General features: G+C 37.9%; 4 protein-coding genes across 5 annotated transcripts; all 4 read right to left on the bottom strand.

Annotated features, from left to right (window-relative positions):
* Positions 1–4,116: 4,116 nt before the first annotated feature.
* On the bottom strand, positions 4,117–9,290 carry LOC122009091 (chloroplast envelope quinone oxidoreductase homolog). Its single transcript, XM_042565104.1, has 4 exons — positions 9,210–9,290; positions 8,659–8,800; positions 7,482–7,570; positions 4,117–4,902 (listed from the first exon to the last, which is right to left on the bottom strand). The coding sequence occupies exons 1-4, from the start codon at positions 9,282–9,284 to the stop codon at positions 4,207–4,209; spliced, it is 1,002 nt and encodes a 333-aa protein (XP_042421038.1). The 5' UTR covers positions 9,285–9,290; the 3' UTR covers positions 4,117–4,206.
* A 7,098-nt stretch (positions 9,291–16,388) lies between these two features.
* On the bottom strand, positions 16,389–21,820 carry LOC122009090 (chloroplast envelope quinone oxidoreductase homolog). The gene is made up of 4 exons (XM_042565103.1): positions 21,701–21,820; positions 21,110–21,251; positions 19,755–19,846; positions 16,389–17,324 (listed from the first exon to the last, which is right to left on the bottom strand). The coding sequence occupies exons 1-4, from the start codon at positions 21,773–21,775 to the stop codon at positions 16,638–16,640; spliced, it is 996 nt and encodes a 331-aa protein (XP_042421037.1). The 5' UTR covers positions 21,776–21,820; the 3' UTR covers positions 16,389–16,637.
* A 4,578-nt stretch (positions 21,821–26,398) lies between these two features.
* Positions 26,399–26,911, bottom strand: LOC122010817. The gene has a single exon (XM_042567290.1). It carries the CDS (start codon positions 26,909–26,911, stop codon positions 26,399–26,401), a length of 513 nt encoding a protein of 170 aa, XP_042423224.1.
* Positions 26,912–37,715: 10,804 nt separating this feature from the next.
* Positions 37,716–54,528, bottom strand: LOC122009089 (chloroplast envelope quinone oxidoreductase homolog). Of its 2 annotated transcripts, XM_042565102.1 has the most exons (4): positions 54,276–54,434; positions 53,686–53,827; positions 41,420–41,511; positions 37,716–38,586 (listed from the first exon to the last, which is right to left on the bottom strand). In XM_042565102.1, the coding sequence occupies exons 1-4, from the start codon at positions 54,348–54,350 to the stop codon at positions 37,900–37,902; spliced, it is 996 nt and encodes a 331-aa protein (XP_042421036.1). In that variant the 5' UTR covers positions 54,351–54,434; the 3' UTR covers positions 37,716–37,899. The 2 variants fall into 2 exon arrangements, with proteins under 2 accessions (XP_042421036.1, XP_042421035.1); XM_042565101.1 differs by lacking the exon at positions 53,686–53,827 and having other exon boundaries at positions 54,276–54,528.
* Between the last annotated feature and the right edge of the window lie 17,561 nt (positions 54,529–72,089).

The following is a 72,089-nucleotide window of genomic DNA, read 5'->3' as shown; positions in this document are numbered from 1 at the left end:
AGGCGAATAATCAGTCTGTCTAGACTAAAGTAATAAATGATGCTCTTATTGATGCATATTTGAATAAGCATAATATAGGCAATAGGGTTGGTGAAACCTTTACTACACATGCATTTGAAAATATTATGAGTGAATTGAAAGCAAAATTTTTTGACAAACTTATCGATAAGGTTAGGATTCAAAATCACATGAAACATATTAAAAGATGCTAGTTTTCATGTTATGATATATTCAAGAACAGTATGAGTGGTTTTGGGTGGGATCCCATCACAGAATTATTCATTGTTGAACTTGAAGTTTGGCAACAACTAATTGAGGTGTGTTTCATAATATGCATTTGATAACTATATTTGATTTTTCTTCTGTGATACTATCTATAAATGAATGTTTAATGTAATTATATTGTAACTTGTAAATAAAACCAGTAGCTGTCGAATGGAAGACCAAGCCTATTCAAAATTTTGAGAAGTTAGTTCAATTATATGGAAAAGATAGGGCTACAGGACAATACCGAAACTGCATCAGAAATGTGAAAAAGAAGAGCTAGCATAGAAGTAGAGAATAATATTAGTGGATATAATTTTGAAACCGTGAAGTTGAATTTATGATTTTTCAACGGGAAATCCATTTGGACAATTTAGATGCAGTTAATAAGGATGCCCAAATTCCATCTCAACCATCTAAATTTCAAGCGGACTCTTTTGTTGGATCATCATCAAAGAATAAGAGTACCAAGAAAGGTAAAGTTTATGATGAGAATATAAGCAATGCAATTGACCATGTAGCTCAAGCCATTATGAGTTTAATACATGAAATGATTAAAGCAAATGAACTTCCTATTCCTGAGCATGAAGTGTGAAGTTTGTTGAGTCAATTAGGCGTCGAGCAACATATAACTTCTACATGCTATTTGTTTCTTGTTCAATGCTCGAAGATGTTGAGAGTTTTACTTGGATGTCGTTTTGAACATCGCAAAGACTTGTTACTTCAAATGTTGGACGGAGAAAATCTAAGACATGATTAGTTTTTTTGCTTGTTATGTGAGATATAAATTTGGATAATTATATTTGGATGCAGTGTATTATGCATTTGGATGCTATGTACTTGGAAAATTTTGAATGCTTGTTGGATTATCATTATATAATGTAAGACTTGTTATTTGATTTTGGATGATTTATCTATACTTTGTGCCTTTTGTGTTTTTTGGATGCTATGTACTTTGTACTTTTTGGATGATTGATTTGTTGTTAATCAATTAGAGAGGACACATATGCAAGCAATTCAAACATAGAAAAATGAGTATAATGTCGATCTATTCTTAAAATTTAAATTTGATTGTCCAAATCTATCACTGTTGCAGTCCAACAAAATTACTACTAGTTAGAAGCAACAGAAACTAGTACGTCAATACAATAGATTTTAAATTACCACGGGTTTAATAATGTTGGATGATTTTAAAAATTATAAAATGACTTCTATAGTTTAAATGATATTTTACAAGATAAGGGTAATTTGATAATTTTATATATTTAATTTTTATTATCCTCTCTTTCCTCCCAAACACAGTAACATATGTTACCTTAATAAATATTCTCTCTTTCAAACAAGAAAAATATAAATACATTCCTTCCCTTCCCTTTCCTTTCCCCTTCCGTTAATGAATCTTAGCTCATCCTATCCAAACAGAGGATAAATAATTTTTATAGTCCGTTCTTAAATTATGTAATAAAAAATAAATTATGATATTAATTTATAACCGATTGTTAAATGATTAAAATGTGAGATATTTTTTGTTATGAGAGAGCAATTGACTCTTTGATTTATTATACTGAAGTTATCTTCTAGTCAATTAAAATAAAAAAATAAATAAATTGAATTGAAGGGACAAGGTCTTTGATAAAAAAAATAATAATAAAGAAAAACTCCTTTTGACCATCAATGATTGTCAAAATGTTAAACTTTTCTGTCTTGTCTTGAGAACACTCTTTTTAATTTTTGGAATAGGCAGCTGCTTGGGAGATTAATTAATTGCAGTCCTCATCAAATCTCGCACGGTCCAGTGCAGCATGGAGCAGTGTCCGTCTCATAACTAGTAGTGGAATAATGTACGGGGACCATTCAACCCAGTCAGTCAGTTCTTTCTGAACAGCGTTGCGAGCCTCGCTGCGGCTCTGTGCCAGAGGTGCAAAGTCGCCTGCTATTCTGCCTTCTTCCTTCCTGCAACATTAAAAGGATGCTTGGCAGGTTTGTTGGGCTAACTTTTTCAGCCACGTTCAGCATCCACTAATGTGGACACTGATTTGTGGAAATGTAGTTGGTCCCCTGAAAACTAATTAACATGAAAAATATGTATTAGGTATTCAAAAGGCTGAATTGCAATATAGTTAAAAAGAAAAAGAAAATGTGTAGGGCTCATGTTTCAGTGACCAGAAGTTGGTTACGGTCGATCTACTTCATTTGAATATCTGATTAGTGGTGGACCTGCTAAGCATAATTCAAAAAGGAGCTTAAGTAGGGGCATCAATGAATCTAACTTTAAACTAATTAATTTGGGAGGTAGATTGATTTAATTTCATGAAAATTTTTCATCGATTATCAGAATAAATCAAGAAGCACTAATGAAGATTCATCCAGATAGTCAACATTCTTAGATCTTTTCTTATAATATACCGTAGATAAAATTAAACCTTAAATTCATTAATTATGGGTTAGAGGAGTACTTAACCATTACATTATTGCACCGAAAGCTAACGTGCTTCAAGCCTTTGTGATCTCAAACATCCTATTATTGGGCTGAAACCCAACTATATCTAATACTGCTTGCTGATTATATCTGTTTTTTTTTTTGCAATTTCCTTCCAATTTTATCATGTTTAATGACAGAGTCAAGAATTACTTAGGCAAATATTTTTCTATTAACCTTGGAATCATCAAAAACCTTACATTTCCATAGTAATCGCAATCTAAGTTTTGCTGATGTTTACTGATGTGACAGGCATGATTGATTACTTAGGATCGATAATTAAAAATATTAACAATAACCCTCAACCAAACACACTATATATAAATTTATCTCATTACACTTTTGAACATAAATTTATCTCATGACACTTTTGAACGACCAACTTCCTCAATTATTCCAAAGATAATCCACAATTAGTGTCATTGAATGGACTCACTTTGCCACCTTCAGTTTAGTGATCCAGTTCTTAGACTTAATTTGCAAACCAAATCAATTCACGGACACCTCGAAACATTCTATTACAATGAACCAATTATCATTATCATGCATAACATAATATTTCATCCTATCTTTTTAATCTGTAAAATTATGTCGTCAAAGAAAGACGAATGCATCATACATACTATAGCCCTCTTGCATCATAATTTCTTGAATCTAGTGGTTAGTCCCCGAGGAGTGGTCTTGCCCTGATAGCACTGGTTAGATCAATAGGTGAAGCTAGAGGAGCGATGAATAACCTAATACTTGTATTGTTTGGTCGTCTACAACTATAATTAGTGCCCAGCAAAAACAAATAACAAAATACAAAACAAGATGAAGAACTAGGTAAATTGATGATATGGTAGTCAGAGTAAAAATAGAGAGAAGGTCAAAGAGATCTAAAGGTGGTTTTTGAGGCGTTTAGAGAATTTAGGATAAGGTTGAATACCATTATGTGGATCATTTTGGCCAGTTCAGGTTCATACCTAGATTTTATTTCATAGTGCACCAAGGAAGGACTAGTGCAAAGCCTGAAAAAGTTTGAGCTGTTCTAGACATGAGGCCCCTAATCAATGACCGGGATGCAAAGATTCAATGGGTGTAATGCAACAATTGGGTCGGGCATGTCGACTTTTTCTTTTAAATTCTAAAGGCTAAAGGAATTTAGCAGGAAGCTGTATACTAAGCAACTTAATTAACTTTGATGTGTTGAAAGAAGTATTGGTTACTTTGGCACAGCTAGATCAGCCAGAGCATACATTTGTAGTTTTATTAAGAGGAAGAATGAAATGAGTGTCCTATACACCAGATAGCCTGAATTAACATCACTCGAAGTATTAATGCATGGCCATATACAAAGAACAGAAAATTCAACAGTTTACTCACCATGGATTTTAAGAGCGGACGTTGTAGTAAGCGACCAGAGCAAAGATAGCATGCCTAGTTACATGTATAGTGAGACAGAATGGTAACTGATAACTGGCTCATATTTCGATAATGATCTTCCCTGTACCATGACCACTGATGCCCTTGGCCCAGGCCTCTTCTGCTTTGCTTAATGGATATGCGGAATCGATGACTGTCTTGAGCTTACCTTCCTTTACCAAATTGAGTAAGAATTGCAGGTCGCTGGACTTTGGTACCATATACAGTGGTATTAGCTTGTTCTTTGTATTTGTGATCGTCTTCAGAATGGAAGTAGCTATCCTTGTATAATCGGGAGTTATATCAATGACCTTGCCACTGCTGCTCAAGTTGGGCTCAAAAGTGGACCAGGGAATATTGGTGGCGCAGTGGATGACTCCATCGTACTTCTTGTCTGATGGGCTCTTCAGTTTCGCACCCTCTGGAGTCTTGTAGTCCACAACCTCATCTGCTCCTAGACTCTTTACCAGTTCTATATTGCGCGCACCGCATGTCGCTGTAACATGGAGTCCTGAATACTTGGCAAGCTGGACAGCATAGTGCCCCACACCACCAGAGGCGGCTGTTATCAAAATATTGGATGACTTGTTGGGAGTATCAAATTTAACCCCAATAGCCTTCAGTGCCTGGAGTGCCTGGAGAGCAGTCAGGCCTGCCATTGATAGGCCTACAGCTTCGGATGGTGAAACCTCAGGCGGAATAATGGCCATTGCACCCATTGTTATTACAGCAAACTCGGCAAGCCCACCGCCATTCTGTAATAAGAAAAATCAAAGTCAATAGAAGGAATACAACATGCATGACAGATTGGAGAGGAAAAAGTGATATCAAACCCAAAACGGAACATGAAGTTTGGTCTAGCAAAGATGCTTAAGAAGATATGAATATTTTTGTCTATTATACAGAGCTAGAAACAAGAGAGCATTTTCAGAATTAAACAATTTGGATGTGTACTTTTGCAACAATAACAATGTATTGCGACCTTGATCATTATCAATAGAATTGCGAATGGGAGAAGAAGTGTGCCTGGAACAATTTGTTGAATGATCATCTTTGATAGGGAATACTATGCGGAAATGGTGGCAAAAGGCGAATACGCTTTTCCTCAACACCGCTGCTAACCCGTTTCAGCGCCAACACGGAGGAGGTAAATCATGGCCGGCTACTAGCCTTTGGAATAGTGACTAGCACATAAGGGAGACATTTACCTCGACTTTGCCAAGATTTGAACCCCAGACCTCATGATGACAACACCTCATGCTAGCCACTAGAGGGGACGAATACTATGCAGAAATGTAAGGGGGGCAGGAGGATGATCATTCTGTGTCAAGTCTCAATATGGATAATTTGGATTGAAAGAAACCAATGTTTATTTGAGGGTAAGCAGCTGGACCAGAGATGCATTCAGAAATGTCAATTGATAGTGAGTTGGACATCAAGAGAGTGAAGGCACATTCTCATTGGAAGGTGTTTATAGATTTATTCAGCTAGTTGATATAAGGTACAAGGGTACGTTGGAGGTAGTGAGAGGAGTATCTTATTCTGATTACGCCTTGCTGCCAATGGAGTCAGTTAAGATACTGCAATTTCTATTTTCTTCTAACATTTGTTTTCATTCTTTGTCAGAGTTTTTTTGTCTGTAGAGGGAGCAGTTAGTGGGGTAGTCAAGACCAGTAGCTCAGTAGGTAATCAATAGTAGTAGTAGCTTTTCTGTTTTCAGTCACAAATTTTTTGGTGTAATATTGGGGTTGGAAGAAGGTCATTTGACAGAAGTTTCCATTTTGGCTGGTCAGTCAGGTAAGTTGTATCTTTACCTTTGATTTCATTGCCACGTTAAAACTTATGGGTTATCATAGCTTTTGCCACAAAAAATACTTAGGGGTACAATATGAACATTACTTTAGGATGCAGTCTCATGGATTCAATCAATCACCACATGCATCAATATGTGCCCACAGGTATGCAACAAAAATTAATTATTTCCACTACTATGAGTGGAAATAATTATTTCCATGGGTTTAATTTCTATATCATTGTTTATGAAGTATTGACAGATCATAACAAAACTTTCATTCTAATGAATCTATCCGCATGTTTTCGACTTGAAGCACACACTGCCCACTGCCCACTGCCCAGCCACCTTATGGAAATTTTTTGTTGTGATGTCAAACAGGTTATCCACAATCAAAAAGATAAATTGGAGTAAAAAATGAAAGTTATTTTGATGAGAACTTGTACAAAATTGAATTTTTTGTATTACTATATCATTGAGCGTACTGGCTCTGGGTTTTAAAAATGAATATAACATTTAGTTATATCAATGTAATAAAAGGAATGAGTGGGTAATATTATTGTTGGTCTACGACTATTGGGAGTGCTTTCCTAGATTTTTCCATCATTACTTAAATAACTTTTCTTTTCCTAAAAAATTAAAATTGCTTAAATTGGATTGTTTGCAGTCTTTTGAGCATTATTTGGGTGTTAATTCGGAAGAGTCCTTTAGCCTCCTTTCGAATAAATGCTTGCAACCAAAGGAGAAATTGGTTTGGTTGAGTAATTAAAGGATTTGGTTTGATCATTTTATAGAGGATAAAGTTTTTCAGTTTTTGGAGGAGCGAATGAGTCTCACATTATCCCTACTCCCCTATGCACGGAGGAGGAATTGTGTGACCTTTTTTGCGGAATGGATAGGAATTGGTAGTTTCCTTATCTTGTTCCTCTCTGACCCAAGACTTTAAAACATTCTTGCTATTTAATAAAGCACAAATCTAATAATTCTCAGAGATCATTAGTTTTTTTTTTCAGGTCTCACAAATTAAATAGAATTATTTTATTCTCATTCTTTAAACTTCTTCTAGGATTCCCATTTTACCTATCCTACCGATCATATATGATTGATATCTACATTTTACATCCATCAATACCAGTAATGATTCCTCAAGGTAAGAGTACAATTTTCATTAAATGAGGGAAAAGAATTAAGATGATATCGATAAGTCCAAAGATGACCAAGAGTTTATGTAAATGAGAAAGCTAAATTGATTAGAGTCGAAGGAGTGACCAATGAAGAGAGACAAAAAAACTATATTCGATATAATTAAGAGGAATTTCAAATATATGAATATTACTATCAACATATCCTGACATTTAATTCAATAATGGCATAAGATTCATAGCCAATCCAAATAATTAGAACTCAAGATTTCTTATTATACAAAAGAACTACATTGGAGAATTTGGATTCTTTGGATTTACTAAAACAGTCATAAGCCTTAGTAACAATTATTTCGCCCGAATAAAAATCTACTTCAAAGAAAGAACATCAAACACTTACTTTAAAGTTTATCCCAACAACTTTGTCTCCCTTCTTAATGGAATTGACCCAAGAACCTACTTCTACAACTTCTCCAGCAGCATCGCAAACTGTTTCACAAAAAAGATGTCAAATTATATATGCAGCATTGAAATATAAAACCCCATCAGCTATCAGACCTACACATAACTGATACGAATCACTATTAGATGAATAAATCTGTTATCCTATTAAATAAAACAAGAATCCATAATGGAATTCTTGGAACGTTTTTGCATCATACTTACTGAATCACCAAGAAAAGTGGGCAGCCTTAAGGGAGCCTCAACAACTAGACAAATAAAAAATCCAAGCAATAGTAGGAAATCAAAGGTCATGGCATAGGTTAACACTTGAGTCCTTGACAGTCCAATTTCCCCACAGTCAACTGTACTACCCCAGACACTATGACATTGCAAAATGTTGATTATTACTTATGCTGTCTCAAGAGAATTCTCAAACTATTTAAACTTCACATGATGTTCGAAAATAACTGATACAATGATTCATTTATGTCGACATCATGACAGGGAAGATACGATTGCTAAAGAAACTTTCCTAACTAAAGCATTATACTTATCATCACAAAATTGAAACAACATAATTAGTCACCTATTATTAACAAAATCAATGATGACTATCGCTACCACCAGGGCAAGCCAAAAACCTCATAAATAAACCTGACATTAAAAGATTTATATCTTGGTTGACGTTCATTCCTAAGTGATTGGAAAATTTGACATTTTATTGAACCATATATAGGCTAAACTCCTCTAACATGCCATCTTCAAAGGACACGATTAGAGCATCAAATACCCTTCCAATAACTGCCCCTGGATTTAAAAAGATAAGAGACATCATAACACGTACACTTCCTGCACCAATAAATCATATCTAGGAATAAAACCAGGTTGGCTGGATAAATGGTGTTGGCTTAAACAACATTTTTCTCAATTAGTACTTGAATCTATTGGTGCAAAAATCAGGACGTTTTCCAAAATTACCTTTATTAAAGTCATCTTGGAATTATCCCGTGTCAGCGAATTCAATTTCAAATTAAACACACTATAGATCAGGGTGTTGATTAACCTTACTAATCCCTTTGATCCCTACCAAAATACACACATATTCACAAACAACTAGACTAACTATTTCTTACCTGGGGTAAATGGAAATCTGGGTGGCAGAAACGGGCGGAGCATGCCTTTCTGGATTTTCCAGTCAATTGGGTTTAGAGCAGCTGCCTCCAACTTCAACAAAACCTCATTTTTCTTGGGCGAAGGAATAGGAACCTCAACATGCTGAATATGCAGAATTAACACAAAAATGTAAATGAACGAAAAGCTAGAAAATATACAATAACTGTGTTGCAAAGGACAGATCACGATAGGATCCTATAAACTTCGACAATAAGTCCATCAATGCTCAACAGCACCAAGCACAACAACAATATCCATTGTATTTCCTGGGTAAAAGAGTCAAATAAATCAAGAATTGCCGATACCTGAAAATTTTATCCAGTTGATTCGCTAATCAATCAGTCAAAGTAAATCAGAGTCAGAAATCGATTTGTAAATAGTAGAGTCAGAATATCTTTTTGTCCTTGGATCCTCCATCCGGCAGGCGAAGTATTTTCCGTTCTGTCACTGGCTTCGCCAAAATGTGGGCTATTTTAAAAGCTAAACAAGAATCCAATGGAGGCATGCTTACCTTGAGGCCGGCGGCACCTCCCCCGTAGGTATCGTACTGTACAGCCTTCATGGTGCTTGGTTTTTCCGCCGCCATTCGAGGTTGAGAAAGGAGCGAACGGAGGAGCAGTGGGGGGATTGGAATGAACTACGAAGGAAATGCTTACTTATAGAAACAACTGGAACTTGTTTTGGCAAAATTCCCAGGAAGCCCTTTTGCTTATTTCCAATAGGCACCCGTACTTTCTAGTTATTCAAAAAGTACCCGTGCCAAATTTTTTTGCCAAATACCTTTCCCTCCGATCTACTCTCTGTCTGTACCGACGCTGCCGCCGCCTCCCGGGACCGACCATCCCACTGGCAACTGCCCGACCGCTGCACCACCTGTATCTGTCTCAGGTCCATCGCCTATACCATTTCCGGGATTCCCTCCTTTGCCTAATCTATTTTCCTCCTGCGCCAGTGATCTAGCGGAGGCCGTCGAAGACGAGGGAGGTGACTCTGTCGAGGCCACCAGAGCGAGGCGTCGACGACGACGGGGCCTCAGAGCGAGATGGTCGACGCCGGGAACCATGGCCATTGAGTACGAGGCTTTTTTTAGATAATTAAAACAATACTATGAGTTCATTGCGAATAAAAGAAAAGTAGGGGCATTTTCGAAATTTTTGCCATGCTTTATCAATCGTTAGTACGCCATCATTTCTGCAGTGGTGAATTGTTGTAACGCTAACGGTTAGAGAAAGCGCAATCGGGTGTGATGATCCGAACAGGAAACACCATTTGTACCTCATAACTACCTCGTATGGTCCCCATGTCCTTGCTCCGGACTGCTTAAAAGTTTGCGACCTTTTATGAATCATAAATTATTTTTGATTAAAAATACTTAATTATAAATAGTCAATTGAAAATGGCATCGACTAATATTTTTTAAATACTTTTGATTAAAAAAATATTTGATGATAAAAATAGCTTAGATTCATACTAATTTATACTAGTATGCTTTTCGAATTACTCGAATTTATTTATGGTATTTTAAATATATTTTAAGCACTTTAAAATCATCAAATTATGTTTGATAGATTTATAAAGTTTAATTCATATCAAAGTGTAGCTTTTCCTCATAATCTATCTCCATATTATACCAAGGGAGTTAAATTATAGAATTAATTTATAATTGATTGTTAAATAATTAGAGATGAGAGTTTTTCAGTAAAGGTATACTTTAGTCAAGAATTAATCTTTACCTCATTATAATGAATCTATCACTTTTTAGACCTATGTAGGATATTAGTTAATATTAAACAAACATTAATAAATTGGTGGTTTTTTTTTGAGTTTGTATATCTAAATTTTCTAGATTTTGAGTCGTAATTTTTACCAAAAATATTTGATCATCTTAAAAGATTTAAAATTTAGAAAAATGAACATAGGGAAAAATCATTCATAAGGATTGATTTTTTAACCTATGAAATTATGACTATAGGTGCTACGTTGATGGAAAATAATTCCATCTTGTAAAATAGTTGATATTGGTAAAATCAGGAAATCTGATGAACTTGCCAAAACACAATGTTAACATCCAAAGCTATATCTAACGTTAATAATAAAGATGATATCAAATGCTTTATTAACGATGATATCAAATGTTTTGGAGGTAATTAAGAAAAAGGATATTATAAAAGAAGCTGTCCATAGACTCCATACACGAAGAAGAAGGATAGGACCAAAAAAAGCATCCAAGTGAAGAATTAAGGAAAGGAAATCACTCCTTCTTACTCAAAAGTTAATGACCACATCATTTGTTACGTATACAATAAGAAAGGTGATTATCATATTACTGATGCAATCGACCTCTGATCAAGATTAATTAGATTGATCAAACTTGATTAATCAAGTTCAAGTTAACTCAAGTTTAATTTTGATATTTAATCAATATATTAGTTGGTTGAGTGAGACGTCAAGTAAGTCAAGATTAATTCAAAATTTAATCTTCGATAAATATGTTTGATAATTAGGGCGAAAAGTCAATAGGTCAAAGTTGACCAGATATTTGATAATAGAGAAATTCAAGTGGATCATGATTGACTGGACAATTAGCGGTTTGAAGTCCAATAGAGAGTCCAAATGGATTGAAGTTAATCGGACACTTGATGATGAAAAAATTTAACAAGTCGTGTAGGATGAGATGTTAGGTATGAGAAAGTGAAGTTCTAACAGGTCAAGATTAATCATATATTAGGCAAGAGATGAAAAGTTTTGATATGTTAAGATTGACTGGATGTTAGACAATGATGAAGTTCCTATAGGTCAAGATTGACTGGATGCTAAGTAATGAATGAAGTTTCAGCAGGTCAAGGTTGACTAAATGTTAAATAATGAAGAAGTCTAGATAGGTTAAGGTTGACCAGATGCTAGACAACGATGAAGTCTTGGTAGATCAAAATTGATAAAATTCTAGGTAATGAGGAAGTCCCGACAGATCAAAATTGACCTAATGCTAGGCAACAATGAAGTCCCAATGGGTCAAGATTAATCGGATGCTAGGCAAAGAGAAGTCTCGGCAAGTCAAAGTTGACCAGATGCTAGACAAAGAAAGTCCTAGTAGGTTAAGATCAACAAGATGCTAAGGTAAGAATTCAACTTTGATAAAGTTGAAATAGGAGTATTAGTCAATTAATAGAATATATCAATCGATGGATCATAAATTAGGGTTTGAGGGGGGTTTTTAGCATTTGTGAATTGATCCTGTCTGAAACTACAGGAAATGATGCATTGGGCAGGTGGCTGCGTTGTTGACTGAGCGAAGACTTTGAGTTGGCAAAGACATTGGTAAGTCAGGGCAAAGCAGGGGCTTCGAGCGTCTTCCTCCTTTCTACACATATAGAAAACCAAGCCAACAAAACGTTAGAACGAAAACCAGGGAAAAGGTCCCTGACGCAGACACTCTAACGCTCATGTCAGTATAGTGGTCGAGCAAAAATTGGAGAAAAGAAACAGTAAATGCGTGTACATAAGTGAGACTATTGTAAAAGCATACTTGGCCAACAGAGATGACCCCCTTTATATACTACCACTCATAACCTCCGCAATCATGAGATAGCAGAGAATGTCGGGTGTCAGAGATTGTGGAGTAAAGGAAGATGTACATCTTGGGAGATGTTTAGTTATCGTCCGAAGAATTTTCCGTTACCCATAGGTGCACTTCTTTTGTAACTAACGTCATTAATGAGGCGGTTAAGAGAATATGTTGTTATAATATATCGGGTGATGGATGGAATGGGTATAATTGAATGTTTATATTATAATAGAAGAATATTCTCTAACAAATGGTGGTTACTTTTTAACATATTATTGTGATTCTTTGACAATGTTATTCCTAAAATATATCTAAGCCGGATATTTAGTTGACCAGATGTATATTATATTGACATTTGACAGATCAATACATAAAAGGCATAACACAGTCCCGTAAGGTCATCCGACCCTTTGGCCGCTAGGCTATATATTGTGTGCAGCTGGGGATATGATATTAAAGCAACAGAGAGTCAAGTCCCATAGGCTCGGCCGATTCTATAACCGACCGGCCATATGCTAGGATACTTGCTTCTAAAGAATGGGAAACTGAGTCCCGAGAGACCCTATCGATGCTTTTAGCCGATCGTCCTTATACTTGGAGCTTCGTCCTTGAAATGATAACCTGAGACATGGAAGTCATGCCGGGTTAACACTGAGAGTTGCCTTGTATATTTACTCTGCGTAGGAGATAAGTATGCTGAGCCCTATAAATCTGACCAACACTATAACCAACCGACTATATGGAGGAGGACAGACACATGAGCAATGAAGACCCATAGGTTCGACCGACTATATACTAAGAGTCATACTGTAGCAATGGAAGATTATGTTGTATACCCACCTGGTTCTAAGACCGTTCGAGTTTAATTTGCATGTCTTGGCATTGAGCTCTATAAGTTTGACCAGCTCTAGGACCGACCAACCATATGCTAAAAGCTGCACTACAAGAATGGGAAACTAGATCCCCTGAGTCAAGTCAAATATAAGTTTGACCGGTGTTATGGCAGACCATATATAACTAGGTGTCAACCTAGGAGTAAAGCACTAGGTCTCTCAAATCCGAGTGACTCTTGGTTTGGTCATCCTCCTATTGAAGGGCTTAGTGATGGATGAGGGGTGAAGTCTTGTTGAGAGTGACATACTGGCAGTCACCTCTCCTTGACTTTGACTGTCACCTCACTTTGATTTTGACTGCCACATCAGATCTAGATCCACTCGTAACATCCCGTATCATGAATATTGTTTTCACCATTGTGAATAATATATCAATCAATTGTGAATAGTTCTGCTATAGTATCATTCGATTGATGAATAATAATAGTCAATTGTTACGGTAGCAAATAAAAGGTAGAAAATGAATGATCAACTTGACTGATCATGATCAGTTGATTATTAGTGTTAATGTAGAAAATAGAAAGTTAAGAAGTTGATTGATCAACTCGATAGTTGAGTTGATCAGTTAAGTTAACTAATGTCATTATTTGAACGGATGTAAAGTTTAAAACTCAATTGGGGACTCGATTGATTTTTCCATCAGTTGATTGATGAGTTTGAACAATCAATGACACCGTAGCAAAGAACAAAATTTTTTTTAGTCGACTGTAGTACTCAACTATTTGAGCATCAATCGATTGATGAACAATAACAATTAATTGTTCATGGTCAAATCAAAATTGGTAAGAGCTATTCTACTTGTACAATGCTCGAATTTAATAGAACAATCGACTGATGGTGATGAATAATTATTTCATTTACATTTGATCATATTTGTATTTAATCTCACTATATACTTGGAGCTATTTGTTTCAATGCATTGAGACAAGTAGGATGATGAATCAGAATTGGTAAGAGCTATTCTACTTGTACAATGCTCGAATTTAATGGAACAATGACGGTGATGAGTAATTATTTCATTTACATTTGATCATATTTGTATTTGATCTCACTATATACTTGGAGCTATTTGTTTCAATGTATTGAGACATGTAGGATGATGAATTTGATTAAGCATGTTTGTTATATGCATCTAATTAGGCCAAAGTCATCAAGTTATAGAATTCATGTAATGATCAATAGTTTACATGATGATGATTGAAGATTTTTTTGGAAATGTTAGAGAAATATATCTATGGATAAAAGTTTTCTTAAACTCTTTTAGACAAAAGTCGGATTGAAACACCGAGTATTTCAACTTCTTTCAACTTTGGCCTTTGGGTCAATCTTCAAAAAAAAAAAATAATAATAATAATAATAAATAAAAAAAATATATTACTATACAAAATATTATGTTTTTCGTTGATAAAGATTGATATAACAAGTGTGTATACTAAATATCATTGTTTTTTTTACACTTGTAAAAGTTTTAATAAATTTTTAAAATTTGGTTGCTGACACTTAGAGAGCGGATCCTCTGGATCGTAAAATACGATCTAGAAGATGGTCCATTATATTCATTGGTGGATTTGGATGATCCCAACCTATTAAACAGGTAGGGTCCATCCAAATCAATCAATCAAACTCTGTAGTTCATCTTGTAATTCGTAAAGTATAGACCAAAGAATTCCTCCTGGACGCTTACAAACTCAGTCGACCGAGTTAAGTATCAATCAATTGATACTTTATGTAGTCAACTAATTGAAGTTTTTAGTTCACTTAAATTAATTTGAAATATTAAGCAATTATTTTTAGTAGAATTTTAGTAATTTCACCCAAAAATATTAAATTTTATTAAATTCAAGAATACTATTGGTGAACGTTCTTTAAAATGCCAACAATTATTTTTTTAAGGGATAGATTTGTCTTTTAAGAGGGAAAACCACCCCGAAAGAGGAAGAATCAACGGAGTAGTTTTGATATTTAATCAAAGGTTTAAACTAAATTAATATAATTTGTCAAGTAAATCAAGATTGATTGGATCCTTAATAATCGGAGAAGTCTAATAGGTGTTAACAAAGAGAAGTTCAAAAAAAGATTGATAGTAATTAAGTTCAAGTATTTTAAGGATGATCAAATACTTGGTGATTGAAGAATATAAGTAAACAGTCCCTAAATAGTTGATGAAAGATACTCCAAATAAGTCAAGATGGCTTGTATGTTTGTGACTGAAAGTTAGTCAAGATTAACTAAATACTAGACAGACATATAAATAGAAGTAAGGCTTCTTGTCAAGATGATGAGATCCTAAAGGTAAGACCTCTTGGTAGATATATGACAAAAAGTTTAGGACGTGATGCCTCTTACTTTATAAGTCCTGGAGGTACAACCTCTTGGCATAAAATTCCAAGTGACTGGAGAGTCTACTAATAACTTAGATCATCAACTAGACAATTTACTAAAATTTCAACAAGAGTTGGAAGAAGACCGTTGATATAATAGAATACGCAAGTCATTAAACCGACTTACATGATCAGCAGGTTAGTCGACTAGGAACAAGAACAATTGATTTAAGTATTCATTAGCAAGAACAATCAACTGGACGCAAATGGAGGAATGGTGAATCCGTTTTTGTACAAAAGCTTATGTGATCACAAAAATAATTGAATAAAGGAACAACCGTCTAGGATGAAGCAGAACAATAGATTACAAGATGAACGTGAAAGCTATAAATAATGAGGCTAAGGGAGCTTGTCATGGCTAGTTAAACATGAGCAGTGGAAAAGGTCAGAAAAAGTCTTGAGAAGAGCTGTATAGATGACTAATGTGAGACCCAAGGAAAATATTTCAAGGCATAACTTAATTATAAGGTCTTATTTTCCTATCACATGGAAACTATTGAAAACCTCCTTAAATTTTTTTATGAATTTGTTTAATTGTTTTTTTTTTCATTGCAAAATTCCGCAATTGATTGATTAATAAATCATGTTTTGCATAACTAGAATTTATTTTATAGTGCACCAAGGAAGGACTAGTGCAGAGCCAGAAAAATTTTGAGCTGTTCTAGACATGAGGCCACTAATCAATGACTGGAATGCAAAGCTTCAAATGTGTGGAATACAACAATTGGGTTGGGCACGCCAACTCGTTCTTTTAAATCCTAAAGTCTAAAAGAGTTGAGCAGAAAGCTGAATACTAAGCAACATAACTTTGATGAGTTGAAAGTAGTATTAGCTACATTGCCACAGCTAGATCAGCCAGATCATGCATTTGTAGTTTTATTAAGAGGAAGAACGAAATGAGTGTCCTGTATACTAGACAGCCTGAATAAACATCATTCACAAAGTACTAATGCATAGCCATATACAAAGAACAGAAAATTCAACAGTTTACTCACCATTGATTTTAAGAGTGGAACGTTGTAGCAAGAGACCAGAGCAAAGATTAGATAGCATGCCAAGTTACATCTATAGTTGAGACGGAATGGTAACTTATAACTGGCTCATATTTCGATAATGATCTTCCCTGTAGCATGACCACTGATGCTCTTGGCCCAGGCCTGTTCTGCTTTACTTAATGGATATACGGAGTCTATAACTGTCTTGAGCTTACCTTCCTTTACCAAATTGACTAAGAATTCCATTTCACCGGACTTTGGTACCAACATCAGTGGTATAAGCTTTTTCTTTGAAAATGTGATCCTCTTCAGAATGGAAGCAGCTATAGTTGTAAAATTGGGAGTTATATCAATGACCTTGCCACTGCTGCACAAGTTGGGACCAAAAGTGGACCAGGGAATATTGGTGGCGCAATGGATGACTCCGTCGTACTTCTTGTCTGATGGGCTCTTCAGTTTCGCACCCTCTGGAGTCTTGTAGTCCACCACCTCATCCGCTCCGAGACTCTTTACCAGTTCTATATTGCGAACGCCGCATGTCGCTGTAACATGGAGTCCTGCATACTTGGCAAGCTGGACAGCATAGTGCCCCACACCACCAGAGGCAGCTGTTATCAGAATATTGGATGACTTGTTGGGAGTATCAAATTTAATCCCAATAGCCTTCAGTGACTGGAGAGCAGTCAGGCCTGCCGTTGGTAGGCCTGCAGCTTCAGATAGTGAAACCTCAGGCGGCCTAATGGCCATTGCAGCCACTGTTGTTACAGCAAACTCGGCAAGCCCGCCACCATTCTGTAATAAGAAAAATCAAAGTCAATAGAAGGATAAAACATGCATGACAGATTGGAGAGGAAAAAGTGATATTGACATACCCTAGCCCTCAAACCCAACACCAAACATGAAGCTTGGTCTAGCAAAGAAGGTTAAGAAGCTTTGTCGATTATACAGATATAGATCTAGGAGCAAGAGAGTATTTTCAGAATTTAACAATGTGGATGTGTAATTTTGCAGCACTAACGATGTATTGTAACCTTGATCATCATCAGTATAATTGCAAATGGGAGAAGAAGTGTGCCTTGAACAGTTTTTTGAATGATCATCTCTGATAGGGAGTCCTATGCAGAAATGTAAGGGGAGCAGGAGGATGAACATTCTGTGTTAAGTCTCAATATGGATAATTCGGATTGAAAGGAACCAATGTTTATTTGAGGGTAAGCAGGTGGACCAAGATGCATCCAGAAATGTCAATTGATAGAGAGTTGGACATCAAGAGTACCAGGGAAGGCACATTCTAAGAAGAAGGTGATTATAGAAATGATTCAGTTAGTTGATATAGGGTAAAAGGGTATGCCGAAGGTAGTGAAGAGGAGAATCTTATTCTGATCACAGGTACTGGTCTAAATCAAAATTTGAAGCAAAGATTTATTCAGAGCTTGGACAAAAAGAATCACTGCCAGAGCAACAGGCGGTACACCTTGTTCCAATGGAGTCAGTTATGATTCTGTCATTTCTATCTTCTTCTAACATTTGTTTTTATCCTCTGTCAGTGTTAAGACCAGTAGCTCAGTAGCTTTTCTGTTTTCAGTCAGATATTTCTAGGTGTAATGTTGGGGGTTGGAAGAAGGTCATTTGACAGAAGATTCCATCTTGGCTGGCCAGTCAGGTAAGTTGTATCTTTAACTTTGATTTCATTGCCACCTTATAACCTATGCGTTATCATGGGTTTTGCCACAAAAAATCCTTGAGTATAGTATAATCACTACTTTCAGAGGCAGTTTCAGTCTCATGGATTCAATCACCATCTTATGCAACAATATGTGCCCACAGATACAGGTATGCAACAAAAATCAATTATTTCCACAGCTATGAACGGAAATAATTATTTCCATGGGGTTAATTGCTATATCATTGTTTATGAAGTATGGACTGATCATAGCTAAACATTCATTCTAATGAATCTATCTGCATGTTTTCTACTTCAAACACATACTGCCCACTGCCCTGCCACCTTCTGGAAATTTTTTGTTGTGATGTCAAAAAGGTTCCACATTCAAAAAGATAAATTGGAGTAAACAATGAAAGTTATTTTGACGAGAACCTGTACAAAATTGAGTTTTTATATTACTATATCATGGAACTTACTGGTACAAAATTGAGTTTTAAATAAGAAAATAATATTGAATTATATCAATGTAATAAAAGGACATGAACGGGTAAAATTGTTGGTCTATAGCTATTGTGAGTGTTTTCCAAGAATTGCCCATCACTACTTATTTAAGTTTTCTTCTTGCAAAAAATTAAACTGCTTGCATTGGATTATTATTATTTTTGCATTCTCTTGAGCGTTATTTGGGTGTTAAATTGCGGTTAAAGGTTCAACATAATGGGATTTTGTTTGGACCGTAGTCATTTAGCCTCCATTTTGTTAAATGCTTACACCAAAGGAGAAATTGGTTTGGTTTGATCATTTTAGAGAGGATAAGTTAGAGGGAGCAAATGAATCCGCACACTATCCCTATTCCCCTATGCATGAAAGGAGGAAGGATTGTGTAACCTTTCTTATGGAATGGATAGGAATTGGTGATTTCCTTTACCTCTTCCTCTCAGACCCAATAATTTAAAACATTTTTGCTACTTAATAAAGCATAATACATATTATTATCAAAGGTCAGTAGTTTTTAATTTTAGATATCATAAATTAAATAGAATTATCTTATTCTTGTTCTTTGAACTTCTTCTAGGATTACAATTTTACCTATTCTACCAATCAAATACAATTGATATCTACATTTTATATCCATCAATACCAGTAATGATTCGTCAAGATAGAGTACAATTTTCATTAAATGAGAGGGAAAAAGATTAAGATGATATAGATAAGTTCCAAGATGACCAAGAGTTTATGTAAATAGGAAAGCTAATTTGATTAGAGTTGAAGGAGTGAAAAATGAAGAGGGACCAAAAAAACTATATTCAACAAAATTAAGAGGAATTTCAAAGATATGAATAATATTACTATCAACATATCCTGACATTAAATTCAATAATGACATAAGATTCATAGTCAATCTAAATAATTGGAACTCAAGATTTCTTATTATTTGAAAGAGCTTCACTTGGAGAATTTGGATTCTTTTGATTTACTATAAAGTCATAAGCCTTAGCAACAATTATTTTGCTCAAATAAAATTCTACATCAAACAAAGAACAACAAGCACTTACTGGAAAGCTTAGCAGACCAACAACTTTGTCCCCCTTCTTAAAGGAATTGACCTCAGAACCTACTTCTACAACTTCTCCAGCAACATCAGAAACTGTTTCACAAAAAAAAAAATGTCAAATTATATATGCAGCATTGAAAGTAAGTCCCCATCAGTTACCACACCTACACAGAACTGATGTGAATCACTATTAGATGAATAAATCTGTAATCTGGTTAAATAAAATGAGAATCCACAATGGAATTCTTGGAACTTTTTTGTTTCATACTTACTGAAACACCAAGAAAAGTGGGCAGCCTTAAGAGAGACTCAACAACTATACAAATCAAAAAGCCAAGCAATAGTAGGAAATCAAATGTCATGGCATAGATTAACATTTGACAGTCCAATTTCCCCACTGTCAACTGTAATTCCCAGACACTATGACAATGCAAAATGTTGATTATTACTTATGCAATCTCAAGATAATTCTCAAACTATTTAAACTTCACATAAAAAAGGACAGCCCGGTGCACGAAGCTCCCGCCATACGGGGTCTGGGGAAGAATCCATTGTACACAGCCTTACCCTGCTTTTTGCAAGAGGCTATTTCCAGGATTCGAATCCGTGACCTTTTGGTCGCATGGCAACAACTTTACCGTTGCGCCAAGGCTCCCCTTCAAACTATTTAAACTTCACATGATGTTCGAAAATAACTAATACAATGATTCATTTATGTCGACATCATGACAGGGAAGATACGATTACTAAAGAAACTTTGCTTACTACAGCATTATACTTATCATCACAAAATTGAAACAATATAATTAATCACCTATTCTTAACAAAATCAATGATGACTATTGCCACCACCAGGGCAAGCCAAAAACCTCATAAATAGACCTGACATTAAAATCTTTATATCTTGGTTAACATTCCTTCCTAAGTGATTGGACAATTTTGCATTTTATCGAACCATCAATAGACAAAACTCCTCTAACATGCCAGCTTCAAAGGACACAATTAGAGCATCAAAAACCCTTCTAATAACTGTCCCTGAATTTAAAAAGATAAGACATCATAACACACTTCCTTCACCAATAAATCATATCTAGGAATAAAACCAGGTTGGCTGGATAGATGGTGTTGGCTTAATCAACTTTGTTCTCAATTAGTACTTGTATCTATTGGTGCAAAAATCAGGATGTTTTCCAAAATTACCTTTATAAAAGTCATCTTGGAATTATCCCGTGTCGGCAAATTCAGTTTCAAATTAAACACACTATAGATCGGGGCATTGATTAACCTTACTAATCCCTTTGATCGCTACCAAAATACACACATATTCACAAAGAAATAGAGTAGTCCATTTCTTACCAGGGGTAAATGGAAATCTGGGTGGCAGAAACGGGCGGAGCATGCCTTTCTGGATTTTCCAGTCTACTGGGTTTATAGCAGCTGCCTCCAACTTCAACAAAGCCTCGTTTTTCTTGGGCGAAGGAATAGGCACCTCAACATGCTGAATAAGCAGAATTAACACAAAAATGCAAATGAACGAAAAGCAGGAAAATATACAATAACTGTGCTGCAAAGGACAGATCACGAAAAAGGATCCTATAAACTTCGGCAAAACAACAATATCCATGGTATTTCCGGGGTAAAAGAGTATGATTATAAAAATATATATAACTTCCATCTGTTGTATGCTCATAATCTGGCGAACAACCAAACAGTCAAATAAATCAAGAATTGCCGATACCTGAAAATTTTATCCAGTTGATTCGCTAATCAATCAGTCAAAGTAAATCAGAGTCAGAAATCGATTAGTAAATAGCAAGCAGAGTCAGAATATCTTTTTGTCCTTTGATCCTCCATCCAGCAGACGAAGTATTTTCCGTTCTGTCACTGGCTTCGCCAAAATTTGGACTATTTTAAAAGATAAACAAGAACCGAATGCGGCATGCTTACCTTGAGGCCGGCGGCACCTCCTCCGTAGGAATCGTACTGTACAGCCTTCATGGTGCTTGGTTTTTCCGCCGCCATTCGAGGTTGAGATAGAAACGAAGGGACGAACTATGGCGAGATAGGAATGAATTAAGAAGGAAATGGTTACTTATAGAAACAACCGGCTGCAGCGTGTTTTTGGCAAAATTATCAGGGAGCCCTTTTTCATATTTCCAATAGGCGCCCCGTACTTTCTACTTATTCAAAAAAGTACCCGTGACCCAAAATTTTTTTTGCCAAATACCTTTCCCTCCAATCTGCTCTCTGCCTCTACCGACATTGACGTTGACGCCGATGCCAACGCCGACGTCGCCGCAGCCGGCGCCTTCCGGAACAGAACATCCCTCCAGCCACCGCCCCATCCACCATAATAAAAAAAAGGAGGCTAGCAAATTGAATTGCAAAATCTTAAATTTACAAAGAAAAAAAAAGAATATAAATAGATAATAAAAATAATAATAAAATACTAATTTATCCTTATATAATAATAATTTATTATATACTAATATCCTATTAAACTCACGGTATACCAATACAAAGTATTGAGAGGTTGTTAATCAGAAATTAAAATCGTACATGGAATGTGCCTTAGTGAGCAAGTCTACAATTTGTATGGAAGATGAGACAAATGGCAAAGTGACGGTGTCATTCTGATAGTGATGATAAGTGAAATGACAATCAATCTCGATATGCTTAGTGCGCTCATGAAAGACGGGATTGCAAGTAATTTGAATGACACTGGAGTTGTCACAATGTATAGGGGTATATTTCAAGAGAAAAACACTCATATAAGCAAGTAGCCAACGTAATCAAACAATTTCAACAGTTGTAGAGGCTATAGCACGATATTCTGCTTCGATAGGAGAATGAGAGACAACATTTGTTTTTTACTCTTCTAAGAAATAAGAGAATCTCCTAAGAAAATAAATATCCTGTCGTAGACTTACGATATGTAGAATCACCACCACAATCTACATCTGAATAGGTCCGCAACTCTAAAGTAGAAATAGAAGGATAAAAAAGACTATGAAACTGGGTACCTCGAAGATATTGAAGGATGCGAAACACAGCTCTTCAATGTACTGAAGTGGGAGAATCATCAAATTGGCTGACAATATGTATAGCACAAGTAATGCCAGGTCTAGTAATGGTGAGATATACTAGACTGCCAACTAGAGTGCAATATAAAGATGGATCTGGTAAAGAAACACCATCAATAGAAGAGTACCAAGCATTAACCTCAAGTAGAGTATCAATAGTGCGAGTGTTGGATAGATGAGCTTGCTCTAGAATGTCACCAATATATTTAGATTGCGAGAAAAGATAGCCACGAGGAGAATAAGCTACATTAAGTCCCAAAAAATAACGCAGATGACCCAAATCTTTCATATCAAACTCACGAGTCAAATACAATTTCAACTCTTCTATTCCACTTAAATCATCCCTTGTAATAAGCATGTCATCAACATAAAGAGAGAGTAATGTGCGACCTGACGAAGTACAACGAACAAAAAGAGCAGAGTCATGCTAGCTAGGAAGAAAGACAAGAAATCCAATCACAATGGAGAACTTGTCAAACTAAACTCGAGGAGCTTGTTAAGGCTATAAAGAGCCTTTTTTTAGTATGCAAACTTTACCAGGGTTGTGAGTGACACCTGATGGAAGCACCATGTAGACTTCTTTTTAAAGATTTCCATTTAAAAACATATTTTTAATATCCATATGGAAAATAGACCACTGACGAACTGATTCAACTGCAATGAGAGTATGGATAGTAACAAACTTGGTAACTAGAGCAAAGGTTTCCTCATAATCCGTACCATACTATTGGGAAAATTCTTTAGCAACCAAACGAGCTTTATACTGCTCAACTGACCCATCAGATTTAGGTTTGATCTTATACACCCATCGAGAACCAATCACACACTTCCCCAAAGGAAGAGAAACAAGATCCCAAGTACATGTTTGATACAAAGCAGAAAGTTCTTCCGCCATAGCTTGCTACCAAAGAGGATCAAGAATAGTCTCTCCATAAGAGGAGGGTTCAGACAATTGGTGAATAGAAGCTAAAAAAGAAGAAAAAGAACCAGAATAAATAGAATACACAAAATTAGGTAAATGAGTAGACTTACGAGATTATTGAGGATAACGAGAAGGAGGATTTGCTATCACAAGAGCATCATGGGAAGTAGTAGGTGCAAAGGGATCATCGAGGAGTTGAAGATCAGAATCTATATGAGTGGCAATCCTGCAAGTAGCATCATTAGAAGAAGAAGTGCTAGGGTGGTCTAATTGTGGGGAAACATGATATGACACATCATCAGAGTAGGTGCAAACAGGATCAATACGAGTGAGATCAGATTTTTGAAGAGTAGGAGTCTCAGAGGGAATGGAATAGAATGGGATGTATTCAAGAAAAATAATATGACGTGAGACATAGAGTTTTTGACTAACTGGATCATAACATCTATATCCCTTTTGGACTTTGCCGTAGCCACGAAAAATACAAAGAGAGGGCTGAGAACTAAGCTTACTACGTTCAATATGAGGACGATGACAAAACATGTGTTAAGACAATATAATCAGGAACATAATCATATAGTTTTTCAAAAAGAGACAGACCAGATGTAATAGAAGATGAAATTCTATTGATAGAATGTACTACAATAAGAATAGCATTGTCCCAGAACTCGCTAGGAATATATGCAGATAATAGGAGAGAACGTGCAGTTTCAATAATATGTCTATGTTTTCTTTCAGCAACACCGTTTTGTTTAAGAGTGTCAATACAAGAATTTTGATAAACGTACCATCTGAGGTAAGTAATTCAGAAAAAAGATTAGATATATATTCACCATCCAAATCACATCGAAAGCATTCAATAATAGTATTATGTTGAGTTTTTACCACGACAAAAAACATTTGATAGATATCAAAGAAATCAGAACAATGTTTCATAAGACAAACCCAATTATAACGAGTACAATCATCAATAAAGGAAACGTAGTAATGGGATCCACCAGGTGTACGAATAGAAGATGACTCCCACATATCAGAATGAACTAACTCAAATGGTACAAGAGAAATAGAGATACTTCTATAAAAAAGAAAAGTAGAGAATTTTGTCAATTTGCAGCTACAACAATATGAAATATCATGAGTTTATAATTTCCTAAATTTCTTTTAGAAGCTAAGTATTTTAAAAGAGAAGAAGATGTTAGAACTCCGAGATAGTTTTAATGTGATCAACCAAGTTCAGTTAGGTCCTGTTGTATTTGATCCTTGTGTCTAAGTGTGCAAGAACTTATGAACACAAGAAGTCGAGCGTAAGACGTAGCTAGCGAGATGGACGGCACGGGAGAGAGCCGACAGGCTCGGTGCGTCCGAGGGACGAGGTGCTGTAGAAGAGTATACCGGTGGACGAGAAGGTTGTGCGTAACGTTCGAGGGATGAAAAGACTGGGAGGAATCCTGCTCGAGGAGAAGATCGGAAAATGGGTTCGAGTGAGTCCTATTTCAAATGGTCGAAATCGTCCAAGCGAGCGGAGCAGCGGAAGATCCAAAGGAGAAGTTTGGATCTCGGTAGCAGCTGCTGAAGGCGCCTTCAATGCTATTGAAGGAGCCCTAGCGCCTTTCGGGAGGAAGGCGCCTTCAACCTTTGAAGGTGCTTTCGAGCCTTTATAGAAGGCGCCTTCAACTACTTGAAGACGCCTTAGACTGGGCAAAAGCGACTGTTGGTGAAGATAAAACATTATCTTCGTTTGCTTCGCTGGAGACGTCTTTCATCTTGTTGCAGGCGCCTTCTAGTTTCAAATAAGATTTTTCAGGGGCTATAAAAAAAATCCATAGAGCTAGGAATTAGATAACAACTGTAACTACAACTTTTGTAATATTTTCTAGTCTATTTTCTTAGCTGTCAACGTCTGTAAGAGGCTTCTCCGCCTACAACGAAGGAGATCTACTAGTACTCTTCACTGCCTTGGATTAATAACCATCTAGGATGTAACCAAGTTAATTTCTTGGTCTCTTCTATTTTTAGTTGTTCAATTTCTTTTGTTATAATTGTGCTACTAATCTGAGTTGAAAGATTGAGAAAGGTTAATTTTTATTTTATAAGTAATTCATCCCTCTCATGCTGGCTCCACGACACTAACAGAAGAAATATGTCCAAGACGAGAATGCCTCAAATAAAAATCAGAAGAAGTAGAGCTTAACCGAAAGAATGACAAATCAACACTAGAAACTGTAACATCTGGGACTTTTAGCTCTTCTAATACATATCTCCCTTGCCTACGACCTATCCGAATAAGTTTTTGGGATCGCGGATTCTGCACATAACAAGAAGATGAAGTAAAAGAAACAGAGAAATCAGAGTCACATAATTGACCGGCAAAGACAAAATTCAAAGTAAGATTAGGAATATGATATACAGTAGACAGAGATAAATTAGATGTACAAATAAAGCCAACGTCAGCTAATAACATGAGAGAACCATCAACGGTCATGACCGACACAAAAGGTGATGAATTTATAGATATAAAAGAATTGACATTAGGCGACATATGATGTAAAGCTCCAGAATCAAGGATCCATATAGGAGAATGTATACCTGAAGTACCACTGAGGGAAAACTTATGTGAGAAGAGAGAGACATGATATGTGGTTAAGATGCAAGGAACTTTTGAAACTGTTGAGTAAGAGCAACATCATCATAACCACCATAGCCACCTCCATAACTGCCACCACCACCACCACGAAATTCACTCATTCGATCAGTAGCATAATTAACGTTAATCATCCAACCATGAACATCCTTTCCATCCATACCATTAATGGCAACAGAAGCTTCTTCGCTAGAAGTAAATGCCACAAATTCAAACCCTCGAACCGTCCAATTTCCCAGTCCTTGGCAACCGATCCTCGCGTCGCCCACCAAGAAGGTCAGTGCACCACTTGCGGCAGTGCACCCTCCTTCCATGCTACGAGCTTCATTGCGCGCTTGCCCTGCAGCACCATGAAGGAATTGAGCTAGAAACTGTGACGACGAGTTGGATCTGTGACGACTACTTTCAAAAGATGAGCCGCGTCGACCCCGATCGAGCACCGACATGGAGAAGTCCCTACAGTGGCCAGACTTGGGGCTCAGAATCGGCCCGACGGTCGACGCAGGGTTCATTGTGAATAAAAGAAAAAAAAAGGTATTTTCGAAAATTTTGCCATAATTTATCAATCGTTATAAGATGAATTGTGGTAACGGATATAGATAGAAAGTGCACTCGGGTGTGATGACTCAAGCAGGAAACACCATTTGTGCCTCGTAACTATGTGGTTGCGTCCTCACGTCGGAGTCTGGACAGCTTAAAAGTTTTTATTTGCTGTTTGAGAGCAGGTAGCGAAGCTACACAACAGAGCCGACCCAAACATGTGGCGTTAATTCGTCCAAGCAAGCGTGAATGTAGAAATTTAATTACAACCAGTTTCCCAGAATTCGGGCAAAAACTGAGGACATATTTTATAAATTAATAAAAGGATAATTTTAAAAATAAAAATAAATAGGTGTCCCTCTCATGAATTTACTCTGAAATTGTCTGTTGATTTAACGTTTTTATATTTATCGGATAGCTTCTGTAATATGGACCAGATTATTTGGTCTAAGATTTTTTTTATTTTTTTTTATCAAAGAGGCCTTACAAATCTATTAGTATTAGTACAGTGAGACGACTTAGATCCCACTTATTTAATAGATGTGATATAATTCATCCTATTAATAGATGGATAGAGATCTAGGATTAGTCCAGAGATCCTAGATCAAAGGATTATTGCTCCTATAATATATAATAGCTATCGAGTAGCTACTATAATATATAAAAATTATTCGATAATTGTTACATAAGGTACTTAGTAGCTACTATAAAATATTCAATTTGAGTTTAGAATTTAAATTTAGAATATTAAAAAGTTATTATATCAAAATAATTTCTATAACTGCTTAAAATTATTTTAATTAACTTTAAATAATTCTAATCAAGTTGATAAATAGTATTTTGATACAATAATATTTAGATGTGATCTTAAATTTTAAATTTACATTAAATATATTATAATAATTACTGTGTAACTTCTACTAATAACTATCAAGTAATTTTTATATATTGCAGTAGATATTGATTAACATCTACATAATATAAATTTTAAAATCAATTTAAACATATTGTAACAACTACTAAATAACTTCAATATTTTATAGTAACTATTGAATAATTTTTATATCTTATAATAATTATCAATATATAAATTTTAAATCATAAATTCACCATAAAAATATTATAGCAGCGTTCATTTGAAAATTCTTTTTAGGACGTGTCCTTTTAATTCTTGTCATTTACTTTTCTAAACTCTACCATCCTCTCTCGAGTTAATTAAAAATATTTAATTAATTGAAAGTGACACTGATCCGGCGATAAGAATGGGGGACCCATAGATGGGGTCTCGTCTGACGATAAGAATGGGGGACCCACAGATGGGGTCCTGTCCGAGCGGAATCAGAGATTACCCAGCCAAAGGTTTGGGTTTCCGATGCCAAAGCAGAAGAACCGGAGCCGAATGGCCGAGCGGAGGTGTCCGCTCGGCCGAAATCGAATGGCCGAGCGGAGGTGTCCGCTCGGCCGGAATCGTGGCGAAGGAACAGTGGTTAGCCGAGCGGCCTATTCGCTCGGCTCGGGATATGGTATGTCAGCAAAGACATGATGATTAGACTGTACGCAAGATGACACTATTAAAGGCCCCACCATCACGTCACAGAAAGGTTGATACAGTAGCAGTATGGTCTTATGGATGCCCTTCTGACAGGCCCACACCTAGGTATGGTCGAAAGCAGATGATTGCTTCAATTGGTGTGCCCAGGCTCCTTCGAGAGGTCTATATAAGACATCCACTTCTTCAACTGGAGGTACGCAAGTCTACATTTTCTAAGTCACTTTCTTATTCCTTCGCCTAACTTGAGCGTCGGAGGGTCGTCGCCGGGACACCCCCCCGGCTCGGTTTTGTTGCAGGTTCGCCGGAGCACTCGAGGATCCAACAGGGAGCGCCACATCCCCAGCGTCCGTTGACTCCTGGTTCGGACAGGATCAATTTGGCGCCGTCTGTGGGAACGCACCTGCATCCGAGCAGAGGCAATGGACGAGGCTGGAAGACTACATACCGTGGCACTCTCACAAGAAGAGTTTGACGCTATAGTCGAGGCGAGGGCAGCCAAGACAGTGGCGCAGCAAAAGGAGAAAGCACAGGCTGAGCGAGCGCAACAACAAACAACCTCGGCTTCAGCAGGCCGCCCGGAATATGTTTCAATAGGAGGGTTCCCTCAGGCACTCTTCCGTACTCCCCCAGAAATCGCGCCCGCTCACGGGGAGCAAGGATCTTCATCCGATGAGCCTCCCGTTCGGGATCATAGGAAGGGCAAAGCTCCCCGAGCGAACGCACCACCCGAGCAGGTTCACCGACAGTTCTCTGAAGCCATACATCGGGATCCGTTACCAAAATACTATACACCACCGCCGATCGGAGCTTACAATGGGACGACCGACCCCGACGATCATTTGGGGAAGTTCGACAGCATCGCCACCTTGCATCAGTACTCCGATGGCGTAAAGTGCCGGGTATTTCTCACCACTCTATCGGAATCTGCACATAGGTGGTTTCGGAGGCTGCCGGACGGCTCTATCACTAGTTTCCAGGAGTTCCGAACGGCATTTCTTCATCACTTTGCGAGCAGCCGACGTTATCAAAGGACAAGCGTCAGCCTGTTCACCATCAAACAAGAACCAAGAGAATCTCTCCGGGCGTATATACAGCGATTTAATCAAGTAGCGATGGACATCCCCACAGCCACCTCGGAGACAATGGTAAACGCCTTCACGCAAGGCCTCGCGGAAGGGGACTTCTTCCGCGCGCTCATTCGCAAACCGCCCAGAGACTACGACCACATGCTACACCGGGCGAATGAGTATATAAATGTGGAAGAGGCGGAGGCTGCCCGACGGAAGGGAACTCATGCCGAACGTCCGACCCATGCCGAACGGAAGCAGCCCGCTGCCCATCAGCCACCAAGGGGACCAAGAGTTGAGGCATCCCGGGCACATCATGCGAAGTCCCCGGTGGTCCAAGAGGTAGCGGCCGAGCGGTCAAAGATGAAGAAAAAGAGGGTATGGACCCCAATGTTTTGCTCTTTCCATAATACTGACTCCCACAACACCCGTGACTGTCGGGGCCTTCCTTCAATCACCCATCCCGTACGATGGGGTGGCCCTCGTCGATCGCCTTCACCCGGCCGCTGGCCGAGACATCAAGAGTCCGGTCGGCGAACATATAGAAGATCTCTCGAACAGCGTTTCCCTCCAAGGCATGAAGATCGCTCTCGGTCTAATGAGCGACCTAGGCAGTCCGCTCGGGAAGAGGAGAACAGAAACAACACCTCCCGGGGAGAAATCAATATTATTGCGGGTGGGCCGACTGGAGGAGATTCACACAGGGCGAGAAAGGCAAGCGTCCGGCAGCTCAGAATCCATGAGGTGGGTTGCAGCCAAGAAAAGGCGAGCGGACCCGAGATCAGTTTCGGGCCCAAGGATCTTGAGGGAGTTGAAGTGCCGCATGAGGATGCCCTTATCATCAAAGCGGTGATAGCCAACTACACCATCCACCGTATCTTCATTGACACTGGCAGCTCGGTCAACATCATCTTCAGAAAGGCCTTTGATCAACTACAAATCGATCAAGCCGAGCTGCTGCCCATGACAACCCCCCTCTACGGGTTTACGGGCAATGAGGTTCTTCCGGTCGGACAGGTAAGACTGGCTATCTCCTTAGGGGAAGAACCGCTCCGGAGAACGAGGACAACAAACTTTGTGGTGGTCGACTCCCCTTCATCCTACAACGTGATACTGGGGCGACCGGCGTTAAGCGAATTCCGAGCTGCTGTGTCGACGTTCTACCAGAAGATCAAATTCCCGGTCGAGGACAAAATCGGTGAAGTACGAGGAGATCAGTTAGCCGCTCGGAAATGCTATGTGGAAATGGTCCGAGCCGAATCCAGCGCCGCGCGAAAGGCTCCACGGATCGAGGTACACGCCATAACCGAGAAACCTCCTGCTTTAATTTATGATGAAAAGGAGGAGGTTCAGATCCATCCGAGCCGATCGGAGGCTACAACCTTTATTGCCGCCGACCTGGAGGACGAACAGAAAGAAGAAGTGGTCAAATGCCTCCAGATGAATCATGACGTCTTCACTTGGTCGACGCATGAGCTGCCCGGTGTCTCCCCTAGCATAGCCCAACATAAGCTTCACGTCCGGCCGAACGCTCGGCCAGTAAAACAAAGGAGAAGAGATTTCAGCGCCGAGCAGAATATTATCATCCGAGCGGAGGTGGAAAGGCTCTTAGAGGCCGGCCACATACGGGAGGTTCAATTCCCAAGCTGGTTAGCAAATGTGGTGCTCGTCTCCAAGCCAGGCAACAAATGGAGGGTGTGCATCGACTTCAGAGATCTGAACAAAGCTTGCCCGAAGGATTTCTACCCTTTACCCCGAATCGACCAGCTCGTAGATTCTACAGTCGGATGTGAGCTTATATGTATGCTGGACGCCTACCAAGGCTATCATCAAGTGTCGCTCGCCCCGGAGGATCAATAAAAAGTTAGCTTCGTTACACTGGACGGGACGTATTGCTATACGGTGATGCCGTTCGGGCTGAAGAATGCCGGAGCAACATATCAAAGATTGATGAATAGGGTCTTCCGCGAGCAAATCGGACACAACCTGGAGGTCTATGTAGATGACATCCTCATCAAATCCTTCCGAGCGGCCACTTTATGCAAAGATATGGAAGAAACCTTCCGTACACTCAGAAAATATGGGGTCAAGCTAAATCCTCACAAGTGTTTGTTCGGCGCCAAAGGAGGACGTTTCTTGGGCTATATTGTGACCGAACGGGGTATTGAAGCCAATCCTAGCAAGGTGAAAGCTCTTCAGGACATGCCACCGCCCAGAAACATGAGGGAAGTACAGAGGCTGACCGGTCGGATTACAGCGCTATCACGCTTCATCTCGAAGACTGCCGACCGGAGCCTTCCGTTCTTCAAAGTCCTCCGCAAAGCTACAAAGTTCCAATGGAATGAAGACTGCGATCGGGCCTTTGAAGAACTGAAGACGTACTTAAACTCCCTACCTGTGCTGGCCAAGCCAGCTGTCGGCGAACCGTTGCACATTTATTTATCCTCAACCGAGCAGGCAGTGGGATCAGCGTTAGTCCGGTCGGGAGGTAAGGAGCAACCTGTATATTTCCTTAGTCATATCTTGAAAGATGTTGAAACCCGCTACACCGGACTCGAGAAGTTGGCCTTTGCTCTGATCCTTGCCGCTCGGAGACTTCGTCCTTATTTCCTGGCGCACACGATTATCGTCAAGACCAATAGCCCGTTGGGACGAGTGCTTTTAAATCCAGAAGCTTCCGGACGGCTCATCAAATGGACAACCGAGCTAAGCGAATTTGATATCCAATATCAACCCCGCTCGGCTATCAAGGCACAAGCCTTAGCCGATTTTGTGATGGAGGTACAGGACCCGGAACCCGAAGCTGTGTGGAAGGTGTTCGTGGATGGATCGTCCACTAGACACGGGAGCGGAATTGGCATAGTTTTGCTGTCCCCACAAGGAGAGCGGATACAACTCTCCGTCCGGCTAGATTACCGAGCGACCAACAACGAAGCAGAATATGAAGCCCTTATTGCTGGATTGCAGGCCGCTCGGCACGTTGGAGCCGTCAGGGTCGTCCTCTATTCAGATTCCCAGTTGGCTGCTCAACAAATCTCGGGGATTTTCGAGATAAATAGTACAAGGCTCAAGCTCTACGTGGAGGCCATTGAAAAACTTAAGCTCAACTTTAGGGAGGTGATTATTCAGAAGATCCCCCGGGCGGAGAATCAAGTGGCGGATGAATTGGCCAAGCTGGCAAGCGCGTTATCCCCGGTCGGCTCTCAGAAGCCGATCGAGCAAGTATCTTTAGTAGCACATGTCGATCGGATGGAGGGCATCACATACCCGAGCGACTGGAGGACAACTATTGTGGAGTTTTTGCGCTCGGGAGCTACCCCATCCGACCGGGAAGGAGCTCATTTACTGAAGAGAAGGGCTAGTCGGTTCACCCTCGTAGGAGATCAACTCTACAAGAAGGCCTTCTCCCGTCCGCTCCTAAAATGCGTCAGCTGGGAAGATGCCGAGTACATCCTTCGAGAAGTGCACCAAGGTTCGTGCGGTGGACATCCAGGCGGACGGTCGTTAACCAGGAAGATTTTGCTAGCCGGGTATTTTTGGCCAACACTTCAAAAGGATGCTGCCCGGATCGTTGCAAATTGTCTATCCTGTCAGAAGTATCACAGCATGTCCCACCGACCGGCAGATGAGATGAAAGCATCAACTGTGGCCTGCCCGTTCGACCAATGGGGGATGGACATCGTGGGACCCTTCCCCATGGCTACCGGGCAGCGGAAGTTCTTATTGGTGGCGGTCGACTACTTCTCAAAATGGGTAGAAGCTGAGCCACTTGCAAAAATATCCGAGCAGATGGTTAAAAAGTTTATATGGCAAAATATCATCTGCCGCTTTGGCATCCCAAGACGACTCGTCTCCGACAACGGACGTCAATTCACTAGGAAGCTGCTCGGGAAGTGGTGCCAAAGTTATGGCATCGAGCAGCACTTCACATCGGTGGCATACCCCCAGAGTAACGGTCAAGCCGAGGTAACCAACCGAGAGATTCTCAGAATTTTACGGGCTCGGCTCGACCATGAAGGAGGCAGCTGGGTAGATGAGCTGCCGGGCGTCCTATGGGCTCTCCGCACGACACCAAAGGAGGGAACGGGCGTCACTCCATTTCACTTGGTATATGGAGGCGAAGCAGTCATCCCGATTGAAGTTGGGGTGGAGTCCGTTCGGGTACAAAATTATGATGAAGACAACGCCGAACGGAGGAGCATGGAGTTAGACTTGGTCGAAGAAGAAAGAGCTAAAGCGTCCGTCCGGCTGATGGCGTACCGGCAACGTATGAGACAGAACTACAACCGGCGTGTGATCCCCAGAGCCTTTCAAGTAGGCGACCTAGTTTGGAAGAAAGTCAAGCCGGTCGGAGATGTCGGCAAGTTGGAAGCTCCCTGGGCAGGACCCTTTGAAGTGGTAGAGAAGCTCCGTTCGGGCGCTTATTATCTCAAGGATGCGGAAGGTCGGATGCTGGATCGACCATGGAGTGCAAATCACCTTCAGCCATATAGAGCTGGGTGAGAGGTATGCTTTTGCTCTATTTTGTGTAAATTCAAAATAGCTGTATTCCTTTTATCGCAGGAAACAAATTATTCCCAAGGCATTCTGTGTTCATAACCGAACGGTTGGTTATACGAAGGCCCCGAGCTGCTCAGCCGGAGGTATATTGTACGAGCCAAAGGCTCAATTCCGAAGGCCCCGTGCTGCTCGTCCGGAGGTAAATTATCGGAGCCAAGCGCTCGACTAAGAAGGCCCCGAGCTGCTCAGCCGGAGGTATATTGTACGAGCCAAAGGCTCAATTCCGAAGACCCTGTGCCGTTCGGCCAGGTAAACGTTGTCCGAATTAGGCTTAAAAGCCCGACGAGCTCCGTCGTTAAAGATCGAGAGCCGCGCCGACCGGCTATAAATATCCGCGCCGACGAGCTCCGTCGTTAAAGATCGAGAACCGCGCCGACCGGCTATAAATATCCGCGCCAACGAGCTCCGTCGTTAAAGATCGAGAGCCGCGCCGACCGGCTATAAATATCCGCGCCGACGAGCTCCGTCGTTAAAGATCGAGAGCCGCGCCGACCGGCTATAAATATCCGCGCCGACGAGCTCCGTCGTTAAAAATCGAGACGGTTCGGCGCCTATAAACCCTCCGAGCGGAAGATCGTCTAGCCCAGACGCTAAACCGTAGAGACGAGCCGGCGTCTATAAAAACCGAGCGGAAAACCGCCGGATCAAGGGATATCAGCACTCCATGACTTCAATTTCAGCCATATAGAGCGGAAAACCACGGCCTTCAATTTCAGATGATCGGTAGAGCGGAAAACCGCCGGATCATATGAGGGCCGAACGGCTCAAGGGATATCAGCAGCAGCGATAAGGCGACGACCGCCCGCTTGGACACACAGTCCAGTCAGTCGGACTCACTGCCTCCTTCGACTAGACTTGAAGGGGAGGCAAGTGATCCGGCGGTAAGAATGGGGGACCCACAGATGGGGTCCCGTCCGAGCGGAATCAGAGATTACCCAGCCAAAGGTTTGGGTTTCCGACGCCAAAGCAGAAGAACCGGAGCCAAATGGCCGAGCGGAGGTGTCCGCTCGGCCGGAATCGAATGGCCGAGCGGAGGTGTCCGCTCGGCCGGAATCGTGGCGAAGGAACAGTGGTTAGCCGAGCGGCCTATTCGCTTGGCTCGGGATATGGTATGTCAGCAAAGGCATGATGATTAGACTGTACGCAAGATGACACTATTAAATGCCCCACCATCACGTCACGGAAAGGTTGATACAGTAGCAGTATGGTCTTATGGATGCCCTTCTGACAGGCCCACACCTAGGTATGGTCGAAAGCAGGTGATTGCTTCAATTGGTGTGCCCAGGCTCCTTCGAGAGGTCTATATAAGGCCTCCACTTCTTCAACCGGAGGTACGCAAGTCTACATTTTCTAAGCCACTTTCTTATTCCTTCGCCTAACTTGAGCGTCGGAGGGCCGTCGCCGGGACACCCCCCCGGCTCGGTTTTGTTGCAGGTTCGCCGGAGCACTCGAGGATCCAACAGGGAGCGCCACATCCCCAACATCCGTTGACTCCTGATTCGGACAGGATCAGACACCAATTGAAATTGATAGCGACCTCAATTTTATGTGAGCATTTATTTTAATAAATTTTAAAATTAGTTTTTAATGAATACAAAATACTTTGTTAGATAGTTGATCTCTTCTATATAAAGGTAAAGGGTGTATTATAATAAAATATTTAAATTATTTATCTATTTATATTTTAGTGTAAGACCAATAATACGGATTGAGATAAACAATATTATCTTTTGATAGTGACCTCAATTGATTAATAATTTTTAAATATTTTTAATTAAAAAATATTTGATGATAAAAAATACCTTATAATTGATATTATTATACTTTTCGAATTACTCCAGATTATATATATATATATATATATATATATATATATATATATATATATATATATATATATATATATATATATAGAACTATTTAAAATTATCAAATAATGTTTGATTGCTCTATAAATCTAAAATCCAATTATTGTAGTTGTGAGTTTTTGAGTTTGTACCCATTAATTTTGTTAGATTCTGAGTCGATCTATAATTATAAGTAATTTTTGTCAAATGTTTGATTTTTCTAAAAGATTTAAATTTTGGAAAAATGATAGAGGGGAAAGTCATGGTGTAATGGTCCAATCTGGTATGACTCCAAAATCACCAGAGTGGTTAAGCATTTTTTTTTAAACTAAAAGTGCTTAACTATTAACAATTGATTGATTAGTCGATTAGAAGTGATACTACTCAACAAGATTCAAATCCAATCAATTAATCACTAAAAGGATAGTTCATCTATGTACAAAACTTCCGTCAATACATGATCTCGAAAAAGAATTTATTATACGAAGTTTTACTTTACTTTACAAGAGCTGTGAGTCATCTAAGTTTGACAATAATTTTACCGTTGCATCAAACTGATCCTTTCGATTAATCACTATCAAATATTTTTAGCTAAAGATCATAAATTCTAAGTGTATTAAAATGACATAAATAGAGATTAAGTATATGGAGACTATTTAGGATTAATTCTATTATGTTCCTTGATTTTTTTTTAATAACTTTTTAGAGTTTTATACAATCATGATAGTCTTACCCTGAGGTTTAAGAGAGACTATTCTCAAAGGAGAAGGTGACAAGATCGGATATATGAGGCACATGGAATTTGAATATAGTGATAGAGATAAAGTTGATAGATTCTATAAGAAAAAAGGGCACATGGAATTTGAATACTATAAGATACAACAGGAAGAAGCAGATGTTATGGAAGATCACAGTGATAGAGATAAAGTTGATAGATTCTATAAGAAAAAAGGGCACATGGAATTTGAATACTATAAGATACAACAGGAAGAAGCAGATGTTATGGAAGATCACAGTGATAGAGAACTTCTCTAATGGTGTCCCCAAACCTTAATTATGATTGTACCATTTCATATGTTTTTTTCAACCTATGAAAGTATATGACTATAGGTGCTATGTTGATGGAAAATAATGCCATCTTGTAAAATAGTTGATATTGGTACAGTCAAAATCAGGAAAGCTGATGAAGTTGCCAAAACACCTAGTGATGTGAGACACAACCCAAATTTGAAGAGGGATTTCATCCTTCAAGCACCACAATGTCAACATCGAAAGCTATACCTAACTTCAATAATAAAGATGATGTCAAATGTTTTGGAGTTAATTAAGAAAAAGGATGTTGTAAGAGTAGATGTCCATACATGAAGAAGGATAGGACCAAAGAAGCATCCAAGAGAGGAATTAAGGAAACACCCAAGGAAATCACTATCAAGTACTCAAAAGTCAAGGACCACATCATTTGTTGCATATGCAATATGCAATAAGAAAGATCAGATTATGTGGATCATTTTAGCCAGTTCAGGTTCATACTACATTTTATTTCATAGTGCACCAGGGAAGGTGCAAAGCGTTTGAAAAAGTTTGAGCTGTTCTAGACATGAGGCCGCTAATCAATGACCGGGATGCAAAGATACAATGGGTGCAATGCAACAATTGGGCTGGGAATGCTGACTCGTTCTTTTAAATCCTAAAATATTTGAGCAGGAAACTGAATACTAAGCAACATAACTTTGATGAGTTGAAAGAAGTATTAGCTACTTTGCCACAGCATCCATTTGTAGTTTTATTAAGAGGAAGAACGAAATGAGTGTCCTGTATACTAGACAGCCTGAATAAACATCATTCGCAAAGTACTAATGCATAGCCATATACAAAGACCAGAGCAAAGATAGATACATGTATATAGTTGAGCAGAATGGTAACTGATAACTGGTTCATATTTCGATAATGATCTTCCCTGTAGCATGACCACTGATGCTCTTGGCCCAGCCCTCTTCTGCTTTACTTAATGGATATACGGAGTCTATAACTGTCTTGAGCTTACCTTCCTTTACCAAATTGAGTAAGAATTCCATTTCACCGGACTTTGATACCAACATCAGTGGTATAAGCTTTTTCTTTGAAAATGTGATCCTCTTCAGAATGGAAGCAGCAATAGTTGTAAAATTGGGAGTTATATCAATGACCTTGCCACTGCTGCTCAAGTTGGGCTCAAAAGTGGACCAGGGAATATTGGTGGCGCAATGGATGACTCCGTCATACTTCTTGTCTGATGGACTCTTCAGTTTCGCACCCTCTGGAGTCTTGTAGTCCACCACCTCATCTGCTCCTAGACTCTTTACCAGTTCTATATTGCGAGCGCCACATGTTGCTGTAACATGGAGTCCTGCATACTTGGCAAGCTGGACAGCATAGTGCCCCACACCACCAGAGGCAGCTGTTATCAGAATATTGGATGAATTGTTGGGAGTATCAAATTTAATCCCAATAGCCTTCAGTGACTGGAGAGCAGTCAGGCCTGCTATTGGTAGGCCTGCAGCTTCGGATGGTGAAACCTCAGGCGGCCTAATGGCCATCGCAGCCATTGTTGTTACAGCAAACTCGGCAAGCCCACCACCATTCTGTAATAAGAAAAATCAAAGTCAATAGAAGGAATAAATCATGCATGACAGATTGGCGAGGAAGGAAAAAGTGATATTGACATATCCTATCCCTCAAAACCAACATCAAACATGGAGCTTGGTCTAGCAAAGAAGGTTAAGAAGATATGGATATGTTTGTCGATTATACAGATACAGATCTAGAAGCAAGAGAGTATTTCCAGAATTAAACAATGTGGATGTGTAATTTTGCAACACTAACAATGTATTGCAACCTTGATCATCATCAGTAGAATTGTGAATGGGAGAATAAATGTGCCTTGAACAGTTTTTTGAATGATCATCTCTGATAGGGAGTGCTATGCAGAAAAGTAAGGGGAGCAGGAGGATGAACATTCTGTGTTAAGTCTCAATATGGATAATTTCTGATTGAAAGAAACCAATGTTTATTTGAGGATAAAGCAGGTCGACTAGAGATGCATTCAGAAATGTCAATTGATAGAGAGTTGGACAACAAGAGTACCAGTGAAGGCACATTCTAAGTGGAAGGTGATTATAGAAATGATTCGGTTAGTTGATATAGGGTAAAAGGGTATGCTGGAGGTAGTGAAGAGGAGAATCTTATTCTGATAATAGGTACTGGTCTGAATCAAAATTTTTAGCACAGATTTATTCAGAGCCTGGACAAAAAGAATCACTGCCAGAGTTTTCTTTCTTTGTCAGTGTTTTTTTTTGAGTCTGTGCAGTTAGTGGGGTAGTTAGGACCAGTAGTTCAGTAGGTAATCAATAGTAGTAGTAGATTTTCTGTTTTCAGTCACATATTTCTTGGTGTAATGTTGGGGGTTGGAAGAAGGTCATTTCACAGAAGATTCCATCTTAGCTGGTCAGGTAAGTTGTGTCTTTACCTTTGATTTCATTGCCACCTTATAACTTAATGGGTTATCATGGGTTTTGCCACAAAAATCCTTGAGTACAATATAATCACTACTTTCGGAGGCAATCTCAGAGTCTCACGAATTCAATCACCACCTCATGCATTAATATGTGCCCACAGGTATGCAACATTAACAACCAAGCCATATTCCACAAGGTGGGGTCAGCTAAGGTATGCGAAAAATCAATTATTTCCACAGCTGAGTGGAAATAATTATTACCATGGGGTTAATTGCTAAATCATTGTTTATAAAGTATTGACAGATCATAGCTAAACTTTCATTCTAACGAATCTATCTGCATGTTTTGGACTTGAAACCCATACTGCCCATTGCCCTGCCACCTAGAAATTTTTTGATGTGATGTCAAACAGGTTCCACATTCAAAAAGATAAATTGGAGTAAACAATGAAAGTTATTTTGACAAGAACCTGTCTAGGTTATATGAATGGAGATAAATCATAGGGCCAGCTTATAGCCAACCGTCAAGTGGTTAGAGGGTGGAAGAAGTTTTTTCCCTGATGGCATGCGCCCGACGGGAATTGCTCTCTACCCCATTATAATAAATCTTTCACGCTCTAATCAACTGGACACTCCTGTGGGGACTATACTACTATATCGTTGAACTTACATGTACTGGGTTTTAAATAAGAAAATAATGTTTTGTTAAATCAATGTAATAAAAGGACATGGATGCATAATATTGTTGTTTAGCTATTGGGAGTGTTTTGGAAGGGGGGCCTTGGCACAACGGTAAAATTGTTGCCATGTGACTAAAAGGTCACGGGTTCGAATCTTGGAAACAGCCTCTTGCAAAAAGCAGGGTAAGGCTGCGTACAATGGATCCTTCCCCGGGACCCCGCATGGCGGGAGCTTAATGCACCGGGCTGCCCTTTTTTTTTAGCTATTGGGAGTGTTTTCCAAGAATTTTCCATCATTACTTATTCAAGTTTTCTTCTCGCAAAAAAATTAAATTGCTTGCATTGTATTTTTAATTTTATTTTTTGTATTCTTTTGAGCATTATTTGGATGTTAAATTGCGGTTAAAGGCTCAACAAAATGGGATTTTATCTGGACCGTAGTCATTTAGCCTCCTTTTTGTTAAATGCTTACACCAAAGGAGAAATTCGTTTGGTTTACTAATTAAAAGGTTTGTTTTGATCATTTTAGAGAGGATAAGTTTTTGGAGGGAGCAAACGAGTCCACACACTACACTAATCCTCTATGCACGAAAAGAGGAAGGATTGTGTGACCTTTCTTATGGAATGGATAGGAATTGGTAGTTTCCCTTATCTTTTTCCTCTCAGACCCAAGAATTTAAAACAATCTTGCTATTTAATAAAGCATAATACATATTATTATCAGACATCATTAGTTTTTTAATTTTAGATCTCATAAATTAAATAGAATTATTTTATTCTCATTCTTTGAACTTCTTCTAGGATTTCAATTTTACCTATTCTGCCAATCAAATGCTATGAATATCTACATTTTATATCCATCAATACCAGCAATGATTCCTCAAGATAGACTATAATTTTCATTAAATGAGAGGGAAAAAGATTAAGATGATATAGATGAGTTCCAATATGACCAACAGTTTATGTAAATAAGAAAGCCAAATTGATTAGAGTCGAATGAATGAAAAATGAAGAGACCAAAAAAAAAACTATATTCAACATAATTACAGGGAATTTCAAAGATATGAATATTACTATCAACATATCCTGACATTAAATTCAATAATGGCAAAAGATTCACAGTCAATCTAAATAATTAGGACTCAAGATTTCTTATTATATGAAAGAGCTTCACTCAGAGAATTTGGATTTTTTTGATTTACTAAAACAGTCATAAGCCTTAGTAACAATTATTTCACTCAAATAAAATTCTACATCAAAGAAAGAACATCAAGCACTTACTAGAAAGCTTAGCATACCAACAACTTTGTCCCCTTTCTTAAAGGAATTAACCCCAGAACCTACTTCTACAACTTCTCCAGCAGCATCAGAAACTGTTTCGCAAAAAAATGTCAAATTATATATGCAGCATTGAAATATAAAACCCCATCAGTTACCAGACCTACACAAAACTGATTTGAATCACTATTAGATGAGTAAATCTGTTATCTGATTAAATAAAACGAGAATCCAGAATCGAATTCTTTGAACTTTTTTTATTCATGATTACTGAAACACCAAGAAAAGTGGGCAGCCTTAAGGGAGCCTCAACAACTATACAAAACATAAAGCCTAGCAATAGTAGGAAATCAAAGGTCATGGCTAGGTAAACACTAGAGAGTCCTATTTCCCTACCGTCAATTGTACTACCCCACACACTATGACATTGGAAAATGTTATGCAATCTCAAGATAATTCTCAAACTATATAAACTTCATATGATGTTCGAAAATAACTAATACAATGATTCATTTATGTTGACATCATGAAGGGGAAGATAGGATTACTAAAGAAACTTCGCTAACTACAGCATTATATTTATCATCGCAAAATTGAAACAACATGATTAGTCACCTATTATTAATAGAATCAATGATGACTATCGCCACCACCAGGGCAAGCCAAAAACCTCATAAATAGACCTGACATTAAAAGATTTATATCTTGGTGAACACCCTAAGTGATTGGAAAATTTTGCAATTTATTGAACCATCTATAGGCTAAACTCCTCTAGCATACCAGCTTCAAAGGACACAATTGGAGCATCAAAAATCCTTCCAAGAACTGCCTCTGGATTTTAAAGATAAGACATCATAACACACTTCCTTCACCAATGAATCATATCTAGGAATAAAACCAAACCGGCATACCAAAACAGATTCGCGCAGGATTTTCAAGAAAACACACAAACACACACTTAATATTTCGCAAAGTAGGGAACTTACAAGATGTAGAATACTAAGCAAACAGAACACTCAAGTAAGGTTCAGGTTATGCCTGAATTCCTTGCAAGAGTTCTTCTTATAGATAACGCTGGGTGCTCATTGGCCCCATCATCACGTTCATCAGTAAGAAGATAAGAAGAAATCTAGACAATTATTATGATGCATCTACTAAAGCTACTTTGAAAAAGTAACTTTACTTAAAGTAGTTTGGACAGCTTGCAATAAAGTAAAGTAAAGTTGGGTGGTCGTAAATCATTGGGTCCACCATGTCGTTGCATTAGATCTTAAAGTTTCTCATCCGAGATACGCAATCTTGTAGTAGATATGCTGCTTGTGAAAGCTGATCATCACACTGTTTGACAGTTGGGTACCAGTCATTCCACCAGTTGTCTTTTCCTCTACACTTATTACATTCACGCTTTAGTGAGTGGATGAGTCATAACTATTGTAATGTATTAATAGCCTGTATTGCTGCTCGTTGCTCAAGTTGATGCAGATCTTCTGAGATTTGATGGAACTCATTGAGTGGGACTGGACGGCCATGGCGTTTATTTGACTCCCGTTGGTATTGTTCAGCGAGATCGAGAGGGCTTTCAGGGCCTTGATCAACATCTCCTGGGCCTCCTGGTTGGGCTTCCTCACGAGCTCCTTGAGTGCTGGTGGTACCAAGGCTAACCTGCCTAGGTCTTGCTCCGGCCATTCTGTAAAAATTAACACTGAAATTAGGCGAGATAGAGAATCTGCTACCGGGTTATTCTTGCCGTCAATGTGTTCAAATTTCACTGATGGTCCAGCTCCAGTGATATAATCAGTAAATGAGAGCCATCGTACTCTGGATGGTTTGTGATTAGCTATTTTCCCAAAGAAACTTATAATGGCTTGACAATCCGTTCTGATTAGAAGTTCAGTTTTGTCAAGAAAATAAATCTTCAAAGCTTCCATTGTGTTTTGCACCGCATGAATTTCAGCATCCATGGTTGATTTGGGAGGATTAAATTTTCCACTTGCATATGCACAAATTTTTTCTGAGGATATTGAGTCAAATTTGCTCTTTTTCCATTTACATATGCCTCCCCACCCATCCATGCATCCATCAACTTCTAGAATGATGTAGCATTCTGATGGAGGTATTTCAAGATCTGGGAGTTGCTTAACCTTTTCTTTTATCTGCCGTATCAAATCCCAGTCTTGTTGGTTTAGCTTCTTCTCACCATTAGGTGAAGTTTTAGCATATATAGGTCCCAAAAGTTTTCCTAAATTAGGAATATAGTTTCTGGCATAATTTAGAAGACCAAGTCAAGAACGCATACCTTTTGTGGTTTTGAGTTCATTATCCTTAAAATCAGCAATTTTTGTGATCACATGCGGTTGAAGTTTGATTCTGCAGTTTCCAATAATTGCTCCTAGAAATTCAATTTCTGACACTGCAATTTTCATTTTAGTGGGGCTTAAGACAAGTCCATTTAACTGGCAAATATTAAGCATATGCTGAAGGTGTTGTTCATGGCTTCTTTCATCAGGGGAGAAGACTAGAATATCATCAATATAGACAGCAATAAAATCTTCTGTTCCCTTAAATCAAAGATCCATCTTTCTTTGAAATATTGCAAGGGCATTTTTAAGCCCAAATGACATAACAAGCCATTCATATAATCCATCGGGTACCCAGAAAGCGGTCCATTCTATTGAGTTAGGGTGCATGGCAACTTGATGAAATCCGCTTTTAAGATCAAATTTTGTTGCTTACCTTTTTTAAAATGGTATTGATGCCCGGGAGGCTGTATTGGTCTTTATGAGTAATATCATTAAGACACTTATAGTTGAATACTAGCATTTCTTTCCCTTTCTTCTCTTTTCCAGATTCTAGATCAATAGTGGTCCCTGAGTTAACTATGATAGTAGTTGTTCCATGCCTGCTCTTGCTGGGCCGAATAATACCCAGATCTAATAAGGCCTTTACATGCTTAGAAAATGCTTCCTTTTGGGCTAGCGTTAAGTGCTTCAAAGGCCTATCCTCAATAATAAATTCAGGATTTTTAATATCCAATTGGCACAGGATTTTATTCTTCTGCCAATGTTGGAGAGGATTCTCCCTAATGACTCCTTGCTTTTTCAGCTCTTGTAATAAGGGACTGAATTTCTGTTCAAACGTTGAATTGATTCTTCCAGAATAAATAACCATTTTTTGATTTGTATATATTCTTCCTCCTCAAGGTCAAGCTCCTCAATAGCTGTGTTCACAGATGGTAATGTATTGATAGTAGTTAGATTTTTGTAAAAAGTAACAGTGTTACCCTCAATTCGGAGTCCTCCATGCATTGCTCTGATAAAATTACATCCAATAATAAATTGAATGTTATCACCTAACACCATTGGAAAGCTGTAGGTGTATGATATTCTGAAAATATTGTCTCCAATTATCATTCGTCCACTTTTGAGCTTCATATTGGCAGATTGTTGTGAATTAATACCACTGAAATTCACCACAAACGTATTTTGTTCCAAGGCATCTTTTGGAACAGATCTTTGATCTACACAACAAGTTGTTGCACTAGTGTCCAGAATTGCTTTTAACTTGAACTTCGAAATGCCTGGGATTTCAATTTCCACAGTTAAATTATATAGCATGTTCTTCACTAACCGTGGACTCGATGTCGTTGCAACTGTTTATTCTATGAGCATGTTGGCAGTTTCCTCAAGTTCCTGGAAATCCTTTTCCAGGTCATTTTTTAATTGTAAGGCTTCCAGCTGTGATTTGTAGTATGCGATTTCTTTTTTTAATCTTCTGATTTCCTCTTCGCACCAGATAATATAGTTTCTTTGTTCCTGTATTAAATTCATCGGATAAAATGGTGTAGAGGGTGCAGGAGGTACGGGTACCTCTTTATTAAAATAATACGGTTCGCATAGGTTGTATACTGTAAGATAGCAGTCTGGGCAGTGTTTCTTCGCCCTTTGAACAATACTTCTTTTGCAACAGGTACATATATGTGATTGTGGAGAAAGAATCTTTTCATTATGCTTCCATTGATGCAAGCAGTTTGACTGTGCATCTATTAACTTGACTTGCTGTCGATAACCTCCATCCACTAATCCAAGCATATATATAGAATTTAACTGCAAAAATTGAATAGAATGTTGTACCTCAAAAACATCATCTTCTCCTTCAGAGATGCTATAGATAGCATCGCTATGCGCTTCTCCTTCTTGTACAGATAGGATATCATAATCATCAGGAAGGTTAAGTTGCTCGAATATAGCAACTCTTTTGACGTTTCGCTTTTCATTTGGGCAATCTTTTGCAAAATGCCCTTCTTGACCACATAAATAACATTTGCATTTTTTGTTTCTTAATAAATGCTTATGTTTTTCTATCCTGGCATGAGTATTATGTGGTTTACCTTTGTAGGTTTTGGATTGTCGAACTCCCATTTTCCTGGATCTAGATCCAGTCTTCTGATAATATCCTGGGATGGGAATTTGACTGCAAAATGATAAATCCTTCAAAGACCGCTTAAATGCTGCATCTTTACATTCTTGCTCAAGAAATTTATGAGCAAAGATAATCCTTAGAAAAACACCAACTGTTAGACCAGGGTGTTTTGCTTCAAAAGCTGTCTTGATTCTATTTCCAAGGTCTCCTGACATTTTCAACCAGAATTTCTCAGAGAGCTCAGGTCTTGCAAAAAGGCGTCCAGTTTTTGCTGCTAATCGCATTTAATCATTAATATACTGTATAATATTTTTAACATTATCACATGCCAATTTTTTCAAATCTCTATAAGCGTCCAAATCACCTACGGATACAGCAATGGGTCCACCCGGTTATCCACCAGCAAATAACTCTCCAGGACCCTCCAATTTTCAGCCGATATATGAACAGCAACCCCCCAAGGCCAGATTTAAAGGAGGAATGAATAATGAGTTATGGACCCTACCCTCTGCACAGCAACAAAGTGGGGCCCTTTTTGTTATTCCTAAGCAGTTAAACTTATTTGATGATGCCTTTTCAAGATGAGAATCAATTACAAAAAATTTTGTGGCATCACAAGCTTTCTCAGACTCAAAAGAAAAAATAGAGTTTATTGAAAATTTATTGGGGGAAATTGAAAAAATCACATGGATACAATGGAGAATGACGTATTCCACTGAATATGATGTTCTTATCTCTATTAGTGAAGGTCGTGAAGGAACACAGAATATCATATCACAAATGAGGCGAGTATTTTCTGCAGAAGACCCAACTCAGGGCTCAACTGAAATCCAAAATTCAGCTTATAGAGATTTGGAAAAATTGGCATGTGATAATGTTAAAAATATTATACAGTATATTAATGATTACATGCGATTAGCAGCAAAAACTGGACGCCTTTTTGCAGGACCTGAGCTCTCTGAGAAATTCTGGTTGAAAATGTCAGGAGACCTTGGAAATAGAATCAAGACAGCTTTTGAAGCAAAACACCCTGGTCTAACAGTTGGTGTTTTTCCAAGGATTATCTTTGCTCATAAATTTCTTGAGCAAGAATGTAAAGATGCAGCATTTAAGCGGTCTTTGAAGGATTTATCATTTTGCAGCCAAATTCCCATCCCAGGATATTATCAGAAGACTGGATCTGGATCCAGGAAAATGGGAGTTCGACAATCCAAAACCTACAAAGGTAAAGCACATAATACTCATACCAGGATAGAAAAACGTAAGCATTTATTAAGAAACAAAAAATGTAAATGTTATTTATGTGGTCAAGAAGGGCATTTTGCAAAAGATTGCCCAAATGAAAAGCGAAACGTCAAAAGAGTTGCTATATTCGAGCAACTTAACCTTCCTGATGATTATGATATCCTATCCGTACAAGAAGGAGAAGCACATAGCGATGCTATCTATAGTATCTCTGAAGGAGAAGATGATGTTTTTGAGGTACAACATTCTATTCAATCTTTGCAGTTAAATTCTATATATATGCTTGGATTAGTGGATGGAGGTTATCGACAGCAAGTCAAGTTAACAGATGCACAGTCAAACTGCTTGCATCAATGGAAGCATAATGAAAAGATTCTTTCTCCACAATCACATATATGTACCTGTTGCAAAAGAAGTACTGTTCAAAGGGCGAGGATACATTGCCCAGACTGCTATCTTACAGTATGAAACCTATGCGGACCGTATTATTTTAATAAAGAGGTACCCACAACTCCTGCACCCTCTACACCATTTTATCCAATGAATTTAATACAGGAACAAAGAAACTATATTATCTGGTGCGAAGAGGAAATCAGAAGATTAAAAGAAGAAATTACATACTATAAATCACAGCTGGAAGCCTTACAATTAGAAAAAGACCTGGAAAAGGATTTCCAGGAACTTGAGGAAACTGCCAACATGCTCATAGAAGAAACAGTTGCAACGACATCGAGTCCACGGTTAGTGAAGAACATGCTATATAATTTAACTGTGGAAATTGAAATCCCAGGCATTTCGAAGTTCAAGTTAAAAGCAATTCTGGACACTGGTGCAACAACTTGTTGTGTAGATCAAAGATCTGTTCCAAAAGATGCCTTGGAACAAAATACGTTTGTGGGGAATTTCAGTGGTATTAATTCACAACAATCTGCCAATATGAAGCTCAAAAGTGGACGAATGATAATTTGAGACAATATTTTCAGAATACCATACACCTACAGCTTCCCAATGGTGTTAGGTGATAACATTCAATTTATTATTGGATGTAATTTTATCAGAGCAATGCATGGAGGACTCCGAATTGAGGGTAACACTGTTACTTTTTACAAAAATCTAACTACTATCAATACGTTACCATCTGTGAATGCAGCTATTGAGGAGCTTGACCTTGAGAAGGAAGAATATATACAAATCAAAGAAATGGTTATTTATTCTGGAAGAATCAATTCAACGTTTGAACAGAAATTCAGTCCCTTATTACAAGAGCTGAAAAAGCAAGGAGTCATTAGGGAGAATCCTCTCCAACATTGGCAGAAGAATAAAATCCTGTGCCAATTGGATATTAAAAATCCTGAATTTATTATTGAGGATAGGCCTTTGAAGCACTTAACGCCAGCCCAAAAGGAAGCATTTTCTAAGCATGTAAAGGCCTTATTAGATCTGGGTATTATTCGGCCCAGCAAGAGCAGGCATAGAACAACTGCTATCATAGTTAACTCAGGGACCACTATTGATCCAGAATCTGGAAAAGAGAAGAAAGGGAAAGAAAGGCTAGTATTCAACTATAAGCGTCTTAATGATATTACTCATAAAGACCAGTACAGTCTCCCGGGCATCAATACCATTTTAAAAAAGGTAAGCAACAATTGTATATTTTCAAAATTTGATCTTAAAAGTGGATTTCATCAGGTTGTCATGCACCCTGACTCAATAGAATGGACCGCTTTCTGGGTACCCGATGGATTATATGAATGGCTTGTTATGCCATTTGGGCTTAAAAATGCCCCTGCAATATTTCAAAGAAAGATGGATCTTTGTTTTAAGGGAACAGAAGATTTTATTGCTGTCTATATTAATGATATTCTAGTCTTCTCCCCTGATGAAAGAAGCCATGAACAGCACCTTCAGCGTATGCTTAATATTTGCCAGTTAAATGGACTTGTCTTAAGCCCCACTAAAATGAAAATTGCAGTGTCAGAAATTGAATTTCTAGGAGCAATTATTGGAAACTACAGAATCAAACTTCAACCACATGTGATCACAAAAATTGCTGATTTCAAGGATAATGAACTCAAAACCACTAAAGGTATGCGTTCTTGGCTTGGTCTTCTAAATTATGCCAGAAACTATATTCCTAATTTAGGAAAACTTTTGGGACCTTTATATGCTAAAACTTCACCTAATGGTGAGAAGAAGCTAAACCAACAAGACTGGGATTTGATACGGCAGATAAAAGAAAAGGTTAAGCAACTCCCAGATCTTGAAATACCTCCATCAGAATGCTACATCATTCTAGAAGTTGATGGATGCATGGATGGGTGGGGAGGCATATGTAAATGGAAAAAGAGCAAATTTGACTGAATATCCTCAGAAAAAATTTGTGCATATGCAAGTGGGAAATTTAATCCTCCCAAATCAACCATGGATGCTGAAATTCATGCGGTGCAAAACACAATGGAAGCTTTGAAGATTTATTTTCTTGACAAAACTGAACTTCTAATCAGAACGGATTGTCAAGCCATTATAAATTTCTTTGGGAAAACAGCTAATCACAAACCATCCAGAGTACGATGGCTCTCATTTACTGATTATATCACTGGAGCTGGACCATCAGTGAAATTTGAACACATTGACGGCAAGAATAACCAGGTAGCAGATTCTCTATCTCGCCTAATTTCAGTGTTAATTTTTACAGAATGGCTGGAGAAAGACCTAGGCAGGTTAGCCTTGGTATCACCAGCACTCAAGGAGCTCGAGAGGAAGCCCAACCAGGAGGCCCAGGAGATGTTGATCAAGGCCCTGAAAGCCCTCTCGATCTCGCTGAACAGTACCAATGGTAGTCAAATAAACGGCATGGCCGTCCAGTCCCACTCAATGAGTTCCATCAAATCTTAGAAGATCTGCATCAACTTGAGCAATGAGCAGCAATACAGGCTATTAACGCACTACAATAGTTACGACTCATCCACTCACTAAAGCGTCAGGAATGCAATAAGTGTAGAGGAAAAGACAACAGGTGGAATGACTGGTACCCAGCTGTCAAACAGTGTGATGATCAGCTTTCACAAGCAGCATATCTACTACAAGATTGCGTATCTCGGATGAGAAACTTTAAGATCTGATGCAGCGACATGGTGGACCCAATGATTTACGACCACTCAACTTTACTTTACTTTATTGCAAGTTGTCCAAACTACTTTAAGTAAAGTTACTTTTTTAAAGTAGCTTTAGTAGATGCATCATAATAATTGTCTAGATTCCTTCTTATCTTCTTACTGATGAACGTGATGATGGAGCCCAATGAGCACCCAGCGTTATCTATAAGAAGAACTCTTGCAAGGAATTCAGGCATAACCTGAACCTTACTTGAGTGTTCTGTTTGCTTAGTATTCTACATCTTGTAAGTTCCCTACTTTGCGAAATATTAAGTGTGTGTTTGTGTGTTTTCTTGAAATTCCTGCGCGACTCTCTTTTGGTATCAATAGATGGTGTTGGCTTAATCAACTTTGTTCTCAATTGTATCTATTGGTGCAAAAATCATGACAGTTTCCAAAATTACCTCTATAAAAATTATCCCATGTTGGCAAATTCAATTTCAAAGTAAACATTCTATAGATCAGAGGGTTGATTAACCTTACTAATTCCCTGTTGGGGGTCGTTGGGGGAATCTTTCCGATTCGAGATTTGACGAGTTTGATTTACTTGTCAAGCGACTTGAGCAGATCGAGACATATACGTCAGAGACATAATACAATTAGACAATTACTCTCAATGGGAGTTATCACTGTTGACTATATACAGTCAAAGTTTGTTAACCAAAAGGTTGAACAGAGAGTTAGTTGCAAGATCCTCTAGGAGAATGAGCTTGATGCCATTGTCAACGATCAGTGTAGAGGATACTCAACCTATGCTTACTGAAGATCCCAAGAACTAGGTTCAAAGGGACAACCAATTTGCACTAACTAAATGAGAAAACTCAATGAAACAGTAACAGGACTAGGGTAAGCCAATAGACTTTTAATGATCAAGAAGAGTAGATGAATGCTCTGGAGGGATCACCTATGTGAGAAAGAAGTGGAGTCGTTTTAAAGAGAATTGAGGCACAATTCTTAGCGCTTCTCACATAACTAGGCGTGTTCACGGCCAAGGAACACACTCATGAGACCTGAGCTATATCAGGGAGAGTCTTGGGTAAGATCTGTCCATGCTTACACCAACGGCCGAATAGTTCAAAGATATCGCGTTTACAAAGGAAGGTTCAAATAACACCTACCTATCCTATACTCGACTCAACTGTCAAAGGCTATCACACTTGTTTCCATTTATGTGGGAGATTGTTGGAAAATTTGAATAGAAAAACGACTTGTGGGTTTTAGTCCCGCAACGAAAGAGGGGCTTTCCGGCTGAGTCAGAGCAAAGGGGGTGAGAATTTAGGGCCCAGATTGCACTAACCTAGGGTTCTTTTGTGAACCCAATTGCTCATAAAAATCGGTCGGGGCATGATGTGTCTACGAAAGTCAGTCGGGAATATGATATGTATCTCTTTCGGACGCTAGAGCACACATGTTCAAGACATGCTTTAACTTGTTGCGCAAGTATTCGCAAATACTTGTTGCGCAAGTAATCAAAAAAATACTTGATGCTCAAGACTTGTCACGCAAGAAAGGAACTTTGCTTGCTCTGCAAGAAAGGAATGTTGCTTGCTTCGTAAGATAAGACCTTGACTTGCTCCGTAAGAAAGAAACTTGCTCGCTCTGCAAGAAAGGAGACAACTTGATGCTCAAGTCGTGACTTGTCTTTCTTGTTGAGCAAGCAAGTTTGCTTGTTGCTCAAGAAAGGGTTTTCCATATAAGGAGGAGCTTGACAAGGAAGAGATATATTCATTTCAAGGGTGTGTATTTGAGAGTTGAGCAAGAGACAAGAAGAGCTTGAGCGAGAGTTCCATTGCGAATCCCCTTTGTTTCCTCCTTCGTTCTGCTGTGCAATTCTTCGCTCGACAGATACCTGTGATAATGTTTGGGTATAGCTCAGATTGCCTAGAAAACCAATGCTCGGTTGTGCTCGTGGTTTTTGCCATTTTATCATAAGAGATAGACGCCCATCTAAACCTCAGAGCACATCTGGAGGGGGCGAATCTGTTTTAAGGAGACTGTATCCTGCAGGACTTGGCATCCACTTAGTGTTCGTGTCGCAGCTCTCGGCATCCAGTCGGCGACTTGGAAGCATCGAACCATCGACTCTGCATCCATTTGGGTCGGGGAAGCCCCTTGGCTCCTCGCCGACTCTCGACGAAGAGAGGTTGCCAACTCGGCAACTCTCAGCAGCTTGGCGCCGCTAGGCAACTCATGGTGTCCGCTCGAGAAAGCGACTCATTGACTCGGCGCATGGCTCGGCTTGCTACAAACATAGCTTTGAGATTATCTGCTCAAGCCGCTTGACAAGTAAGTCAAACTCGACAGATCTTGAGTAGATAATCTCAAAGCTATCAGCTGTAGCAAGCCAAGCCACGTGACGAGTCGGTGAGTCGCTTTCCCGAGCGGATACCGTGAGTGGTCGAGCAGTGCCAAGCTGCTGCTGAGAGTTGTCGAGTGGGCAACCTCTCTTCATCGAGAGTCGGCGAGGAGCCAAGGGGCTTCCCCAACCCGAATGGATGCAGAGTCGATGCTTTCGAGTCGCCGATTGGAAGTCGAGAGTTGCAACACGAACACCAAGTGGATAGCAAGTCTTGCAGGATAAAGTCTCCTTAAAACATATTCGTCCCCTCCAGATATGCTCTGAGGTTTAGATGGACGTCTATCTCCCAGGATAAAATGACAAAAACCACGAGCACAACCAAGCACGTCGTGGCGATCTGAGCTATACCCGAACACTATCACAAGTACCTGTCGAACGAAGAATTGCACTGCAGAACGAAGGAGGAAACAAAGGGGATTCACGATGGAACTCTCGCACAATCTCTTCTTGTCTCTTGCTCAACTCTCAAAGACACGCCCTTGAAATGAATATATCTCTTCCTTGTCAAGCTCCTCCTTATATAGAAAGCCCTTTCTTGAGCAACAAGCAAACTTGCTTGCTCAACAAGAAAGACAAGTCACGACTTGATCGTCTCCTTTCTTGTGGAGCAAGAAGGTTTCTTTCTTGCAGAGCAAGTCAAGGTCTTATCTTACAGAGCAAGCAACATTCCTTTCTAGCAAAACAAGCAAAGTTCCTTTCTTATGTGAAAGTCTTGAGCAAAGACTTGAGCATCGAGTCTTTTTTTGATTACTTGCGCAACAAGTATTCTCGAATACTTGTGCAACAAGTTAAAACATGTCTTGAACACGTGTGCTCTAGCGTCCGAAAGAGATACGTATCATATTCCCGACTGATATTCGTAGGTACATCGCGCTCCGACCGGTTTTTACCAGCAATTGTGTTCACAAAAGAACCCTTGAGTTAGTGCAATCCGGGCTCTGGATTCTCACCCCCTTTGCTCTGACTCAGCCGGAAAGCCTTTCTTTCACTGTGGGACTAAAACCCACAAGTCACGTTTCCATTCAAATTTTCTAACATTCCCTACCAAAATACACACATATCCACAAACAACTAGAGTAACTATTTCTTACCAGGGGTAAATGGAAATCTGGGTGGCAGAAACGGGCGGAACATGCCTTTCTGGATTTTCCAATCTACTGGGTTTATAGCAGCTGCCTCCAACTTCAACAAAACCTCATTTTTCTTGGGCGAAGGAATAGGAACCTCAACATGCTGAATAAGCAGAACAATCAATCAACACAAAAATGCAAATGGATGAAAAGCAGGAAAATATGCAATTAATGTGTTGCAAAGGACAGATCACGAAAGGATCCTGTAAACTTCGACAATAAGTCCATCAGTGCTCAATATCACCAAGCAAAACAACAATATCCATGGTATTTGAAGGGGAAAAGACTATGATTATCTGCTCATAATCTTCCGAACAACCAAACAGTCAAATAAATCAAGAATTGCCGATACCTGAAAATTTTATCCTGTTGATTTGCTAATCAATCAGTCAAAGTAAATCAGAGTCAGAAATCGATTAGTAAATATCAAGTAGAGTCAGAACATCTTTTTGGCCTTGGATCCTCCATCCAGCAGACGAAGTGTTTTCCTTTCTGTCACTCGCTTCGCCGATTTTAAAAGCCAAACAAGAATCCAATGGGGGCATGCTTACCTTGAGGCCGGCGGCACCGCCTCCGTAGGAGTCGTACTGTACAGCCTTCATGGTGCTTGGTTTCTCCGCCGCCATTCGAGGTGGAGAAAGGAGCGAGAGCAGTGATGAAATAAGAACTGCGAAGGAAATGGCTACTTTTATAGAAATAACTGGAACGTGTTTCGACAAAATTTCCAGGGAGCCCTTTTCTTATTTCCCATAGGCATAGGCAATAGGCAATGGGCAATAGGCACCCCATACTTTTTATTATTCAAAACAAGTGCCCATGCGAAAACACATAAAATCCCGAATAATTCCCATCCCTCCAATCCTCTCTCTGCCTGTCTCTACCGCCGCCGCCGCCGCCGCCTCCCGGAACCGACCATCCCGCCGGCCACTTCCTGACCGCTGCACCGCCTGTAGGTGTCTCAGGTCCGTCGCCTATACCAATTCCGGGATTCCCCCCTCTGCCTCATCTATTTTCCGCCGGCGCCAGTGATCTAGCGGAGGCCGTCGAAGACGAGGGAGGTGACTCTGTCGAGGCCACCAGAGCGAGCCGTCGGCCTTGGTGTGGTGGTAGGTGCTGAGAAATACAACCCAGGTGCGCTCCGCAACGACCACGAACCGGAGCGCCTCAAAAGCTCGTACTGGCCGCTGCCGCTCGACTCGTACTCTTAACCGCGCTCTGCTCCGCGAAAGCCTCCACCACATCGACTCTTCGCAACCGATCCCCGCGTAGCCCACCAAGAAGGTCAGTGAACTCCACTGCGCGCTTGCCCTGTGCGGCACCGTGAAGGAATTGTACCGGCGGCGGGTCGGGTCTGTGACGACCACTTTCAGAAGATGAGACGCGTCGACCCCGATCGGGCACCGAAATGGAGCGGTTCTTGCTGTGGCTATACTTCGGGCTCGTGATCGGCGGGATGGTCGGCGCCGGGAAGCCTTGCCAGTGGGCACGAGGCCTTTTGTGGATAATTAATGGGGTTCATTGTGAATAAAAGAAAAATAGGGGTATTTTCAAAATTTTTGCCGTGCTTTAGTAATCCATCACTTTTGCAGTGGTATTGTGTTTTAACGGATAGAGACGTACTCGGGTGTGATGTTCCGAACAGGAAACACCATTTCTACACCATACCTACGTGATAGGGTCCCACGTGGACACGTCTTCGCTCTCGAATGATTAAAAGTTTACGACCTCCCTCTTTAGTGGAGGAAATTGTATTTGCTGTTCGAGATGAGGTAGTGCAGCCACAACTGGGCCCGCAAAACATGTGGCGTTAATTCGGCCTCCTCGCCCTCGAAGGCGACGCCAGAATGAACGTACCACAATTGAAATGGCGTCCATTCTATACCAAGCAGCATTTATTAAATCGGATACCTAACTTTCAAAATTAAGCAAAAATAACTAAATAGCGACGAAATATATCCATTATTATTCCGTCACTAAAGAATGATCAAATATGTATCGTCATTAATGGTTGATACTGTAGTGACAATATTTATATATTAGTTAGTGATAGATATTTTAATTTACATCACTACTAGCCAAAAGAAATAAAGTTTCTATTAAGGTATTAGTTATAGAAATTTAAATTTTCATCACAATTGTCGATGGATATTTTAAATATTTGTCGCTGATCACTAATATTGTAGTATTGGAAAGTATCGAAAAAAATATTGATGTTCAACCATTAGCGATGAATATTTAAAATATCTGTCCCTAATTGCAACGACAATTTAAATTTAGTGATTGATATTTCAATATTCAATCACTGTTGGCGACGGATATTTAAAGTATTCTTCACTAATTGCGACAGAAATTTAAATTTCTATCACTAAACAATGCAACAGCAATACATGATCTCATCGTTTTTCTATTTTTCTTGTTTACATATAAATCAGAATCACTTCAATTATCACAAGCGATGGTTTTCACAATAAACTCATTACACATCAACAATTACAACATAATAAACGTACAATACATCATAAATAGTACAACAATCTAGTTGAACTAAAATGAACAATAAATGCATAATAGTAAATCTAAACATATCCAAATCTAACACAAGATAAAACTTGTTATCCTAATCAAAATAAGGAATAAGACAAAGTAATCCAATACAATACATCTTAATCAAAATAATGAACAAAATTATCTCTGGTCCTGTATGAATTATTTTTAAGATTAGTTATGAATAATAAATATGATATTAAACTACAAAAGATATAACTACTTATCTTAAATTGATATGTAGTTTAGCTAGTGAACATTATTTAAAAATACATACATGTGTCCCTTGATAAAAATATGTCAAATATGAAAATGATTATAAAAATATATAATACAATAGAAATACATATAATTATATAATTATTAAAAATAATAGCATTATTTTTTATTGAAATTAAAAGTTAAGATAAATAGTGCATACCTCAAAATAATATACTCTACAAGAAAATGATTAGGATCTTGGGTCTCTTGGGACTCCAAACAATGCGGGTGATACATCTATGAATCTGGAGATAACGTTGCTACAAATGCTTGCATATGACGAAATATCACATCAGTCTGAGCCTGTTGCTGCCACATCTCTCATATCTCTGCACCCCTCTTGACCATCGTCTCCTTCGACAATAGTCGAGTTTGAAAGTCCTCATTTTCCTCCCATAATTCTCATACCTCATTAAATGAGGAGGAACTAGGACGACCCCTGATCCTTGGAACCCTCATTCGCTCATACATAACTTTGCCCTGAGAGCCAAGCCCGTAGAGGGATGCTTTTTTCCTTCCATCTGTGACATCATAATAAATGTCATTAACTGCATTAGTGGAAAGAGGTTGTAATCCCTCTCCCTCTGCCCCAGGCTGAGATGCCTCAGCAACTCTAGTGGACATTACGTCCTGTATCAAAATAATGATTTTATTAACCTCCACATATAGTCTAAAAATCTATTCATGAAATTTAATATTCTTATGTTAATTGTTGAGGAATGTCGATCGACAAATGACCCATTTTTTTCTTATAAGTTTTGTTAAATATCTCCAATAAGTGGGAGGTCTCTTTAATTCAGCAGTCTATGTACAGAAAATGCAAATATATTAAAATTAATAACAAAACATATGTATGAAATAGTTATATAACTTAATTTTAAATATATCAAGTCAGAGGCGTGTTCCACAATCAAACAGGATATAGCAGTATGCTTTACCGATCCAGTGCTCGACCCAGCAGGCTCTGAATTACAATTGTTGCGTACAATCACTGAATTGTCCTGTCAATGCTGAGCAACCCAAATGGCTCTCCAAGACTACCAAACTATATCAGGGACCTCGGATGGCCTAGTGCTCCCTTGTCTCCACTTGTACAACATATCCCTGAATAGTGTAGAGCAGTAGGCATTCTAATTTTTTTTGAGCATTTCCTCTTGGCCCTCCTCCTAAGCATATCTCTTTTGCGACAATATATTTTGACAATTAATATGTTTCTATTCAAAATACTTACCAAAAATCCACCGTAATAAAAATTCTTCGTGTCCTGGTCTACGAGTCGTCATGTAGTACTAATAGGGGGCAATCGTTTTTTAAACTTTTTTGATATATATGATGCTACCTGATGATTATCTAGGACAAAAATACATAAAAAAAATTATTGTTGCAGTTTGCACTAACAGTCTAACTCAGGTTTTGATAAATGACAAGTGAGTTAAGTTAAATATTTTTATGATCTAATTGCTTTACCAAGTGTGCAGGAGTTGACGGGTCTAAAGGACCTAACACTGGGCTAAAATCCATCTAAGTCCGCTAGACCTGATAGCTGGTACGAAGTACAGATAGGTCAAAGGGTCGACATGATATCTAGCGGGAAGTCTAGTTGGGTTAGCGGGACCTGACAACCGGTAGAAGTCCAGTTGGGTCTGCGGACCTGACAAGTGGCATGAAGACTTGGTTGGTAAAGAGGCTAGTCAACAAACAACAAGCTAGTAAGTGAAGGTAAGTCACTAGATGAGAGTGGCTCAGTGAGAATGCGTCCCAATTGAGGGACAGTAGGCGTCCGTCCATTTTAGATCCCTAATTAAGACCTTGACTAGTTTCTGGTCCTGAGAGAATAAGAATTAATTAATACTCCTTATTATGATTGTACTAAACTTGTTTTGCAGGTTAAATATTGTCGTATTATATTGGACTAACCTAACTTGCAGGATAAAAGGAGTAAAAAAGGCCTCGGTGAACAGTACCCAAGGCGCCTTCTGCAGGATAAAATTTTACCTCTTCAGCGATAAAGACCAACACTTTTCGAGATCAGATCTTACATGCTAGAGGCCCCTTCAAGGCTATAGAAGGTGTCTTCCACAGTATATATAAGGATGTCTCGCCCAAAGCTTCAAACACAACTTCTTTACGAGCTTCTATGCGTCCATTTGAGGTTCTGACTGCTCCAGCTTCCTGTTGTGACTCTGCTACAACGCTGCTACGCCGGATCACTATTGAGGAGCTGACCGACACCAAGCTTAAGCCGATAATCTTCAAAAGTGTTGGGTAACAAACTTTTAATATTGTACTTAATTATTGCAAAAGGAAAAATATAGTGTGTTACACTTATTCCAATTTTCTTTATACTCGGTCCCCTCTTCTGGCGGTTCCTAGGTCTTGGAGTAGGAGTCAACGAAGGCTCCGAACCAAGTAAATTCTTGTGTTCATATTTTTTTCGTTTCTATCTATTTTTGTTCTGTTGCATACTCATGTTTTTAACTGAAAAATAAGTTTTTGAAAACCACTTGATTCACCCCCCCCCCTCCTCTCACATGCGACTCGATCCAACAAGTGATGTCAGAGCAATATTTTGTTCTGAATTGGTGCAACCACCAATCAAGCCGGTGGAACAATTTTTTTTGGATTTTGTTTTTTCGAATCTTATTTGAATTGGTAAACTCTACCTCTTCAAATAATTATTTATTGTTCGGCTTTAACTCGAAGTTGGTGCAACACCACTCGAGATCTTTGATATTTCTCCTCAAACTCTACTAATCCAAAACCAAGTCTTAGTACCTTCTTTTAGTTCTTTATTTTCAGTGATAAATGGTTAAACTTGAGGGATACAACACTGTCTATCCTCCTCTCTTCAAAGGAGATGATTTCCCCTACTGGAAAAGATGAATGAAAGTATATTTGAAGACCGACTTCGACCAGTGGTTCAGTGTCACCAAAGGATACAAGGCGCCAGTCGACCACAACGCTGGAATTTCAGTGGACCCAGAAAATTGGAATCCAGAAATGAAGAAGAAGGTCCAGATTGACTTCAAAGCCTCAACACAATCCAGTGCAGACTAACGAAGAAAGAAGTAAACTGTGTTAGTCCACACGAAAACACAAAGGAGCTATGGGACAAACTCATAGAACTATACGAAGGAACCAATGACACAAAGGTAACTAAAAGAGACTTGTACTTAAATAGACTATTTAATATCAAAATGCAGGAAGGAGAGACTGCTAGTCAGTTGTACGAGAGGATAAAGGACATCCTCAACGGGGTTCTATATAATCAGACACCAAATGGAGAACCAAGATATAATAAGGTATGCTCTAAACATATTTCCTCGAAATACACTATAGGCATCCATCGTGGATGCCTACAAAATCTCGAGGAATTTATCTAAATTAAAATTAGATGAACTTTTTTGTGAGTTAAAGCTACATGAACAGGCTGACGCCAAACTCGAGAAAGGTATTGCACTTGTTGTAGGATCGTCAAAAGAAAAATCTAGACCTAAACCAGAACTAGAAGATGAGTCTGACCCAGACTCAGATAATGAAGAACACCTAGTGAACCTAGTAAGAAAGATGTTGCCTAGGAGAATGAAAGACTTCACTAAAAGGGACCTACAGAAGATCAAGTCTACTCCAAACAAGATAAACGTCACATGTTTTGAATGTAACAAGAAGGGACATTACAAAAACGACTGCCCGAAGAATCTCAAGAAGAAGAAAGTCCTTAAGGTGACTTGGGATGAATCGTCCGCAGAAGAATCGGACAGCGACGAACCAAGGCACACCAACTACCTCACACTGGTGACTTACGGACCAGAATCAAAAAGTGAATCAGAAAATGGGTCCAAACCCGAATCGAGCTACGAGTCTGCACTCGTTTCTGAAGGTTCCGATGAGGTACAATCTATTTTAAGCAAAAGTTTTTTTTAAAATAATTGCATATTTATATAAGAAATTAACTAATTCTGAAAATCAAATAAAAGAACTAAGTATAGAAAATTAAATACTTAACGAGCAACTAAAATCAATCTCAACAACCGAGCCGACTAAAGCTGAAATCCCAACTCAAGTTGCAAAACTTGAAAAGGATAATTTCAGATTGAAAGGTGAAGTAGTTGAATTAAAACAACTACTAGAAAAAAATTCACAACTAGATCTAAGTATTTTGATATGATACTTGGATCTCAAAGAGCTATGCATAATAAGTCCAAATTCGGATACAAGTCTAGCTCAACTAACAAAACCTTTATATCTCTAGTCAATCAAAATAAAAATCAAACCAAGGTTTGGGTTCTAAAAGCATACCTAACCACACAAGTATGAATCAATCAATACTACGTACCTAAAAAATAAAATATACTATCTAAAATCAAATAAATCAAATAACTCAACTTTAATCTAAAATATTAAACCCTCTAAGATAAATTCAATAAAGTCACACAGGGCAATAACTAAACCTAAATTAAATAAAATTAATCTAAACTCAAACTACAATCAAGTCTATTATAACTATAAATTAAATCGACACAAACCTAAAACCTAAATCCAGAGTTTAATAATTCAGAGGAGGCTCCAAATTAGTTGGTAACTCTAAAATAATAGTTTACTCAGCTGGGTAATTAAGACTAAGTTAAATAGGGATAAAAGTTAAACTTGATAAACGATACTGAAGAAGTTTTGGATGATAGTATTGGTGCAATTGACCTCCAAGGTGTTAATGTCTGATAAATATGTTTAAGTATGTTTAATTGAGCTTGATCATGAGAATTCCTAGTCGTGGCTAGGCAAGGGTGGGAATTCAACAGAGTGACTAGTCCTAACTACGGTTAGGCAAGGGAATTCCTAGTTGCAAGCTAGGCAAGGAAAATCTCGGTAGATCGTGGAAGGCAGGTGGATTCGATAGGTCTGGAGAACCTGATCCCTGGGTAGCCAAATACTGAAGTAAGGGAAATCTCGGTAGATCGTGGAAGCTAGGTGGATTCGATAGGTCTGGAGGACATATTCCCTGGGTAATCGAATATTGAGTCTTGGTGAGTGAAGTCAGGTGGTGAAAATTCTAGGGGGAGATAATCTTAGGTAGCGAAAAGTCTTGGAGGAGTGAACTCCAAGCAAGATTGATCGGATGATTTCCGGTCGACCGTGCGCAGTTGACCAGACCAACGGATCTTGGTAAATCTAAGTTTAGGTTTACCATAGTATTATGTATTACTATTATTGCTATTGGCTAATGTATTATTGCAGGAAAAGTCTTAGTAGATCAAGAGATTAGACACTAAGCAGGCAAAGTCCAAATAGGTTTAGACCAATGTTTGATAGGTAAGTTGAGGTATGCAACTGGAGGAGCGATAGTGAGGTCGTGTTCTTGAAAGGAACAACCTAAGGTCGCTGATCCAACTTAAGAAACCGGGAAGGTTTCAAGTTGAAATCAAGACAGTTGAATTGTTTATTATTATTACTCATGCATTAGATATATTATTACTGTACTAATATCTGTTTTGTAGGATTATTGTCTAACACTATTTTACAGGTTCAGCCTGATCGGTCGACTGAACACAATGATCGGTCGATCGAACAAGGCCAACTCAGAGCAGATATCAGTTCAGACTAAAACAAAGTAGGGTCCGATCAAAACTTGATCGGTCGACCGAACCAGAGAATCAGTCGACCGAACCCTGATGACTCAACACAATTCAGATCGAGCAGAAGGAAGAGAGACTGATCAGTCGACCAAACCAGGGGATCGATCGATCGTACAATCATCACTTAATGGTGCATTAATTCTAGATCTCGACGAATAGGGAAGGATCCTTGTTCGGTCGACCAAACAAGAGGATCGATCGATCGAACACTTTAATGTCATTGAATATCGAAGATCGAATCAGCATCAGATCTCAGCGAAGATGAAAAGGAGCTAGTTCAGTCGACTGAAGCTAGGGATCGGTCGACCAAACGTCGACGACTCTTATAAAAGTGAGCTCGAGGTCCGAGGCTGAGCAACGAAAATGAAATCGATTTTGGTTCGAAGTTCATCTCTGGGCTAGCTGCTGCTCGTGCTACTGCTTTACAACTCACGCAAGCAACTACCTCATTCAAGCACCGACTGAGCATCATCTTCCATATTAGTGTCAGTATACTTTTATTTTACAAAGCTTGCATTACACTTAAACTCATATAGTAGGTTGTTACTATCTTATATTCTTACATATTATACGCACTACTTCTTTCCGACGTTTTCGGAAAGAAAAGTCTTAGTGTATTTCCCATCAGTGCGATCAAAGATCACGAGCCTTAGATTAGGAGTCGACCTAGGCTCCGAACCAAGTAACCAAACTTGTTCTTTACTTTCAGCTGCACGACTTTGATTTAAACGAGTAAAAGAAAAGCTTTTTAAAAGCACGATATTCACCCCCCTCCTCTATCGCACTCTTTCGATCCTACAGATAGTAGATTAGAAAAGCTTTGTCTATGCATGTTTAGGAAGATATGATTTCGACCTGGTGTATTTGGTTGTGTGGAACTAATTGAAGCTATCCTTTACTAATCCTAACTAATTAGACCAAAGTTTTGTACTAAGTTCAGTGGATATGACTATTTGAAAAATTTCGAAGGCGTGGTTACTGTAATGATGTCCTGGTGACTCGCCATAGCTTAGAAGTTTATCCAAATAATGTCTATTTATTGAACCCAAAGCTAAACTTGAATCTAACACAAAGTTAAACTAAATCCTGAAATTCAACTTAATTCATCTCACAAAATTATAAGATTACTTAATTGAAAATATAGATCGGGTGAGATGACTAAGGATTCAAATTAAAATATAAAATTAAATTAAAATTATTTTTTAAAAAAAAATAAATTAAAAATTAAATTAAAATTCAAAATTAAATTTAATTAAAATTAAAATTACAAAATTAAAATTAAAAATCAAAATTAAACTTAAATAATTTTTTAAACAACTTATTTTTGTAACTTAAAAAAAACACAACATAATTTTAAACTTAACTATTTTTTTTTAACTTATATTAACTTCTTAAATTAAAGAAAACTTAACTTAAAATTTAAACTCAAATTTAGTTAACAACTCCTACCCTTTGTAGGAAATCAAGTGGATATTGGACAGTAGTTATTCCAGACACATGACTGGGTATCACACCAAATTCACTCAACTCACATACAAAAGTTTAGGAAAGATTGCCTTTGGAAACAACGACAAATTTAAGGTAATTGGGATTGGTAATATCGAACTCAAAATTGACTTTATTATTAAAAAGGTTAATTGTTGATGATTTTAAATACAATTTACTTAGCATCAGCCAATTATGTGATTCAAGATATAAGATTAGGTTCCTATCCTCTGAATATTTAATTAGGCACCTAGATAATCCTAACATAAATCTAAAGGGGTTTAGGAAGGACAACATCTATACAATTAACCAAACCATCTCCTCTCTTAAGTGTCACTTGACGCAAAAAGAAAAAACCTGATTATGGCATAGAAGAATGTCCCACACAAACTTTAGAAACCTATTAAAATTAAATGACGTAGTTAGAGGCTTACCAAAATTACCCAACTTATATTCAACAATCTGTAATGCTTGTCAACAAGGAAAGTAAAGCAAACTAACTCATAAATCAACTAATCAAACTCAAACAAATTTTATACTAGAATTACTGCACCTGTACCTATTTGACTCTTATGGAATCAAATCCATAAATGAGAACCTCTATTATCTAGCAATAATAGATGATTATTCTAGATTCACTGGGTGAAATTCTTAAAAAATAAAAATGAAACTTTTGAAGTATTCAGTAATTTTTACAAACACACTGAAAATGAAAAAGACCAAAACATCAAATGAATTAGAAGTGATAACATAGGTGAATTTAAGAATCACAATTTTACATATTTTACCTTGAAAATGGCTATCATTATGAATTTTCATATCCTAAAACACCCCAACAAAATGGAATAGTTAAAAGAAATAATAGAACCCTATTTGAAGCCTCTAGGAGAATGCTGAATGAATATCAGCTTCCAAAATACTTTTGGGCAGAAGTTGTTAGTGCGGCTTGCTATATACAAAACAGAACCACAATAAATAAAAATCATAATAAGACTTCATTTGAACTCTATTATAATAAAATACTCAATATCAAATATTTTAAAATATTCAGATGTCCAGTTTATATTTTAAATATAAGAGAATACCTAGGAAATTTACCTCAAAAATAAAAAAATAGAATGTTTGTAGGTTACTCGTTAAACAGTAGATGTTACAGAGTATACAACAAAAACACACTTAGAATCGAAAAAAACCACAAATATAAAATTCGAAGAATCTAACCATAATTTAGAACAAACTCAAATTCAAACAATTGACTTTGTTAGAGGTAGCACTAGTCCAGGGGGAGTAAATAAAAACCTAAGTCAAGAACACGAAGAAGAACACAATTTAGAATCATAAGGGTTAACGCAAACCATCCACTTGAACAAATAATTAGTAACTCAGACCTAATGGTCCAAACTAGATCATCTTTCAGAACCTAAGCCAAATAGCTTTAATCTCTAACATCTAACCTAAAATCATAGAGGAATCATTAAGTGATCCAAATTGGATCTTAGCAATGCAAGAGGAATTGGCCCAATTTGAAAGAAATGAACTGTGGGATTTAGTTCCATTACCATAACATAAAAAATTAATAGAAACAAAATGGGTATTTAGAAACAAACTAAATAAAAAAGGGGAAGTTATAAGAAATAAGCCAAATTAGTAGCAAAAGGATTTAGTCAGGTTGAGAAACTTGATTGCAATGAAACTTATGCATCAGTCGCCAGATTTGAATCAATTAGAATGTTATTGAGCTATGCGACCCATAAGGTTTTCAAATTATATCAAATGGATGTAAAATCAGTCTTTCTCAATGGACTAATTAAAGAAGAAGTATATATAAGTCAACCCCCAGGGTTCAAAAATTTAGAACACCTTAACTATGTGTTTAAATTAAAGAAAGCCCTTTATGGTCTAAAACAGACTCCTAGAGCTTGGTATGAAAGCTTGATCACATAGTTACTTTCAAAGGGTTTCAAACAGGGTCAAGTAGACCCAACCTTATTCATCAAAACAACTAATCAAGATCTCTTTATAGCTCAAGTCTATGTAGATGACATAATATTTACATCAACTAACATAAAACTCCTATAAGAATTTATAACACTGATGGACACAAATTTGAAATGATTCTAATAGGACAACTAACATTCTTCCTAGGTCTACAAATCAAACAAACAAATGAAGAAAATTTTGTTTATCAACAAAAATATACACTTGAATTGCATAAGAAATTCGTTATGGAAAACTCCAAGAAAATTAAAACTCCAATGACCATAAATGTAATCATAGACAATGATCCAAGTGGAAAACCTATAAACCTTAAATATTACAGAAGCGACATAGGAAGTCTACTATATTTAACTGCCAGTCAACCTAACATTTTATTTGTAATTAGTATGTGTGTTAGGTACCAAACGTGCGCCAAGGAATCACACTTGGCTAGTATTAAAAGAATTTTTAGATATCTAAAAGGAATGCCTAATGTAGGAATGTGGTACCCTAGAACAACTAACTTTAAATTTATAAATTTTTCTTAATCAGATTATGCTGGTTGTAAACTATATATGCAAAGTATAAGTAACAGATGTCAACTACTTGGACAATCACTTGTCAGTTGCTAAGGCAAAATATATAGCAATATGAGAATGTGTTGCACAACTGCTATGAATGATGCACACCCTAAAAGACTTTAATCTAAAATTTAAAAATACAAAGTACTCATTGACAATATTAGCTCGCTAAAAAAAAAAAAAATACCCGTATAGGAGTGATTTTAACACCGCTCTTGAAAATCAAACAATAGAAATAGTTTGAACTAAATCGTTTCTAATGCCTTACCTTTTTAGAACGGTTTTGCAACTGCTCTTGTTGAATAGTTCTAACACCGATTTGAATAAACCGCTGCTAAAACCACTCTTAATGATTCAACTATTAAAAACAATCTTGAAACTACTGATATTGGGTACATTTAGCAGCGGTTCTATGTTAGCCGCTGCTACTAACTGTTTCTATTGCTCTAATTTCTAATAACAATTATCAAACAGTACACTTTTAACAGTCATTCTATAAACCACTCTTATCAAAGTTCAAATTGATCAATATTGTTTTAAAAAATAACAATTAAAGTATACAATTTACTTAATGTAATTTTATTTTGTACATCTCAAATTTAAATTTATTTATTTAATATAAATATTTATTAGTCAAACAAATTATTCTTTAAATAACTTATAAAATCTTAATTTGATTTATATCAGTTTTCATTCTTTTCTTATTTTTATTTTTGTTAAAAGACAATTCTTAATTTTATATATTCCAATTTTATTTCTTATCTTATATGTATTTTCCTTAATATTTTTTCCTTAAACACATAACTTTCATTCCCGGCATCGCACACAACCTCCACACCTTCATCTTCCTCTATCTATTTCCGAAATTCTAAATCTCATGTCAAAAATCTTTAATCTTTTTCTATTCAACTCCGAACCTAGATCTCATGCCAAAAACTTTTCTTCTTCCTCTATTCAACTCCAAAATCCTAAATCTCACTCTGAAAAACTTTTCTCTTTCTTTATTCGATTTTATCCATCCTCCAATTGGCACTACTAGAATATAACTTTGATATTTTTTTATAAATATTTTGTAATGACATTTATTAAAAATTATTTATTTTAAAATTAAAAAATAATATTAGATTATTTATGATCAGAATATTATTAAATATTATTATTATTTATATAGAACCATTATTTTTAAAACATATTAACCTTATTATTTTTTTTCTCTTAAATTTTTTTCTTTCATTAGCCTCTAATAGCAAGTAAAGCTAACCTAAATTTTTTCCTTTCCACTTTTCAGCATCAACTAGAACCAAAGTCCTTTCCATAGATCATCTTAGTCTCATATTTCCATAGGTAATCAAAATCGTTTACTAAACCTGACATTGTTGGACTTATTAAGAATAAATATATAGTAAAATAAAATTATTAATTAATTATTTAATAACTAACTAGCATATAAAATTATCTATCAGTAAGTGATTATAAATTAATAAATAAATGAATAAATATGTCTCTTAATCTTCTCCTAATTACTAAGAATAATAATATAACAAAAGAAACTATTGACTAGTTATTAAATTATTAACTAACACATAAAAATATTAATAGTTGTAGTCTAGTTGGTTAGGATATTAGGTTATAATTTAGGAGAGCTAGGTTCGAATCCCAGTAAAGAGAATAAAAATAAAAATAGGGTCAACGGGCACTTGACCCATTGACCAGGTTAAGAGCTCAAGGTCAGCGAGTCTACCTGTAGGATTAGTGCTCCTATAATCATGACATTTAGGTATTTTGAAATCGCTCCTTGAACCGCTCCTGAATATATAGCTATAGAAGTGGTTTGAAATCGTTGTTATATGTATAACGTGTAAGATCATTTTCAAACCATACCTATAAAGTATAATAAGCACGGTTTTTTAATTTTTACCAACGGTTACGAAAACCGCTTCGATAGGATATAGGGACGGCGACAAGAGGAGCGGTTTTCAAACCGTTGGTAAAAGTGTAGGACTGGTTGAAAGTCGATCTTAAAAATAAAAAAAACCGTCCCTATATGGTTGTTTTTTTTTTGTAGTGCGCTCAATCAACTTAACAAAAAATCTAGTGCATCATTCAAGAATCAAACACATCGAAATCAAGCACCACTTTATCAGGGATCACGTATCCAAAGGAGACGTTGAACTCAATTACATTAAATCCAAGTTAAACTTAGTTGATATATTTACCAAACCCCTCCCTGAATGTGAATTTAGTAATTTACATCGACAATTAGGAATATGCTTCATAGACTAGGCCTACTATTTTCAAAATAGTTTTAAAATGATTTGAAAATTCTAGGGAAAACTCCTTATATCTTTCTCAAAATTCTCATTTTCTTAGTATTTCAAAATTAAGTTTAGCCTTAGTCTAGATCAAATCCATAGAAAGCATGTTTCTATAGATTTAGGACTTAAGTATCTCACAAACACAATAGGTCTACCTTGGTTGTGTATTCATAAACTTAGAATGGTGTTAGATGCATAGGCAGATTGCCAGGACTTTAGATGCTAAAATCAGTGCATCAACATATGTCTGGGCGAAAAATACCAAAATTATAGTGATTAGGTTAAATAATCTATTTTTAGTCAAATACTAACTGGATTTACTTACTTAACTTGACTAATCAAGTGAACATTGCTATCTTCTGATGGTTAGTTAGTAACTACTGGTTAGACATGTAAAGATAATTTCTAAATGATTAGATTGTTTTAAATTGTTGGAGTGTATACTGAAAGCCTAAGCTTTGTAAACATTCATTATGAATAAAGAATCACATTTGGTCAAATTGTCTACATTTAGTTGTAGTTGTTCAATTAATTTATACTGTAGATAACATAGTATGTGGTGCCGCATGCAGAAGATGATGTTATCAGTACCTTATAAATTATAAATAGTAGCTCACGACCAAAATGGAAAGGAACAAATCATTAGAAGGTCGTAGTGTAATTAGATATCAGTTTATCTTGACTGTATAATTACACTAGTACACTTAGAGTGTAATGAGTAGGACCATTTGAGGTCGTTTCTTTTATACTGACTTTATAAAGAAACAAAGACCTCGGTTGTTATGGAAGTGTGTGCTCTTAATCCTAATATAATAACAAGCACATATATTTGATATTTATTTCTTTAATTTATCAATGGGTGAGATTTAGTTCGATGAATCAATAAGCCCGATAAGTTGGGAAATGGTATCACTTATAGTGTGTTGTTGATTATAGAAGGAAACTGTGTCCTAGAGATACTAGGTTAATAATGTCCTCAAGAGGAGCTCATAAGGATTGTCATGTTAAACCCTGCAGGTGGACTTAGTCCGACATGATGATAAGGTTGAGTGGTACTACTCTTGGACTAAGATATTAATTAAATGAGTTGTCAGTAACTCACTTAATTAGTGGACATTCGATATCTTAAACACAGGGAGACTAACACACTCATAATAAGAAGGAGCCCAAAATGTAATTTGGGATTGGTGCGGTAGTTCAATAATAGTTCTCTAGTGGAATGAATTATTATTGATAAAATTAAGTTGTGTGTTCGGGGCGAACACGGGATGCTTAATTTTATCGGGAGACCAAAACCAATTCCTCCTCTCGGTCCCTATCGTAGCCTCTTATTTATAGAGTACTATACCCACCTATACCCACTTTCTATACCCACCTAATAGGGGCCGGCCAAGCTAGCTTGGGAACCAAGCTAGGGCCGGCCTAAGCATAAATTGGTGTGGCCGGCCCTAGCTTGAACCCCGGCCATATTAAATTAAAAAGGTTTTTAATTTTAATTTTTATTATGTGGAAGATATAATTTATTAAAGAGAATTAAAATTAAAATATCTCTCTTGTAAAAGATCTACAAAAGATTAAAGAAAGAGATTAGATCTCTTTCCTTATTTGTAGATTGGTGAGATATTTTATTTTCTCTTTAAAAATTATTCACATGTTATAAAATTAAAATTATAGAAATTTCTTTTTATCAACCATGAAGAGATTTTTGAAGAGAAATTTTATTTTTAAAATTTCCGGAAACAAATTAGGAAGTTTTAATTTGTTGATTAAAACTTGTCTAATTTATTTCTCTTGATGTGGCTGGCCAATATTGTTTTAATTGGAAATTTTATTTTATTTTTCTCAATTAAATCATGTCAAGGAAATTAAGAAAATTTTATTGTAATTAAATTTCCTAATTTGCCTAGGCCAAGGAATATAAAAGAAGGGGTGGGGGTGCCTTCATGAGATACAACCTCTATTATTTCTCTCCCTCTTTTGTTCCTTGGTGTGGCCGGCCATCATCATCCTCTCCCTCTCTTCCTCTTGTGGTGGTCGAAACATCCCTATTGCTTGGAGTTTTTGTGGAGGCCGGATACTACTTGGAGAAGAATAAGAAGAAGGAGAGAAAGCTAGCATCTCTTGGAGCTTGGTTGGTGTTTTGATCTTCTTCCTTGGTGAACCTTCCTTGTTGTGGCCGAACCTAGCTAGGAGGAGAAGAAGGTGGTTGGTGGTTTCTCATCTCGGAAGATCGTTGCCCACACAACGTCCGAGGTTAGAAGAGGAATACGGTAGAAGATCAAGAGGTCTTTCTAGAAGGTATAACTAGTAGTTTTTCCTTTTCCGCATCATACTAGTTATTTATGGAAATAATGCCAAATACAAGAGGCTTACGTTCTAGTATTTCGAATATGTTTTTCGAAGTTGTGTTCTTTTGTTTTATTTTTCCTTGTGATTTGATTGTTCTTTTCGGTTAATCTAAAGTTATTTTAGGAAATTAAATATTAGATTTCTATAAAAGGTTTTGTCTAGTCGGTGGTGGTGTAACATCCCAAATTTCATGATTTGGAGTCCTAAAAGACCTTATTAAAATCTAGAAATGCTTTAGAAAAATTCTAGGGATTTTTAGAAATTTATAGAATATTTTTATGTAATTTTTTGAGATCGTTTGGTATTTTTACTAAACGAAAGAAGTTTCGATAAAAAAATGTCCAAGCTGAGGCTTGAACCGGCAACCCCTGACCCGAGCAAAACCCAGCTAACCAATTGGGCTAGCAATTATTACTTGATCAAATAAGGATTGAATTATATTTAAGTAATAAATAGTTAATAGCAGAATAAAAGGAGAATAAAAGGCTCGGCTAGGAATTTGAACCTGCGGCCTTTGGCTCAGTCAAATCCCGGCTGACCAAGTGATCCAACCATCGGTTCTGTTTAGAATTGGTAGCAAATTTATTTAAGAATTAGTTAATTAACAGAATGTTAAGGTTACAAAAAGAGGAACTTAGGGTGGGATAATTCTAATTACCCGTAACCTAGCTTTCTCTTCCTCCTCTCGCGTGCGCGGCGATTTTTACCCGAGCGAAACCGAAGCCAAGAATAGGGTTTTCTCCGGCGTCTCCGGCGGTCGGCGAGTGCCCCTCTCGGTGAAGTCTTCTCACCATCGAGCTCCTCTCGTCAAGAAGGAAGCTATGAGCGCAAGAAGAGACCAAGAGATCGAGTTATCCGAACCCTAGAACCCTTCCTCTTCCCGGTTTTGAGTCCAAGGATAGGTAAGTCGCTTACTCACCTGCAGTAGGATAGCTCCGAGGTTTATTCCGTGTTCCTCTTCTTGTTTTCGAATTTAATTTGGTGTTTCCTCTGTTTTTGGGTATGCTGTGAATTGAAGTTTCAGGCTTGGTTTTCCTTCTTTGCATGTATGTTGTAACATGTTTAAGATTTTGTTGCTGCCGTGAGTTAAGGTTTCATATCTGGTTTTCTTCCTTATCTAGTATGCTGTAAAGTTGCTTGTGTTTTCTGCCGTGCCACAGTTTCAGGAGGAATTTCATACATGACTTTTGGATTTTAGGTTGTAGAGAATCTTGGTTATT

The sequence above is a fragment of the Zingiber officinale genome, chromosome 8A, assembly GCF_018446385.1.
Source record: "Zingiber officinale cultivar Zhangliang chromosome 8A, Zo_v1.1, whole genome shotgun sequence".
NCBI classification, from domain to species: Eukaryota; Viridiplantae; Streptophyta; class Magnoliopsida; order Zingiberales; family Zingiberaceae; genus Zingiber; species Zingiber officinale.
The sequence above is the reverse complement of the archived record's forward strand: the minus strand, read 5'-3'. Positions and strand labels throughout refer to the sequence as shown.

Excerpts from the sequence above, each read along its gene's own strand:
- LOC122009091 (XM_042565104.1), bottom strand. The coding sequence starts at position 9,284 with ATGGCGGCGGAAAAACCAAGCACCATGAAGGCTGTACAGTACGATACC. Across the intron at positions 8,801-9,209 it reads GAGGTGCCGCCGGCCTCAAG|CATGTTGAGGTTCCTATTCC; the intron begins GTAAGCATGCCT and ends CTGCATATTCAG. Across the intron at positions 7,571-8,658 it reads CAGATTTCCATTTACCCCAG|TTTGCGATGCTGCTGGAGAA; the intron begins GTAAGAAATAGT and ends TTTGTGAAACAG.
- LOC122009090 (XM_042565103.1), bottom strand. The coding sequence starts at position 21,775 with ATGGCGGCGGAAAAACCAAGCACCATGAAGGCTGTACAGTACGATTCC. Across the intron at positions 21,252-21,700 it reads GAGGTGCCGCCGGCCTCAAG|CATGTTGAGGTGCCTATTCC; the intron begins GTAAGCATGCCG and ends CTGCTTATTCAG. Across the intron at positions 17,325-19,754 it reads TTGGTCTGCTAAGCTTTCCA|AATGGTGGCGGGCTTGCCGA; the intron begins GTAAGTGCTTGT and ends TTCTTATTACAG.
- LOC122010817 (XM_042567290.1), bottom strand. The coding sequence starts at position 26,911 with ATGAACCCTGCGTCGACCGTCGGGCCGATTCTGAGCCCCAAGTCTGGC.
- LOC122009089 (XM_042565101.1), bottom strand. The coding sequence starts at position 54,513 with ATGGGGTGCCTATTGCCCATTGCCTATTGCCTATGCCTATGGGAAATA. Across the intron at positions 41,512-54,275 it reads GCGGTGCCGCCGGCCTCAAG|TTTCTGATGCTGCTGGAGAA; the intron begins GTAAGCATGCCC and ends TTTGCGAAACAG. Across the intron at positions 38,587-41,419 it reads TTGGTATGCTAAGCTTTCTA|AATGGTGGTGGGCTTGCCGA; the intron begins GTAAGTGCTTGA and ends TTCTTATTACAG.